Here is a 72,089-nt window from a genome sequence, read left to right on the forward strand (position 1 = left end):
GACACTTTTAATTTAAGCTTAAGCTTACAATAAATAAATGAAAAGGTTGTAACAGTCGTAATTGTGATGTCTCTTTACGACAGTCTGGCCTTTTTGTGTTGATGATGTCACCAGTGTGCGCCCATCGCTCCTCAGTAGAGAGCGCGGGAGATGTGTTTTGCAGACGGACATTTTTGGCTTGAGGCGGACCTTTTCCTTTTCCTTATTTTTTTGTACCGTCATAGGTTGTATGAACACTGCTCGTTTTCATGTGTGTTTATGTAGCAGCCGTTCAACCGGGCTTCATAAGGTTGTGAAGATTACATTTATTAAAAGGGCAATACTGAAATTCTCAGTGCCAGTATGCTTGTGCGTTTTTTTTGGCTGCCCGCCGCCTCCTCTTCACTACCGAACACAACCCAGACGTTACAAGGTTAAACAATTGTGAATCATGGAAATGGAACTCAATGAGACAGTTACGTGTGGAAGTCCTGATTGGTTTTATAGTAATCCTCAGTCTGAGATGGCAAGCCCAGCCCACAGTGACTGTGAATGGTGAGACAGCGTGGCCAGCCAGAAGTGTCCATTCACAGGAGAACCCCTGAACTGAACATTGTTCATTGGATTACAGATAAGATGCACCCAAAAACACAACCTGGGTAGCAACGGTTGCAACCAGAACTTTGAACAATAAACAAAAACCCATTCTTGGTGGAAACAGAGCTCTGTTTATTTTGGGTTTTTTATGTATTTTACTTCACAATCACTGTACATTTGTCTTTGCTTTGATGAATGATGAGGTAATAAACCTCTTGTTCATCTGTTCAGTAATTTGTGGTGACTAATTATGTTCAATTACTCATAGTACTGGACCTAGTAGATGTCTAGTGCTTGAGCTTTCGCTAGCCCACTTTAAGGGAGCTACATCTATATAAGGTATGTTCGTGTTTATGACTGCCAGCAAAAATAAAAAAAACCTGTCAGCTTCAAACTAGCCATCCTAGCAAGCCCTGCAATGCTTCCAGCATGGCTTGGATTTTTTTTTTTTTTTAATTTGCCTGCCCCCTAACCATGTGCAGTTGTGGTTTCTGGATCTCCTCCAGTGTGCCCAAATGAGGACCCTTCAATTTGAATTTCATTTTTGATGAAGTCACCCTCCTGGCCATATAAAGCCAGCAGTGTGGTTTGTGAGGGAAGATGGTGTTGGCATGGACAAAGAAAATGAAGCTTAGGCGTAAGTTCATTAAGGAAGATGTGTTTTCACTCCTCTGTCTGCTTTCCTAGGTATTTGGTTACTAGTTTTTTCTTCACATCACTTCTGCTTTTCCATGCTGTCAAACCCAAAGCTGCTCTAGTCCACATGTGTCAGACTCAAGGCCCGCGGGCCACATCTGGCCCACGATATAATTTTATACAGTCCGCAGCATGATTTCATATAGCTATTATTAATGGCCCGTGGGTAAATGGCACTCCCACCCCTTGGAATATTATAAATCCCACAATGCACTGCAGCAGCTGCCATGCAGGCCAAGACCTGTGCACTAACCCAGTGGTCCCCAACCTTTTTTGAGCCGCGGACCGGTTTAGTGTTAGAAAATATTTCCACGGACCGGCTTTTAAGGTGTGGCGAATAAATACGTCAAAATAAATGATACGACCATAACCAAGTGTGATATTTTCTATAATAATAAAAAACGTGAATCCACTTTGTATTCGTATGCAACTCTATCAGCAGCGTTCTCGTAACATCCCGCCTCAACATGAATAACAGGCTCTCTGCCCACAGCGCTCCCTGGTCAGCTGTTAGAGCCATGGTAAAACATGCCTTCAAAATAAGATACACCGCAAAAACAAATACAGTAGAAATCACCTCAGTCGGATTCAAATGGCCCAGTTTGGGGTCTATTATCGAATTTCGCTGCAATGGCTTCTGCTTCATCTATGAATTTGCTTCTGCAAATTTTATAATCTGAAATTTTACTCGTAAGTGCAAGTTTGTAGCTTACACTTGCCACGATTGTCCCCGGTGAAATGAACTGATATAAACACTAAAACAATTTCCAGGCGTTGTTAGTGTGTGTGTAGTTGTGCACGAACGAGCCGATGCATGGAAGTGGGCGGACAGGAGCTGAGGAGCTAAACTCATCCAGTTTATGCGATCACATTTAACTGGAAATTTATTACAATGGGACCAGATTTTTCATCCGAGGTAGGTGAATATCCGACGGATTTATGTGATGATTTTATCGGAATTAATGTTAGGAAAAATCAGGACTGCAGATGCCATCCAACTAGAGCGAAAACCCGATTTGTGCGACTTCGACTTAGGTGATTTTTACTGTATAAAGCGCATGAAAAATACAACTCACCATAACACTGAATCAGTGTAAGCCCCCTGAGCTTGTTTCTCTGATACTCATTTTTGCTGGCTTCTGGTTTGACTGGGTTCGGCCAATTTCACATGGAGCGTGGCTGCAGAGCCGCGGTGTCAAGCGCTGGAGAGTCAGTTTGATGGCTGGGTCTACCTCACTGCTATCCCCGGTGTTGATAAATAAAAATGGTAAATGGACTAGTTCTTACATAGCGCTTTTCTACTCTTGTTGAGCACTCAAAAATTTAAAGAAGCGTTATGTAGGTCAACCAACCGATTTCGTTAGACAGGCCTGAAGCTTCTGGGTTTAATTTTAGCGGTGACATATCATGTGAGCAGAAACGTCTTGACACGTCAAGAGGAAGTCATAGAGGGAAGTAACGGAGCGAATCCGCCCATTTTTCAAAATAAAATATAGTTTAAGCGCAGATAATAAGTAAAACGGAAATAATTTAAGTTATTTATTCTTAATGTGCGGCCCGGTATCAAGTGTCCCACGGCCCGGTACCGGTCCACGGCCCGGGGGTTGGGGACCTCTGCACTAACCCATTTTTGCCAGTAACACATTGATCAGTGATCAACAAATAAAAACATCAGTCAGCACTTTTTACATCAACATTTAAGCTAGTCTGACCCCCCCAAAATGACCAAATGTGGAAAACAGGGATTTTCCAAACAGGCAAGGGCAAAGGAGCTGATCACTGACATCGGTGGTAGACCGTGTGTCTCTTTTCCTCACCTGAAATGTGCGGCGAAAAGAGCGGATTGGTGGGACAGATACAGGAGAAGATCCAGAGAGAGACCTGCACAGATGAGCTGACAGTCCACCACTGTGTCACACACCAGGAAACGCTGCACAGCAAAGTCCTGAAGACAGACCACGTCATAAACACTGGAACACAGACAGTGAACTTTATAAGAGGTAAAGGTTTAAATCACCGGCAGTTTCGGAGGAAATAGCTTCTGAATTTGGTGGTGTGCTTTATCACACGTGCCATGAGCTACCTGAGGAAATCTTTCAAGTTCATGAAAAGTAAAGGAGAAGACTCAGCAGGGCACCAGGATGAGAGGTGGCTGTGTGAGTCGGCCTTTCTGTGTGGTTGCAGTTGTGCTTTTTCCTGATAAGCTGGACACACTGCACAGTTTACACAGCATTTTTCCAACTGAAGTGCAGAAATTCACATCACAGTTTTTACCTGAAAAATTTGCATATTTTCTTCAACTTGAAATATATTCATTTTTCTGATGTTATCTTTGAAGAAAAATATAATTTTATATCTTATTTAATGTGTTAAAGAAAAAGTTGCTGTATTCTGGCCATTCAAATTCATATTGCTGATTAAAAAGATTTTTTTTAAATCCTGTTCGACCCGCGACTCAGACTGTGTCTGCAATTTTGGCGTGTCCTGTGATTGAGTTTGACACCCCTGCTCTATTCCAATTGTCTTTCTGCCAGCATACTCCAAGCCAATCAGTCTCCACTTTGCATAGTTTAAATCTCATTGCTTACCTACCATTATTCCTTGCAGACTTATTTGTGCAACCCACCTCTTCCCCATCTCCACCTCATCCAAATCACTAGGTGCGCCATCCAGCGTCTAGACTCCAGGGTCTCCTGCCCTAATTCTTATTATCGCTAGAATTATATTCTGATTCGATGGACCATTGGGGTCTAACCGCCAAATAGATTAATTGAATCCTGTATTTCAATAAATAATGTTAAACTTTTCCTAATGATCTCTCCTTATTGAAATGTGCCCTTTGTTTGCTGCTGTTGGCTATGTGCCAGGGCACAATGGCACACATCACATTTCAAGTTTTTCATACCACTCCCTCAAATACCTAATTATGTCACAGTAGAACTTTATTTCACAAGTTACTAGGGATGTTACAATATTATAATATTAAGCTTGATGTCAATACCAAGCTAAATATTCAATATTCAATACCACAGGGGAAAAAAGTGACAAAAGTTAAAAATAAATAAAATATATATTCAAAGAGGTGGTGCAACAAAAAGGTACCAATGTTTCTAGGTTCTAGGTAGTGCCTTGCTTCTGGTGACTGGGCTCCATATTTTTATTAAAAGTGCCGACTCGTTAGGGTAGGCTCCCACTGTTTCTGTTGCTTGTAGATGTTTCAGTGTCAATCTGGGACTTAAAGAGAAAAATAACACTTTTTAGACACAATTGTGTTATACTGTTTAATTAATGTTTTTTATTAATGTTGCAGATATCAGGACTGATCATGTTTTCTGCCTGGCTACCACATTAACAAATATTTTTTTTATTAGTTCCACAATAGCTGCTACCTTAATGATCACAGACAGCAAATGTGGGTATCAGGTAATTGTTGATAGTTAAACAGCCAACCCTAGTGTGTGCGCTGGTGAGGTTAATATTTATAATAACTTTTTAATACTTCAATGCTGTTGAAAATGGGAGTTTTACTGACCTCTAAATTCCTGTGAAAGTGTTGTGAATGTCATCTACTTCATCTGTTAGTAACTGTTAGTATTTTTCTACTCTACTTTGAGCACTCAAAGCATTTTATATACCATGCCTCATTCAGAGGCTACGTACCTTTCTGTCTTTAGTTTAACTCCCCAAAATTCTTTACAAAAAAATCCAGTTTTTTAAAATCTTCCTTTTGAACTAAGTCAAGCAGATGCGTACCATGTTTGGCTGTTTCTTTGGGTTTTTTTTTTGTTTGTTTGTTTGTTGTTTTGTTGTTTTTTTTTTTTTGGGGGGGGGGGGGGGGGGGTAATGTTCAGAAACATGCAAAGTTTGTTATCAAATAAATAGCCAGCTTTCATTTTCACTTTCTTTTCCTCTTTTGCTTAATCTAACAAAGGCCACTTTTTTGGTGTTCTGGCAGCCTCCCTGCACATCCTATGGCCTTCTACACAGACCTACAGGGAGGGCTCGCAAGGCTTTAGTGAAAGCCTTTCACTGTATCATTACTTTATCACAATGTGATTAAAGCATTTAGAGACTTTGCCCATTATGAAAGTATTGATGAGCAATCATCCACCATGAGTGGTGAAATTGTGGTTTAACAACTTTGTGATGATGCCAACATTTAGGAAGTGGCATACCCTTAATATAAAAACTGAGATTTAATTAGACGGAGTATATAAATGTAACTTTTGTGTCTGACATGTGAAGCCACTACAGAAGTACCCTATTTTTCTTGGCCAACATGGTCAGCTCCTCTGGTTTCAATATGAAATCTGAATGTATAGAAACGTTTCTTCCTCCCTACTAGCATGACTTCAATAAACACTTACCTGATGAGTTTATGGTCTCAGCTTTAAGGTTCAAGTCTTATCCTTTTGTTAGGTATGGTCCTTATTACAGACAAAGCAATAATACTACAGAGTATAATACAGAGTATGATAAGTTGCTAGCCAATGAGTGAGCAGTATACCTTGTTCACTGTAAAATCCATACTTTGCTCCTTTCCAAACACCAAACATTGGTGAAAACCCTTCTCTTAAGGTTTAATGAAACTTTACTAACAAATGGGTGATGGCGTGGTGGCATAGAGTATATGAGTTTTATTCAATTAATCTTGATCTTTCCATAACTTTGGAAGATGTTTCCATTGCTATGCCATTTTTGTCCAAAGTTGTTTTTTTTTGTTTGTTTTTTTAGAATCATCTGTTTTAAAATGGATTAACTTGTAGACATTAATCAGCAACAGCATTAGGATTATTCACAAATTATGCAAATGATGCTGAATTTTATTGTAACAAGACTGCAGGCTAATGTCTGGGATCTATGAACAACATGTTGGATGAAGGAGAGATGGGCAGTTGGCTTTGACAAGGACCAGATTTGTTAAGCCCAGTTGATTGGACAAAAACTCCTTGCTACTGTTTTTGTTTCTTTCAGTCCTGGTTTGAAGAGGGACAAATGCAAACTAGCAACAAGGTGACAGTTGGGACCGAAAGAATCTGATGTTGACCTACCTCAGAGGTCTTGTTTGATTCCAGGTCTTTGCAAGTCAGAAGTATTTTGGCAGGATGCCAAGGGGAGCGGTCAGTTTAAATATAAATTAGGAAAATGAGGACAACCTGGACAACCTCACCTTCATTTCTTCAACTTTGGCATATCTTTTAGTAGAAATATATTTTGAGGCCATGGCTAGGAATCCAAAGAGACATCTATGAACATACCAACAAACTCGGTCACAATTTTCCATACTTGAAAGAGTTCCTAAGCCTTCACTTTGGTCATTTAGTTGGGTTACCAAATTAAAGGATTGCCTCATTTTCTGAAACGCTTTTCTCCAGCTCACTACAGTATGCAGTGGCCTTAAAAGAACGCCGACCTCTCCTTGCTGATGGTCAGACATTTCTTTGTGTTTCTCTTTGGGTTAATGCCAGACTCCCAAGCAGTTGGCTATCTGGAATTTTTGTCAGCATGCTTGCAGGCCAAATGTCACATTGTATTTTCTGATGAATGCCTGTGCTGCTGATTGTTGATTGATTTCTTCTATTTTCTACTTTGAGATGGATTCAAGATGCTACAAATATGAGATGCTGCTGTAAATCACCAGCAAATCATTTTGGAAATGGGCACTGTCTTTAATAGAGGGCCCCAGAGCAACAGACAAATCTCATCTTGAAGCATAATGTTGAACAAAAGCAAATATTTTTTTGTTACAGTATGTATTCATTTCATTACATTGCAGTAAAGCAGCACCCAGACAGTGCTTGCACCCACCACACCAATGAAGGGAGGGGAGTGGCTGAAAAATCAACAGGCACAGTAACAAATACCAGGCAGCCACGTTTTCAGCTTACAGCAGTCACCCTAAATGGGGGGACCTGGTAAATGCAAGTGACAGAGTCAATGAGGAAGACAGAGAGAAGGGCATAAAGAGGACAATTCATTCAGTTGTAATCCTGAATCCTGCAACAAAGGGAAGATTCACACAGCAACTGAGTCACACTGGAAGAAATATTGATTTCTGTTGCCTTTCTGTAGCACTAATCAGTTTGTCCTTCAAAGATTAGAGCCTAGTATACAACATTTGTAGTTTCAGAGTATTCAAGTGGTTTCAGTCTTGTATGCAAAAGGCTCTAACCTCCAAAAGTAAATGTTTTTATTAACTGGAAATTTGTGTCATGGTCCTGGGTCCTTTTGACCCAGTGTTTTTTGTTTATGATTTTTTTTCGTATTGTATTTATCTTTTCTGGCATTCTTTTGGTTGTGGGTTTTGGTTATGGTTTGATTTCTAGTTCCTTCTGTTTTCTGGCATTCAGCATCTAGTCCACATCTTTGTTCCCTTGTCTGACTTCCTGTTTTATTTTGATAGTCTACTTGTCCCAGTGTGTGATATGATGTTCTGTTTTGCTTCCTCTTGTCATTAGTGTTATTTGGTCCAACTGTGTTCCCAGCTGTTTTCTCTCCCCTCATAAATCCTGTTTCCTCTGTTTGTTGTCACATCATGTCAGAGTTCTGTCAGTGTTTGACTCCTGGTTTTGCTGTGTGCTTTCTGCCCTGGATTATGTTTTGCCTTTTATTCAGAACTCAGTAAATAAAGCTTTAACTTTAATTAAGCTTTTCGACCTTGTGTATCCTGTGTTGGGTCCTCTATCCTGCCTGCCACAGTGTTACATGACAAATTGTGTTTGAGTTCAGTGTTTATTGCTGGAAATCTCTAATTCTAAATGATGCCTAGAATTTATTGCTTTATTGTTTTTTATGTTGTTAAAGGGAAGGTTTACAAGATGGAAGTGAGACCTGCTAATGATGTATGGTTTAGAGGCGGTGGCAATGACAAAAAGACAGGTAGCTGAGCTGGAGGTAGCAGAGCGGAAGATGTTAAGGTTTTCGTTGGGAGTGACCAAAATGGATGAGATTAGAAATGAGTATATCCAAGGGACAGCTCAGGTTAAATGGTATGGAGACAAAGTTAGAGAGGCAAGGCTGAGTAGTTCGGACATGTGCAGAGGAGGGATAATGGATGTACCAAGACAAAGCATACTGAATATGAAGCTGCCAGGCAGGAGTAAAAAAAAGGAAGACCACAGAGAAGATTAATGGATGTAATGAAGTAGGACATGGAGAATGGGTGAATTGTAAACGTGTTGTATAAGCGCTTTGAGTGCTCAGATAGAGTAGAAAAGTGCTATATAAGAACTAGTCCATTTACCATTTAGCAATGGGGGTTGAGGCACCTGGGGAGGAAGCTCAGGACAGCACTGTAAATGGGGGAAAGTTGGTGATGTAATCCACCTCCTCTGTTCAATGATGGTTGTTCACAGTAGACATAGATGGCTTCTTTTTACTCCTCTTTCAAACCATCTGTCTTCCCGGTCGAACATGTGAATATTGGCATCTTCTTTCTCCTTCAGATTCAGATGTACAGCTGATTCTTGTCCTGTCGGGGTGGCTCTTCTGTGTTGTGCCATTCATTTGTGACGAGGCTGTTTGGTTTCTCCAATGTAGAGGTCCGAGCACTCTTCACTGCACTGGACATCATATACCATGTTGCTTATCTTGTGTTTGGGGGGGTTTGTCCTTGGGATGGACCAGTTTTTGCCTTTGGGTGTGACTTGGTTTGAAGTATACTAGGATGTCATGCTTGGAGAAAATTCTTCTGATTTTCTCTGATAAGCCTGCCACATAAGGAATGACAATGTTATTCCGGTCATTCTTATTCTCCCTAGTTTGAAGGAGAATCTTGGATGATTTGTGATTCTTGGCTGATTTGATGAAGGCCCAGTTGGGATAACCATATGTTTTGAGGGCTTTCTTTACATGTGTGTTCCTTTTGGTTCCCTTCTGCCTTAGAGGGAAGGCTTTGTGCCTCGTGTTGCAGGGTCCTGATCACCCCGAGTTTGTGTTCCAGTGGATGGTGGGAGTAAAAGAGTAGGTTTGAACTTCCAGTAAACTTCAATGCTGAGGCTTCCATCTTCCTCAATAAGCACCACACTGTCCAGGAAGAGTAACCTATTATCCCTGGTAAAATCCAATGAGTTGATGCAGCAAGTGAAGGCCTCTACTTCTTGGGTTTTGGTTTTGGCCCAAGTGTCATCCATATATCTGTACCAGTGGCTAATAAAGCTCTTGAAAGAACCAAGAGCTTTACTTTCCACTTCCTCCATGTAAAGGTTGGCTACAATGGGTGACACTGGAGAGCCCATGGCATATCCATGCTTTTGTCTGTAGAAACCATCATTTATTTGAAATATACAATGAGGTATACAATGAGGTCTAAAAGTGCACAAATCTGATCTGAGGTAAAGCTGGTTCTGTTTTGTAAGGAGTTGTCTTCCCGTAGTCATTTTCTGACAGTTTGTTATTTCTTATAGATAAGATAAGATAAGATAGTGTTTATTTGTCACATGCACAGTTATACACAGTACAATGCACAGTGAAATGTATTTTGTACCTGCAACCATATATACACACACATATAAATAAGAAGAATAAAAATAAAAAAAGTAATTCACACTATACACTATACTCTATATACTATACACTATACACACTTTTTAAATTATATGATTTACATTGTGCAATAATGGTCCAGTTAGGGCTCAGAGTTGAGCAGACGGATGGCTTGTGGGTAAAAACTCTTCTTCAACCTTTCAGTCTTAGTCCTCAGGCAGCGGTAACGCCGGCCTGATGGGAGCAGGGAGAAGAGAGAGTGTCCGGGGTGGCTGGGCTGTTTTAGGATCTTCATGGCCCTCAGCCTGCACTGCTTGGTGTAAATGTCCTGCAGGTTGGGGAGGGTGGTTCTGATGGTCCGTTCAGCTGAACGAACCACCCTTTTTAGGGCCATGAAGTCCTGCTTGGTGCAGTTTCCCATCCAGGTGGTGATGCTCCCACGCATGATGCTCTCGATGGTGCAGGTGTAAAAGTTCCTGAGCACCTTGAGTGGGAGCTTGAAGTCTCTCAGCCGCCTGAGGAGGTAGAGACGCTGTCTGGCCTTCTTCACAGTGATGTTTATGTGATGAGTCCAGGACAGGTCCTGTGAGATGGTCACTCCCAGGTATTTGAAAGTGTCCACTCTTTCCACCTCAGCACCACTGATGACAAGTGGATGGTAGTCCCTCTGCTGCTTCCTGCTGAAGTCCACGATCAGTTCCTTTGTTTTGCTGACGTTGAGCAGGAGGTGGTTCTCCTGGCACCAGTTCTCCAGGCGGGAGACCTCTCTCCTGTAGGCTGTCTCCTCATTGTGAGAGATTAGTCCCACAACAGCAGTGTCGTCAGCAAACTTGATGATGACGTTGGACTCTGACGTGGCCTCGCAGTCATGGGTGTACAGTGAGTACAGCAGAGGGCTGAGCACACAGCCTTGGGGGGATCCAGTGTTGAGGGTGAGGGAGGATGAGGTGAGGTGACCCACTCGTACCACCTGTGGTCTGCTGGTCAGGAAGCTGTGAACCCACCTGCACAGGGATGGGCCCAGGCCCAGGTCCAGCAGCTTAGAGACCAGCCTGGAGGGAACTATGGTGTTGAATGCTGAGCTGTAATCTACAAACAGCACTCTCACATAGTTCCCCTTACCAGTGTCTATGTGTGAAAGGGTCTTGTGGAGGAGGAAGGATATGGCGTCATCTGTGGATCTGTCTGGCCGGTATGCAAACTGTAGTGGGTCGAGGGTGGTGGGCAGTGAGGAGGTGATGAATGTCTTGATGAGTCTCTCAAAACACTTCATCACCACAGAGGTGAGTGCTATGGGCCTGAAGTCATTGGGGCTGCTGGGGTGTGGTTTCTTTGGGACAGGGACTATGATGGACTTTTTAAAGCAGGTGGGAATCACACACAGTTTCAGTGAGAGGTTGAATATCAGTGTAAACACAGGTGCCAGCTGGTCAGCACAGGTCTTAAGGACACGTCCACTAATACCGTCTGGTCCAGCCGCTTTCCTGGTGTTTACACGTCTAAACGCCCTCCTCACGTCGCGCTCCGTCACAGTGAGTGTCTCCGCCCCTCCGGCCGGGAGCGCAGTGGGCTGTCGGCTTCCCGACTCAAAGCGCGCAAAGAAGATGTTGAGTTCATCAGCCAGAGAAGCGTCGGCACTCACCGGGTGTGTGGTTGGTGCTTTGTAGTCCGTGATGGTGCGTAGTCCCTGCCACAGTCCCCTGGGGTCAGACTGTTGTAGTTGCTGTTCCAGTCTGCGGCCGTAGCGATGTTTGGCCTCTTTCACCGCTCTGCGGACGTTGTATGATGCAACCTTGTAGTCCTCCATGTTCCCAGAGGCGAGGCCGGAGTTGTAGGCAACGGTGCGGGACCTCAGGGCGTCGCGGACAGATTTATCCACCCACGGCTTCTGGTTGGGAAAAGTCCTGATGGTCCTCCTAAGTGAAGTGTCTTCAACAACTTTCCCAATAAATCCCACAACAGTTTCCGTAAACTCCTCGATGTCTCCGCCCGCGCTGCTGCGAAACATGTCCCAGTCGGTTGAATCCAACGCACCCTGCAGAGCGGCCTCTGTTTGATCAGACCACCGTGTCACTTCTCTCACAGCAGGGGGTTCCTGCCTGAGCCGTTGTTTGTATTTCGGCATGAGAAAGACAGAGGTGTGGTCAGACTTCCCAAAAGGCGGAAGAGGCTTTGCTTTGTAGCCATCTTTGAATGGAGAATAGCAGTGGTCTAGGGTCCTCTCTCCTCTGGTGGGGCAGTCAATGTGTTGAATCAATTCCGGTATCACCTTTTTCAAGTTTGCACTGTTAAAGTCCCCGGCTACGATGAGAGCCGCATCACGCTGGTTAGCCTGATAGGTGGAAATAGCCTCATGTAGCTCGGATAGTGCAGTGTTTGTGTCCGCCTGAGGTGGAATATAGACGGCGCTGAAGATGACCGAAGTGAACTCGCGGGGCACTCACTTTCTTATTGCTGTTTCTGTGGCCGTAATGAGGTCCACAATGGGCAGCTGTTGTGGAGATATGGCAAAATTGAGCCCTTTGGCTGGCACATTTTCTTCCGGTATAGTGAGGACCCTGTCTGATAGGTTCTTCACCCACTTCTCTTGGTTGTCATTGATTATGGTGTCTCAATCCGAGCCCACGTTGGAGGGTTCGTTCAGTCCAACCCCGCACCTGAGGATTCCGCTCAGTCAGAGCCGCCCAGGACCAAGCCAGTGATTTGTGCCAAGTCACCCGAGGGTCTCCGTCTTCGCAGACGTCGCCTGAGGGTCCCTGCCAAACTGCCCAAGGGTCTTTGTCTTTGCAGATGTCACCCGAGGGGTCTGGTTGCCGTCATTGATGCCGGTTTCCTGCCATGCCGTCTGAGGGTCTTGGTCATCAGCACCAACTACCAGGCCACTTCCGTCCATGCTGCTGGCCCCATGGCCAGCCCCTTGTCTCATCTCATTGCTGCCACTGGCCCTACGGTTGGCCTCCAGAGTTCCTCCATCCACGTTGCTTGACCACTGGTTGGCCTTCAGGTTGTTTTCATCAGTGCCACTGGCTGACTGGGCAACCCTCTGAACTGTATTGCCAATGTGGGGTTTCCCTGGTATGCCTCCTGAACTGATTTGTCTTCTTCGCTGGCACTGCGGCCAGGTAGACCGCCTGAGCTTTGTTTGGACTCCTGTGCCCTTCGGGGTTTCGTTTTTGCTTTGGATGGGCCCTAAGGGTGAACTTGCTGCTTTGTATCAGTTCATATCACAGATAAAAGGATGCAAAGTGCTTACTTGTCATCTCATAATTGCTGTCTGTGTATACCTTGTGCCACACACAGATTCTACCATAGTGAAATATGTTCGCAGCACAAGAAAGAGAGTTTGCAAAAGGAGAACGTGTTCTGCCACATTTGTGCCCTTCGACTTCTATTTTCAGATGAGGACCCACCCACACTCACATGTAAAGGATCAGCTCACAAAGCATGGAGGAAATGCAGGCTCATTCTTAAGCGTTTCATTGAAACCAGCACCAGCACTGGCACGAGCACCGGCACCTTGGTGGTGGAAATGTAGTATCTGTGTTCCCACTGTGTGCCTGCCTCCTCGTGTGTCAAGTCTGCATTTCTGCATTTCCTGTTTGTTCACTTCTTGTTTTATTTTCCTAGCGTCCTGTTCCCCGTGCGTTGTGTTGAATTTTGCTTCTTGTGTTGTGCCTGTCAGTTGAAGTTTTGTTAAAGTGCTGTTCCTCTACATTTCGGAGTTCTGCATTTGGGTCCACTCTGCCTGCCACACCGCTCACACATGAGAGTATCCTCAAAGAAATAAAGTTATCCTGCATACTAAATACTCAAATTAAACCAGACAAGGCATTACAATACTGCACTGTTTTGCAGGACTTTTTTTGTACCAGCAACTATTTGAAACACTTTTAAACATATTTTATACCCAATTAGTGAATGGAGGGAAATAAAAGCAAAGTATTTATAGTATTGTTTTAGGAATTTTAAACAATTAAGGTAAAATATTCAAACAACAGCTTATACTTTTGGTCCCACAGTGTTTGGAGTTGTCATCTTGCTGCAGTGATACAACCTGACATTAATGAGTGTCAGTGCAGCAGTTAATCTGGGTGTCATTGACTACACATCATTATGGGCATTATTCATAGTTGTTTCACTGGCTGACTCATAAGTACTAGTAAGTCATAGTAATATGAGTTCACATATCACTGTTTTTGATAGTGATGGTTGGAAAAAAAATAGAACAAATGCACTAAAGCTTTGAGAAACCTGTGTGACTGGGTGAACTTTCAAAGACTTTCCATTGTGTTGGCACCCCCAATGAGGTGCTCAATAGGAGTAGAGTTAAAGGAGTTGTCATGCCAGACTGTGACCTGCAGGGATCTAGCTCTGCACTGTTCACTTCAAATATGCTGCTATGTTACATTCAGGATCAGCTCCCAGACTTTGTCTCATTGGACAGCGGTGAAAATTATGCAGGGAATTTTATTGGTCATACGCAGCTGTGTCTGAGTGGCTCAGTTCTCAGGCAGATTTGTCCACATATCTGGACTTTAAAGCACACACACACACACACACCTGCTCTATTAAGCCAGTACGTTGTCATTCACCAAAAATGTATTATTTTAATATGCATGTTTTGAAGATTTCTTTTCTTTGTTTGTTTAGTTTAGTTTTTTCCTCTTTATTAAATATCAGACATTTATAATATCATCTTCTTCTGGTAGGCAGCACTAAGGACTATTAATATATTTATTAATAACACCATTAATACAACCTGTCTGGTTATATTAATATTTTTTTTTTGGGGGGGGGGGGGGTATGTTAAAATGATTTGTTTTAATAATAAAGGACTTTTCTTATTTTGAACCTTTCCACAGGTCTTGAGTCTGTTTAGACTTGTTTATAAGTTAAGTGTAAAGGGACCATTTTTAGCTTGTTAGAATTTTGTGGTCTTCCCATTTCTGCAAGTTTCTGTTTTACAGAATGTTACGCTTTAAAATCAGTGTCCCTCAGCTCATCATAGATCCTATGATGTTAGGAACTAGGAGTGTTTCTTTTCATTTGCCTCCTTTACTCTGTTTATATCCCACTCTGCATTTAATCACTAGTTATTATTCACCTCTGGCTCTCTTCCACAACATGTCTTTTCTCCTGTCACTCCCCTCAGCCCCAACCAGTCACAGCAGATGACTGCCCCTCCCTGAGCCTGGTTCTGCTGGAGGTTTCTTCCTGTTAAAAGGGAGTTTTTCCTTCCCACTGTCGCCAAATGCTGCTCATAGGGGGGTCGTTTTGACTGTTGGGTTTTCTCTGTATTATTGTAGGGTCTTTACCTTACAATATAAAGCACCTTGAGGTGACTGTTGTGATTTGGGACTATATAAATAAAATTGAATTGAACTGAATTCAACATGAGGCTGAGTTATCATATAACACTGATCCAGTTACTGGGCTAGAATTAACAATGTAAAAAAAATCTATTTATGTTTTAACCAGAGCTTTTGTCCCCTTCTACTATTAGTTGATTTGGACACCCAGATTTCTGGAGAAATCACCCATATTTGAAATAGCTTAAAACACTGTCTAGTTTCCACTTTTTCTAAACCACAAGCTAATTTTCACTCATGAGCCAATCAGAATCCAGAATTCTTAGTGGCTATAATATTAGATATTTTGTGATATGCAGTGAAAGAAATGTCATCAGGAGAATTATCTGAATGTTCAGTGTTGCTGGTTTTTTTTTTTTTTTTATTATTTTACTTTATGTTTTCATTTGGATGCAGATGTGAAGGAGGTCAAGTTTAGAATGGAAGAATCCAGTTCATGCTATGAAAACCTTGACCTTTTTGCCTTCAATCCTTTTGAAGCCACACAGCTAACTATGCACATACACCATTCTGTGACATTTGATACTAACAATTAATATTTATTTATTTTTATCACGCACTTGTGAATACTGCTTCAGAATGCGTTATCTGTACTTCTCTCTGGATTTATCTTCATAGCAGACTTTTATTTAACTCTTTTGCTTTCACTGAGCTTATAAGTGGCACCAAGCGAGCCATTACTGCAGTGCTGTCCAATCAGCTGCAGGCACACACCCTCCACTTCCTGGTCTTTACTGACCAATGACATCTGATTGGCATAAAAGAAGTGCAAATGCCCTTTCCTCTCATCTCATCTTTGTATTGTCCTTTTCTGAAATGGCTGACACATTTGTGTTTATTTGAATCTTACTGTTTTCTTTTTTAATTTGCCCACATTTCCTGAAGGAATAGCACAACCAATTAGATAACTCACCCTCAGAAGAGTGAGATCATTATGGCAGGAGTATAACACAGAACATATACAGGTAAAAGATAAATAAATGAATTGAGACTATGAAAATGAGTGAAGTAGGGCTACAAGTATTATGAAGATGTCTGTCAGACAATAGACAGTGGCGGTAACGGCACTCAGCTTTCAGCGGCATCACCAGCTGTGCCCGCGCCGAATGGGCAGGGATTCAGGCCAAGAAGGGTCAGATGAGGACACAAACAGAGGGGAGGGGGGTGGAGTGTGTTTGCAGGGCAGGCAGAAAGATGAAGACAGGGAAAAATGACTGTGAGGAAGGGGGTGGGTGGAGAAGAAGGAGAGAACGAGGGAGCGTTTGGTACAATGAAGGAAACAAAAGGACAGCAAGAAAGGAAAACAAAAGCCTGTGCAGGAGGGTTAGACCGATGAATTTGTTTGCGAATATACAAGGTCAATACAGACTTTGTGGTAGACACGGATGTCTTTAAGTCATCATCCATGTCTAATATGCCAGATGCGACGCTGCTGGTTTGCATTTCATCATATACCTTAGTAGAAAATGCAGTACAAACTCTTGCTTTTGTGAATACCTTACTGAAGAAACATTTTTTTGTTTTGTTTTGTTTTTTCTCTGAAAATCCTAAAAAAAAAACATGGTCAGAACAACCCCGTAAAACAACTGGACCTCAGTTGGGCTCACTGTTGCCAACTTAGCGGGGTTTTTTTGTTTTTGTTTTTTGCCCCATAAAGCGACAGGGAAATCCTCACCATGTTTTGTGTACATAATGCCTTCTTACTGTGTCCCTTCGTACGTTTTGGCATCGCCCAGACCTCACTTTGTCTCCACCCTCCAACCCCCGAACCTCACTTAAACACAGAGCCTGCCCACCCGCTCCCTCCGCTCCCATCAGCCTTTATCAACCTTTGAGACAGGCCACAGCAATTTTTCTCACACAAGTTGGCAGCAGAGGCCCAGATAATGGAGGGGTGTTGAGTGTAGCTAGCAATCTCACCCCACAGTGTTTCAGTTAAATTTGATATTCTAACATTAAACAATACGGGACAAAATTGATATATGTAATGTGGGTCTAGGCAAAGCATTAAAGTTATTAAGTTATTTCATAAAGTTTATTTGTAGTTCTAAACATATTTAGGGTTGTCTCTCTAAAGATGTTTTTCCTCTATCCTGCAGTCTTGATTGCAACTACAGTATACCCAAATGAACAATTATGCAAATTAGGGGATGACATCATATAGTGACCTCTATTTTCAGCAGTGGAAAATTTCCCGTATTTTTAAATACAAAACTTGACAGGTATGGTCTATATATCACTTAACACTGATGCAATTACCTTGTATGTACGAATCATCTGACTGGGAATTTCTGGGCCAAAAGACATACCAATTTGGCAGATAACCAATACAAGTTTGGGGTTTTTCCAGGAAAAGAAAGAAGCCCTTATTATAAAAGATGACTGTCTTAAATATTCCAGCCCTCTTTCATGTTTTCTTTGAGCACAATTTCAGTTATACAACTAGATCCCAGAAATGTTACATTTGTGATGCCCTCACATTGAAAAATTACTTTTTATGCTATTCACTATATAGAGGTTTTTAGCCTAATAGCATAATGGCCTAGGTCATATTTTGGCATATTTTGAGATTCCTACCTAATTCTACTCTGCTAACAGTGTAGATTCATTTAGATAGATATCTCAATTTTGGCCAAAATATGACTTAGGCAATTATGCTATTAGGCTAACGATATTTTATGGTCAAAGTAGGTGAAAGGGAAGTCAAAATCCCCCCTCATAATCTCATCATAACATAATAAAATTCATTCATTATTAGTTGGACCTTGGATGAATCTTTATCTATCAGGATGACTGACTCGTTCCACTTTCTATCTACATTTCCCATCAAGTCTGCCTTCAGCTTTTATTTCAATCCTCTTAGCTTTGTCTTTTCCCAGTGCAAAAGAAAAATTCCCAACATCAGACCCAAACAAGATCACACCTAAACATTAAAACCTTATGAAGAAAACACCATCACACTACCAGGCCAAGCTGATTAATGCAGAGGGGTCTTTCTTTACTTGGAATTGCCCATAAATAAATTAGTGACCATGCAATAAATTACATGCAGTACAAGAGTGTTAAGGAGCTTGGCATCCCAATGAGGATTAGGAAAATAATTGATAAGTTCATTCTTGGTGGTCCACAGTGGAAATCCCTCTGCTTTTGACTTACTTCTGACCCCTTTAAGAAATATTATTGAGCTGTTTCTGTATCCTTATGATATACATTGTTGGAGCTGTGGTATTGGGTTTATAAAATAAATCCCTGTACTGTAAACATTTGATTTTTGAGCTGTGCTCTCTTCACCTCTGAGGAGTCCTTTGCAGGACTCTGTCACAAAATAAATATAAAATGGGACATTCAGCACATTGGTGAATAACATTGTAGTGTATTTTCATTTTATGAGAGTTCCAGTCATTGGTCCCTGGAGTGCAACACAAAGGGCAGGTTGTATAAAGCAAAAGACAAGTTTCAAGGTTACAAAACTCAGGCAGAGGACTCACACCAAACCCAAATTCAAAGTAAAAGCAAATGTTCAAAAAACAAGAACTACAGGAACAGAATGCTGAAAAGCAAAAGCATAAAGACAATCTGGTATTTGACTATCCTGGTATTAACCATGGGGCTGAGTAGCAGAGTGGAAAGTAGACCTGGGTAGAGAAGATCAAGTGATCCAGCAAATGGGATTGGCTGGTTTGAAGAGTAGATAATCGGAGTTCAAAAAGAAAACTGAATGAATAACTTGATAAAAGACAGAAAACCATGACAAATGCATTATTTGACATAACTTCTATTACCTCAGTTTATTTCAAAAATGACTCCTTATTGTTCAATTTACAGAATGTCTTCAAATATCTTTTGACTGCATTATGTTCTGGTCTATTTTTTTTTTTTTTTTTGGAGAATGTTGCTGCCAAAAGGCAAAGAAAGATATCTTTTTTTTTCTTATAGGAAATCACAGAAGCTGTCAATAACAATAAATGTTTGAGGTAGTGCAGAGAATTCTGACAAACTCTTGTAACGGTGTCAGAATCATCTTAAAATAATGCCCTAATATCTACATTGCATCAATTATATATGTAATATAAATGTGGAAAATGTTCACCCAAACAAGATCCAGATGCAGAAATGATTGAAACCAAGTTTTTTATTATCTGAGTTGGACCACACCCCCACCCCTCTAAAATTCAGATAAATGCGACTTGGCATTGTGCCGCTGGTCTACTTGAGGTCTGCAACATTAAAATGTTTTAAAAATGTGAAATCTAAAACCTGAAAAAGCATGTGAGGTGGGCTATAGTTTTACAGCCAGTGTTGGACCCTTGCAGTGCCGCCATTTCATGTCAAATGGACTCTGGGGAAGATTAGGAGGTACTTTTGTCAGACAGACTCTGGATGAATAGACAGAAAGAAAGGGGAAATTTAGAGAGTTTGAGAAAGAAAGAGGCAGAGCAAATGAAACTGGATGATGAAGAGCCATGGGGAAACTTAGTGAAAGAAAAGGGGTTGAAGAGGGAGTGAGAGGTAAGCGATAGAGAGAAGGCCAAATGTGTCTGGGAAAGTTTTGGAGCTGAGGTGCATTGTGGGAGAGCAGACAGTGTGTCTGGGGGGTCTGAGGTGTGGATTAATGCCAGCGATTGGAGGAGGGCTGCCGCAGTTGTGCGTGAGCAGAATATCAGACGGAGGGAGAAGAGAGAGAGGAGAGAAGATGGAAAGGGTACAGACACTAAATTTTGGAAAGGGTGATATTCTCCGCCTGCAGACACTAAGGACCAGCCACTCATGTTGCATGAAAGAAAGTGCCAGTAAACTTGAACAAAAATGTAAAACAGCGTACTTAAAGAGCCCTCATTTGCATGGAATTTAAGTTATAAGCAGCTGTTTAAATGAAAAGGATTAATCTTGAAGACTGCAGAAAGCTGCTAGAGTCAGCCATGCTTAAAGTCCAAGGCAGTAAAACTCAGGCCTGGGTTCATCAGGTGCATTTGAAGCAGAACCCATAATCCATGATCTATGAAATGGCACCATACTACTTTAATTTCTGCATGAAAAGCTAGTTAAAAGGATTACGAGGACTGCAGTGAACACATCTTATGAACTCCGACTAAGGCTAAAGGCTTGACACAGTAATATTTTATTATAGCAAGATTATTGCAGATCTATGTTGAGTTTATAGTGTATATTTGTTTTTATTCCCTGAAGCAAACTTCATGCTAGTTATCTATATGCTAGAGGATGGAGTGAAGCTGGTAAGTCAAAGCCACTGAAGAATGGATTACAGATCATAAGAACTGAAAATGGATGAATCAGATGAGGCTTCCTCAGAGGCCAGAAGTACAGAACAATTGCTTGCTGCTTGTATGCTTGGCTGGTTTGTTGTCCTGTTTTGGGAAGGCTTTAAAGGTGGTACAAAATGGCAAAAACAAGTAAGTCTGGAAACTCTTTTGGGAAAGTTAGCGGATCCATACTCAGGTATAAAGTTTTAACTACTTGTTAAAACTCTGTAGGAGTTCATTTCCTTATCCAGTGCAACACTGTGTAGCATTCTCTATAATGGCTCTTAAGTTAAAAAAAAAAAAAAAAAAGTAGCAACTGAATCGCAGCTTGATAAACATTTCCCAAGAAAATTATTGCAGTGTACAATATATCCAAAAGTTTTCAAAACTCAGATCCAATAATAGCTGTCTGGAAGAGGACTTGTGGGTCCTTATTTGATGTCCTTAATTCTTCTATTTTTTAAATAATGAAACTGCCTAATTTGAATAATATAACTGCTCTAAAGAAGGGCAGCTTTTCTGTGGATTATTTTAAATAGTAGCTGTACTATTGTGCACTCCTGATTCTAAATCATGGAGATTTTATTTGACCATGGGAACATATGTCATTAAATAGCCATGGGTTCATGCTTAAACTCTGCTTATTTTTCAAGCTTCTTTCTGCCTTGTTGTAAGGTATTGAACTTACTGAGGTTTCACAAAACCTAAGCTCAGAACATTTATCTTCCAATGTTCAATGTCTGGGCATGTCTAAGAACTAAAAGTTTATATTACAGTTATGCTATTAGCTATTAGTAAAGTTATGCTTGCAAATTAGTCATACTAATATAGACATACTAACTTCACTGAAGGTAATCCCTTTCTCTAGAAATTACATTTCTATTCAGTTTTTCAGCATAACTTTAAATAGTATAATAAATTATGGAATGCCAGCAAGTATTCAGTATAAATGTTATTACTTTCTTATTGTAAATTATCAATGGCCGCAAGCTACTTAACAACTACTCATGCAGGACCAACCACCAGTTTAATAATTTCTGTTAGGCTTCATTCCTTTACCAAGAAATTCAACTCCTAATATGAGTATGAATATGACTATAAATTAATGTGCTGCTCAAAAAATCAAAGGATCATTTTTTAATCAGAGTATAGTATCAAGTCAATTAAACTTCTGGGATATTGATCTCATCAGTTAAGTAGCAGAGGGTGTTGTTAATCAGTCTCAGCTGCTTTGCTGTTAATGAAATTAACAACAGGTGCACTAGAGGGGCAACAATAAGACAACCCCAAAACAGGAATGTTTTTACAGGTGGACCCCACTGACATTTTCCCCTCCTCATCTTTTCTGACTGTTTTTCACTACTTTGCATTTGGCTAGAGTCACTGTCACTACTGGTAGTATGAGGCTAGATACCTGGACCTTACAAAGGTTGCACAGGTAGTCCAACTCATCCAGGAAAGCACATCAATACATGCCATTGCCAGAAGGTTTGCTGTGTCTCCCAGCACAGTCTCAAAAGCATGGAGGAGATTCCAGCACACAGGCAGTCACTCTAGTAGAGCTGGAAAGGGCCGCAGAAGAACCACTGGTGTGAATTTCTCTGACCAAACAATCAGGCCCCTGCAGACTAGGCAACAGCACCCTGACTGCCACTAGGTATCGGGATAAAATCCTTGGAACCATTGTCAGAGCATATTCTTGTGCAGGGGGACCTGGGTTCCTCCCTGCGCACGGCAATGCCCAGCCTCATGTGGTGAGAATATGCAGGCAGTCCCTGGAGGATGAAGTAATTGATACCATTACCTGGCCCCCACGCCTGCCTGACCTAAATCCAATTGAAGACCTCTGGGACATTATGTTTCGGTCTATCTAACGCCACCAGGTTTCACATCACACTGCAGGAGCTCAGTGATGCCTTGGTCCATATCTGGGAGGAGATCCATCCTCTCATTAGGAGCATGCTCCGACATTGTTAGGCATGCATACAAGTATGTGGGGGCCATACAAACTACTGAGTACCATTTTTTGAGTTGCTGCAATGAAATTTCAGCAAAATGGACTAGGTTCCCACACTATTTTTTCACTTTGATTTTTGGGATGTCTTTGAATTCAGCCCTCTATAGGTTGGTAATTTTCATTTCCAGGAAAGGATGTGGCACCCTTTCGTCCCTAACACATTACCCAGCCCATGTTATAGATATCTCACATATGAAGTAAACCAATGAAACAGATAACGCTGGCTATCCTGTAATGAGTTACTGAATGGGATGTAGAAGAATTTTTAAAAACCTTAGAGACTCTGACTTGGACTAGGTTATTGGGCAGTGGGCTGTTTAACTGCTCCACAGTTTAAAGTTCCACTACTTGCTGGATTTGCTGCTAACACCTCAGTGCCAGGTACCACAAGGCACCTTCACATGGGGAGGAAGTTGGATGGTACACATATTTAACAAAAGAGAAGTACAATAATTTGACCTTCAGTCTTCATGGTCCTCATATGGGCTATATATTGATCTTCTTGGTCACATTCTGAGTAGTACTTGGTTTGATACTTGCATTTTACAGTGTGACCACCTTTTTCTTATTTTTCAGTGCCCCTTGTTTTCTTTAAAAACAGGCTATAATTCAACCATTTCAGAAAAAAAATCATTCTAATGAATGATGACTGGATGATGGCCCCTTGAGGCACAAACTAGGGTTGATTTCAGAATAACAAAATGGCAAAAACCATCCAATTAAGGCACAACTGCCTTAAGCTTATCCTCCAACTATGTTTTTTGTACAAGGAATATGGTTAAAAAAAAAAAAAAGCCCACCTTGATTTAAAACTTAAAAGTTTTTAAGCGGAATCATGAATATGATACAATCAAATATGGCCGGGGATTGGTAAAGGTTTGGCATAGTTGAGTGTTTGGGTTTCTGCCCACAAAGTGTGTAATGGGAACCGCAGATGTGTTATTTATGGACAATCTATTGAATACCCAGAATTCCTGTAATGCGACGTCAACAGGCAGCATACCTTTATCTACCAAAACAACTAGTCTGTAATACCAAAGAATACCAGACAGATGAAGTAGGCAAAAAACTAAAATCAGTCAGCCAAGCTTTCTGTGGTTCTCCGGAAAATGGCTTGTATTTTACTTTTACATTTGAATTATTGAAGGTATCTGCACCTTCTACCTGAATTTAATTTGGAAAAAAACAACAGTAAACTTACAGCTGGGAGTGTGTATCACAGCTTTTGCAGCTTAAATTTAAAGTATCTCTCCATTTCTGAGTGCTGCATTGATTCATTTGGCATCCACTTATGTCCTATAATGGAACAGAGCTCATGTGCTGTCACCAGCATTTGGAAAGCTGTACCTCTGTACCTGTTAATTCTGAGACTAATAACATGATAGACAAGTCCACTATTCCTGGTCTTTTCACAGTATCGGCTACTTTCACGGACTTATTACTGGAGCTGGATGTTATCAAAAGATATCAGTGACAGAGGACATTTTTTTGCAGTATTATTATACAGTCAAATCTGGAGCTGCTCCTGAGCTGTGAAAGGCAGGCATATGGAGAAATGGTCTGTATCTGTGCCTTGGTAAACCAGAGCCAAGTCCCGAAATGACTCCTTTTCTATTCGCAGCTGAGGCTAACTAAAGATTGGTATTTGTTTTTGGTGTGGGGAAGCTTTCCAAGAAATGTGTGTGTGCATGTGTGTATTTCTGTATATACACTCTTGTTAGTGCATCCACAAGTGTGTGTGTGTGCATGCAAGTCAGTCTGCTTCTGGCTGTGTGGGACGCTCTGGGAGACGAGGATACGTGTGTGTGTGTGTGTGTGTTTGTGTGTGTGTGTGCAAGTGTTTGTGTCAGAGTAGTAGGGCATTTTGGGAAGAGAAGGACTGAGTGAGTAGTAGCTATACCTGGCACTACTGTCCTCCTTGCTTTTAAGTGCAGAGGAAGGAGAAGAGGAGGAAGGAGTGTGCAAGGAAGAGGAGGGAAAAAAGAGAGAGGAGGAGAAGGGAAGGGGAGAGGTTCAGGGGTGACAGGAGGACGGCTTCATGGCTGCGTTTTCCTTTTGCTGCTTTTCCACACTCCCCTTTCTCTTTTCTGTTTTGCCTTATTCAGCTGAGCGAGGGAGGGAGTCAAAGAGAGGAGGAGAGTTTTGCAGATAAAGACTGAAAAAGAAAGAAAAATCAAGCCAATTTTTTTCAGTTTAATTTATTTTTTGTAGGGCTGGGATCTTGGCTGTGTTACAAACAAATTCTTCTTGTCATTTGCTCGTAGTGCAGTTAGGCAGTTTGTAGAATTAGCAGGCTTCTTGCTTTTATATAGTTATTATTGCTGTCGCGCGGTAAACCAAAATTGTAAAAACACCAAAAAAAGGGGGTTTCTCTGTTATCGCTTTTTCCTTCTCCCTCCTTCTCTCCCCCTCACTAGTTTCTCTTCCCTTTGCCTTTTCTCTTTTGTCTCACTCATTCTTTACTCTCTTCTCGAACTGCCTTTCAGGGTACTTTTGCTACTGTAGTTGCATGTTTGAGGCTTTTTTCTTTTTTTCTTTTTTTTTGATGGGCCACAGTGGAAATGATTGCCTATTCCTTCTGCCAAAGCACCGTAGGCCCTGCAGAGTAGAGAAAAGAAACATTTGGAAACTAAACATAAAGGCAAATCGGTAAGTCATCATGTTACCAATGTCATCAAACCTTTTTTTTTCCCTTTTCGTTGCTTTTTGGCTGGTAATGTTGAGCATTGTGATTGCAGAATTTCTGATGTTTGGTGTTTACTGTTTGCTGTGGTGAAATGGGCCTAAACCGAATACTACCTGTTGGCTAGCGAGGGATATGTGTGGACGCTGCATGATATTATGAAGTGCTAACGACATGCCACTTCCTCACCTCTCACTTCTTCACCTCTGTTGACCCCCCACCCCCTTTCCCTTTCTTCCCCACACACACACACACACACACACACCACCACTGTTGCTGGGTAGACTGGGCGAATAGCGCCGCTGGGTTTGGCTGCTACTGCCGCTGTTCAGTGCCGAACAATGCAGGTGGTGGCCTTTTGCTGGTTTTAGTTTTGTTTCACACATACATACACGCGCGCGTGCATGCTAGTGCAGCAGTGGCAGCATTGGTTGGCAGGGTGCTGCGGCCCCCGCCGACCGCTTTGTTCGGTCAATCTCAAGGTGTCTTTCAGCTCGCTGGCAAAGACCCGCTGACATACTTTAAGCAACAGCTTCAAACAGCTTCAAAGTCGCATTTAAATTCAAGCAGAAGGAAAAGGAAGAAAAAGAACTAAATGGAATCTAGAAGTTGAAATTGGACCACTTACTTTTTTTTTTACTTCTTACTTCTTTTTTTTTTTTTTTTTTTGCTTCTGCGGGAGAACAATATTTGACAAGAATGTGCTAAAATATTGACAAGATTTTACATTATGTGCTTAAAATTTAGGTTAAAAGGATGAGTGGACTGGTGAATTTTACCTTCAGTGAAAATTGTATACTGTGAATTGTTTTGGTAGAAATCATTCACAAAATTAATGCCATGACCATGATCACAATTCTAAATATATTTGTAATTATTATTATTATGATTCCAGCAGTGCAATTCTGTTAAAAATAATCTTAATAATAAAGATCCATGCCACAATTCTGTATCCAATTATTAAAAATAGACCTTTAATCCCATTTCAATTTTTTTCTTTAATCAAATGAATTTGAACTGACCTCAACATCACCCACTGTAAATCTTTTCAGAAACTCAAGTTAGCCAAACATCCACGTCTATGAAGAAAAATTCCTACACATTGATTGGAGAGAGCAATTTTCCTGCTACTTATATAGTATCCGGAAACATAACATTTTCTTTTACTTATGTTTCATTTGAGCTCAGCCACATATTTAAAATGCCACTTGAATTTTTCCACCCATCACTCACTGAAACAGCTTTCTCAGAGGGAGAAAACAAGAGTATGATGCAGGAGCTGGCATAGCTACTGTAAACAAGTAATAAAGGACAATATGAGGTTCAAGTATCTGGCTATGAATAAGTGCATTGTGGGACTAAAGTGACCTAAGTTACTGAAGTGTGTACTGGGGCAACTTGGGAAAGCTGTATGATGCATAAATTAAGGAGTTGTGTTTTTTTGTGTAAAAATAAATGATATCAGTTCTTTTTTTTGTTTTTTGTATGTTGATTTTAGTTATTTTAGTTAGATTTTAGTTATTCAATACAACAATTGTTCTGAAGTGTACTCTATTAAAGGCAAAATTTTGTTCACTTGTGATTCATTTTTCTAGGCTGAAGTACAGGGAAAGTCATCATTTTTATTGAATATTTGTCTAAGACAGTATCAAACTTAAAGCTATAAGTTGTGTTAGAGTAGAATCAAACTTTTCTCTTCTTTGCTCCTTTTGGAAAATTATTCCTGCTGCTTGGTAAAACCGTCAGACTTGTTGCACACATGCACACAAAGACATTTACTCAAAGTCTAAAAGACTTTGCTGATTAAAGCTGCTCATTTCTTGCGTCTCATCACTCTGAAGTCATCTGCTCACAGCCCCAAACCCGTAGATCCGAACTTGTGTTAAGTGACACCACAAGCTTGTATCTACAGGTCTGTGTCTGTGAAGCTCCAACAACCCCCAAGCAGGATCAGCGGAAAACGACGAGGCCGCGCACAGGCTCCCAACAGCTTTAACCATTTGTCTCATAGACTTTTAACTGTGTGAGAAATCTCCTAACACATGCTTCCAAGTTAAGATGGCTTCTCCTCAAAGCCTTACTTTTCCATAAAAAATTGGACTTAGAGAGGTTAAGAGTAAGCCAACAAGGAGTCAGTTAAAAGGAAAAATGTAATTGCGGCTATAATTTTTTACTTTACTTACTGTGCATTTTAAATGCTAGTTTGCAGAAAACTCACAAGGAGACTGACCTTTTTTCAGTCAGCAGTCAATTAGCTGCGGCATGGCCTTCCTGGTGTTAATGAAGAAGACATTGGCCCAATTAGAAAATGCAGATGACAGTTGGTATTGCTTGTTTTTTCACAAATGGCCATTACTTCCCATATGTTGACAGTTAAAAATGAGCAACTCCAAGCATTTTTTAAATTTAAAATTACCCTCCAGAAAAAAATTTGAAATACTTCTTCAAGAAAATATTTGAATCACCATTTTTTTTAACCACATAAAGTCCCAATTACCTCACAAAACAAGACTTTTAAATAACACTAACACGCTATTTCTCTGCATCTAATTTTAAAAAGAAATATGTAAATGTTTGAGTCTTTAGTTCAAAAGCAAGCTTCTTCATGCAGTTATCCTCCAGCTGCATGCAAAAATCACGTCTTTTTCATCCATGAAAAGCAATAACTCGGGAATTCAGATACCTAAATGTCATTTCAAAGTCTTTTCCTCATCTGCAAAATGTGATCCATTGGATTATAGGTTTGTTGGTCAATGCTTTTCTTTTCCTCATTTGTTTGCACGTGTGTGTGTGTGTGTGTGTGTGTGTGTGTGTGTGTGCGTGCATGCGTGTGTGTGTTCTTTTTTTTCCTCCAAATAAACTATTTACTGATGGACATTAAATGTAGTGCACTGGTGAATATTTTGGCCATTTACACTGCGTCTGGACTGATGGATTCAAGTTTCATATTGCACTGTAACTGTCTGCTAAACAGCTGTGATGTCACAAAACTGTCTTGTATATACTGTAACATCAAGTGTGCACTTGCATTTCTCTGCACAGTCAAGCTCAAATGGCCAAATGCAACAAGAAGTGGAACATTTCTAATTTGAAGGGCACTTTATTGGAGAAAAACTGCTCAGCATTTGGACAGAAATGGAGAGTGGGAGTTTTGTGTGTTTGTGTTTGTGTGTGTATGCTGTATGCGTGTGTTTGAGGGTCAGTGAGAAGACAAGGGTTTGGAGAAGCTTAGGACTAAGGCATGTTTATCTGCTTTGTATATAGTGACTGTATCTAAGATACAAAGTTGCACTGCCAAGACAGATGGGATAGAATGATGTCACAAACAAATAACATTGAAATATTACTTTTTTAGCCCAGGAGTAGCTTCCTTTTTCTGCCTCATATGTTTGTTGCCCCTCAGCCATTAAGTCCTGTTGGCTAGGTCTGCTTGCTCCCAGGTTGAGGTAGTAGGTTGTATAGTTGAGAATTACACCCCAGGAGATAACTGTACAACCTCCTAGCTTTCCCTGAGGTATGCACGTCACTCTGCACAGCTGGATCAATATAGTCCACTGTAATTATTTAGCAGCCCGCTAAAGCAAGATACTGCACATTTACCGTTGTCCATAACATTTCCAACAGTTTTGGGTCTGTGTGTGTGTGTGCGTGTGTTTGCACATCATGAGTGCTGAAATTATATATATATTCTCTTTTTTCAGGTTGGTGATTTAATGTTGCAAAATCAGGACTGTTGTGGAAAATATTTAGTTCCATTCAGATTTTCCCCCCAAAATTTAAAATGTGCCTTTTAGTTTTAGTGAGTTTTCTTTGGGTTCAGTACATGCCAAAAGATGATTTTAAGTTTTTATTCTGTCAAAATAACTAACAACTAGCAAGGTTTTTTACCATTTTTTTAACAAACAACAGGTTAGTAGTCAAAATTGAGAAAACTGAACTAGAAATATTTGGAGTATTTTTCTTAATTGATTCTCAAAATTGTTGCCAATAATTTTTTTGACATTCAGTTGATTATTTCAGGTTTAATAATTTGCTTGTGCTGCATTTGTTATGACGTAGTGTATCAGATGTCCACGGTTTTGCCTGGATGATACGTGAATATGCCTTATTTTATTTTTTGTGTTTTTTTGACTGAGATGTATTTGTTTCCCAGTTGGCATGAGGGATCTATACTCTGTTTTGTTGGATTTGAAGTCAGTTGTGTTGGCCTGTGAGATCAGAAGCACTGCATATCTGCATTTAGTGGCTGATAGTCCTGATGTTCACTGAACTGTCAGTAGTTAACATTTTATTACCGCTCAGTGATAACCTCATTAACGCTGATGATTGTTTGGAAGAAGGCTGGCTGCTTCGGTCTTGCTGTTTGCATGATGATGGATAGTAAAGGATATCAAGGGGAGAAAAGCATGACACTCAAACAGGAGCCTGTGACAGCACTGTCCCAGTCCATTTACCAGCAGTAAAATCAGCTGTCAGCCTCAACAATTATTGTCACAATATTTCCAATCGGCAGATGTAGACTGCTGCTGTCATACTATCTGACATGTGAAATATTGTGACAGTCAGGGAGAAACAGGAAATAAACTCATTGAAATGATTACTGCACAGCAAAAAGATATTTCTTCTAATAATTCATCATGGTTCTGGGTCGGCTTCTTCAGCCTTAAAGTGTTTTCAAAAGTTAGAATGGAATCCAATCACATATTTGAAGTAAAATTGTGAATGCAAACAGAACAACTGTTGATACTCAGTCTCCTCCCTCTGTGGCTCTCTTCTAATACTAGCTGACATTTTGTCTCTTCTTTCCTTCTACTTTCTCCTGGCAGTAATGACCCTGGGTTTCCGCTCATTAATAGCTTCTAATACTCCCTGTGCAGCAGCAGTGTCATGAGCATACTTGCCTTGATATGTTATATACTAACAAAACACTAAGGCCTGGCACTTGTCTACAAGTACATATGTATACAGCTGAGTTAATAGGTAGAGGAGCATAAGACTGCCCCCTGTTGGTTAACCCCGTGAAGTATCCAGCTCATGTTTGTTAAATGCAAATGAGACTTATGCATCTGTGATTTTATATTGGCTGTGTGTGTATGCATCTGTGGGAGTTACCAAGACAACTTTTCTCTTGATTTTTGTACATTTTCCATCTTTTTCTGAAGTTTGAAGTTAACACTGTGACAACCAATTTCTAAAAAACTTTGGATGCTCTGTAAAATGTAAACAAAAAAGAACGTGGATACTTAAATAATTTAAAGTCTATAATTACATTAGCAGTTATTACCCACATTAAATGTGTTGACACTTATTTCAAAATATTTATTATTGTAGGGGTGTTGCCTTATAGTAAAAAGCACCTTAAGGCAACTGTTGTTATGACTTGGCGCTATATAAATAAAACTAAATTGAACTGAATTGAATCGAATTGAAAGAGAAGAAAAATGTGTTGTGCTTCCACTCTTTTCAGTTGAGCATAGGGTTTAAATTATTTATCATTTATTGCATTCTGTTTTGGAAATTTTGCACTGCATCATTTTTGGAAACAATGTTGATGATGAAATTGGGGTGGTGGAGGTGGTGATGCTGTATAGGTCAAATATTCTCTTCCTGAACCTTTCTTTTAACCATCCCTGTCCCCATAGCAATGACCTCCCTGACCTCAGATGCGACAGTCCAATGTGACAGGTGTCTGTCAGTCAGTCTCTCTGGCTGGGAGTGTGCTGTGCTTGTTACCCCGCCCCACATCCATGTTTGTTTCTACCTCTCAGGCTCTGCAGACCTGCTGCTGCAGGTTTATTTGCAGTCCTGCTTTTTTTTTTTGTCATATGCGTGGGCTACAGCGTGACATATCTGGGTCTCTCTTGACGTACCGCTTGGCTAGCCAGGTGCTGATTCCTGGCCATTACGGGCAGATAACAAATACTTACAGAGGTAAATTAATTGCACCTGATCTGGAGCTCTCATTAGCCACGTGGATGGAGTTTGCATATATATATATATATATATATATATATATATATATATATATATATATATATATATATATATATATATATATATATATATATTTATTTATACATGTGTGTGTGTGTGTGTGTGTGTGTGTGAGCCTTTGTCTGCCTGCTGCAGGCTTTTACCATCAAAGCAAGCCAATAGAGGACTGACTCTATCTGGACACAAACCAGGTGATAAATCAGGACTGGTGCATGTATGCATATGTACATGAATGTGTCATCAATGAAACTATAAAACAGTAGCATCAGTAGTTTCAGAAAGTGAACCTTGCAGAGGTAGATCATGCTGTAGATCCAGATGCATGGAATTCTACAGCAGCTGTATTGAGATAGAAAAGTGGCACAATGTGCCATCTGCCAGACAGCAGTCAACGAGGACAGGAGATTAGCTGGGGTGCAGGCACAGTTGGTCGATCAGTCACAGAGGGAGGGAGCAGAAGAAAAGCAAGAGGGCAGTGTGGTCTTGGGGATTTTTCTTTTCTTCTTTTTTTTCCCTCTCCTTTCCAGTCTTGCCGGGCCCCGTCGCTGATTTGTGCCTACAGTCAGTTGTAGGTCGCTGCTCTCCTTCACTTCACTCCATCTGTCCCTCCCCCATCATCTCTCCTCTTTTCCTCCCTCCCTCCTTCTCTCTCCCTCTCACTCTCTCTCCCTCTCCATACCAAAGCCTGGGGGAGCCAGTGAAGATTAAATGTAGCCTGTATAAGCCAAAGCACATCATGTAGCAATGTTTCTATGGCCCCTTCTCTCTCTCTCTCTCTCTCTCTCCTCTCTCCTCTCTCTCTCTCCTCTCTCTCTCTCTCTCTCTCTCTCTCTCTCTCTCTCTCTCTCTCTCTCTCTCTCTCTCTCTCTCTCTCTCTCTCCCTTGCTCTGTTGGCCTCTCGTCTCTCTGAAAGGATAGTGTGAAAGAGGTCGGCCGGTGTGAGGCACAGAATAAGACAACAGACAGAAAAACTGGGAAAGTGGATTTTTGTTGGTTATTTTTTCTTTTGCATGCCAGCAAAAGAGAGGATTTGTTTTCTGTTTGGAAAATGGACAATAGCGAGGTGAAAAAAGAGAAAAAGGACTTTCTCTTCCCCCATCTCACCCACCCCCCACCCCCACCCCGTCTGATACAGAGGAAAAGTGGGCCTCTGGCTGTAAGCGATTACAGCTGTGAGGCAAATTAATGGATGATCTCTCCCTCTCTCCTCTTTCTCTTTTGTTTTTTTTAATGTTTTCCCTCCTGCCGATCAGCATGGGTAGGAAAAAGAAAAAAGAGGGAGACTATTTGGGAAGAAGAGAAGGGAGAGGGAGGTATGTTTTTTTCCTCCTGTCTTCCCTCCTTTCCACCTCTGCATGTGAATTGAAAGAAAGGGGAAAGAGAAAGCCGAGCGAGAGATCAGCAGGCACATTGGTTTTTGTCCTTTAACTTGGGTGTGTGTGTGCTTTTCCTCACCCTTTGTCACCAACCTGCGCCTGGGACCTGCAGGTTTGGATACAAAGTAAGTAGAGGCTCGGGTGCAAGGAAAATCAAATGAGTGTGTCACTTGTTTGTGTGTGTGTGTGTGTGTGCGCGCGTGCACACGCATCCTCCCTCCCCCCATCCCTCTTCTCGTTGGTGAGATAGAAGCTGGCATGCTTCACTGGCTGCATGCACTGATTCTGTGGCTCAGCTCTTGCTCTTTTCTTTTATCTCCTTCTCTCCCTCTCCCCATTTCTCTTGTCATTTACCTGTTCTGTTTAATTTGTAAGTATTGCATCCTTTCAGCTTTTCATTTTCCTGGGAATTGTCTCGCCAACTCTCTCGCACAACTGTCCCCACTAGACTGCTTACTCTTATGTGTGTGTGTGTGTGTGTGTGTGTGTGTGTGTGTGTGTGTGTGTGTGTGTGTGTGTGTGTGTGTGTATGAGTGAAGGAGAGCGAGGAGAGAGAGCAAAGTGATAGAGGGAGAGGGAGCGTGCACATGGTTCATTCTAGCTCAGTCCTACCACCCTTCCTCATCTTTCTTGTCTCCGTGCCTCTCGCTGTTTATTACGCCTGACTTTAAGCAGCTCGCAGGGTTGATGAGCCTCATCCTTATGCTGCTTTTTAGAATTTTTTTCTTTAAATAAAAAAAAAAATCCCTTTTTCTGAGTCTCATTGGAACCTCATTGGCGTACTATAAGTGTAAATCTGAGCTTTCTTTCTCTCTGTCTCTTTTTTTCTTCCCCTCCCTGAGCAGGCAGTGAGCTAGAAGAACAACAAGCAATTGGGGCATTCTGGATCCAAAGGGGAGGGTGAGTCGATACCAACAAATTCTCTTCCTCTCTGCTTCCCCTCTCAGCTCCCCATCTGTTTCCTACGCTTTAGACCACCATGATAGCACGAAGGATCTGTAGAGCTTTGTCATCAGGCTTGTCTTTTTCCCTGCGCAGCCTCTCTAGAGAATTGGGAAGCTTGTGCTGAATGGGGTTGTGCACTTGTAACCATTGAGCATTCAGTGAATGATTTTTATTGCACTGGGCAAGATATGTTAGTTGGACGAGCATGCAAGTCATCGTGTCAGATGGACTGTGGGATGCTGTGCTGATTTGGCTACATATTTCAATGCTGAAGCTGATGCAGCCATGCAGGGCTTTTGTCTTGTGCATCTCCTACAAATAACAGTTAATAAAGGACAGATGTAGACTTTCAAAGATCTTTGGACGTACTGTACAGCAGCAGGCTCTGTACCTTATGGCAGGAGGCATTTTCATCCAAAGTACTGTATTGTTCAGCTGAGGTGGAGGAGGGGGACAGCGATAGCTGAGGGAGGGGGGCTGGCCAGTGTTGTGTCTGGCTGAGGCTTGCACTTGTTGTATGTTCACAAATGCATATGGAGCTGTGGAGCTTGCAGTTAATGCATAGCATTCTCAGTCGAATCTGTAAGAGGCAAAGTTCGCTCTGTATGCAGAAGATGCACTGAGTCCCCATTTGACTTACAAGCAAGTCCAGCATATGGAGATTATTCGCGTGCAGGAATATGAAAGATTTCCAAGTATATCCAGAGAGGACTTAAAGCAGCTGTGCAATGAGGGAGAGGAGTCCACTTAGAATACGCATCTTTCTCCATCCCTGAGACCCTAACTTGTGACGTTGTGCTTTCATGTCCACGGGTTAGGCTCTCGGGAGCTGAGAGAGATGCACAGGCAGCGCTATCTCCCGCACCTTCCTGCCTCCAACAATGGCGACCAGCGAGCGGGGGGAGTCCATGGCGCAGTGAGCTAAGGCGTTAACCATGTCACTCTTCTCAGCTTGGCTCACACCCTGGTGTAATGTTGTTACCTGGAGTTTTCTCTCATCTGTTTGCTTCACTGCCATGCTTCATCACATCACATGAAATCAAGTAGAACATGAGCCAGTAAAATATGTGGGGTTTAGATGATGGGAATGTAGCAGCATGCCTGCTTTTTTAAAGTCATGTGACCGAGTTGAGGCAACCTGAGCTAAAGGTGCACAGATGGATGACAGGAAGCTATCATCCTGTCACAGCTGAGACTCGATTCTCTTAGTAGTGACCATCAACACCATTTGCTGTTACCTATTTGACTGCATAGAAAATCTTTATGCTAAAGTATCATTTTGATGAATTTCACATGGTCTGTAAAGAGTGCCCACTTGGGGCTATGATGACTAATAATGGCTAATACTGAACATCTGCAGCTTTTAGACAAATCAGCACAGTTATCATTAAAAAAAAAAAAAAACAGCTTTGGGTGGAGCACTAAAGCTAATGATGGCTAAAACCAATAGGTGTTGCTGCTAAAGTCAATAGATGTTGCTCAATAGCTTACAATGGACAATTCTAATGCTGTGGCGATTGTATTAAGCTCATCACATACCAGTTGATAGTGATAAATAAGAAGCATGTCAGTATTGGAGCCTTTGTTTTTGCAGCAGGCCTGGATAGCTGCTTGGCTTTTATGACTTGAGAGCAGCACAGAGGGATGTCGAGAGCGTGACTATGACAGCTCTGTACATTATGTGCTTGACCTCAGCGAACCCTCAGCAACATTAATGCTCATTCACTCATGCTAACCTAAAGCAAAGGTGACAAAATTAGAATGCTGGCGGGGCAGCTAGCAGCACTCACTGGGAACAACCTGGGGCATTTCTCACTGCTAGATGATGATACCACCAGCGACCGCAATCTATGTATGGATATGCAACTGTTGTCTGATTCTGATTTGAGTCGTGTGTCTAGCTGCAACACTTTGTCATAGATAGTAATAAGCATCCTACCCGCTCATTTTGTTGGTCATAGAGACTCAGTAGTGGCTCTTTTTGCATGAGCTCCATTTTTCACCCAGCTGCTGGTTAATGGGGTGAGATCTCCACATCTTACTCCCTGCCACCTTATAGCTGGCTCTCAGAAGGTCCATTTGCAGCACATATTTTCAACAGCAGCAGCTCTTTGACAACATGATACTTCAATATACGGTTTAACATGTACTTCACCACGCTGTGGCTTTAATGGAGCGTAGCAGGATATTGATAACTCATCCTCATAGATGCTTCCCTTAATTTAAGTGGATTCTAAACTCTTTGGACTTGTGCGTTTATTATTTTAGCAAGGAAATTCTCTCTACTCATGTTTGTAGCTGCAAGGCCATTTAGCTGTTACTCCACAGGATTCATTATTTCCAGGAGCTAGAAAATGTATGGCAATGACCATGAAGCTCCATTTATTTTTGTCAATAAATGCTTCAGTATGACAGTTTGGTTTTAATTCTGCCCTTCAGTTGTGTTTATTATATTGACAGTTATATGGCTATAATGTGCTGATGTGTTCAAGCTTCACTCTATCTCACTGTATCACCTCTGATCAGGAATTGCTTTCATTGTGTTGTTAATGAACCAATATGGATTTAAACTTGAACCCCCTCTGTGCTGCTAATCTGCTGCTTTAGCACTTCTCTTATGTAATGCTTCTGTGAGCCCTGTCCCTCTCTTCTTCTGCATTCTCTCTGCCTCAAAACCATTTTTGATTCACTCAGCTCACTAAACACACTAACCTGGAGCAAGTTAGCGACTAGCCGCTAAGCCAAAGAAGCTGCAGGCTTGCGCTTTCCATTGTTCGGCTCCTCTGCACACTGTCTGTACACTGTGTCCCCATAGCTGAGCCAGACATGGAGGACAGACACTTACAGTGTGACTGGTAGGCATGTACCAGCTGTGATAAGCTGCACCATCACCCAGATATTGATAGATTTTTTTTTTTACAAATACAACATGGGCTGATCAACATTGACTAGTTCAGTTTGTATCTGTGAGTTTCTGATCTGGGCAAATGTGGATGAAAATGTGTTTCTGTGCTTAGTTTTCCACAGTAGATGCAGGAGTGTTGGTCTAGCATGACACAAAGCTCCTGTACTAAAGTATTTCAGAGATTTACTCTGTTGCAGTTAGACTTTCAGTTTTCAGACTCACACAAAATCCAGCCTCTGTAGCTGCTCCCATAACAGTGGAAGGTCAATTCAAACAATGAAAGCAGGCAGCAGTTGATTTTAAGGTGGAAGAACTTTCTGTTAAGGTGGACTGTCGAAGGTCAACACCAGCTATCCAAAGTTGATCAAAAGAAGGAGTTGGATGTGTGTTTCTGTGGAAGGTACATGGGGTGGGTTACTGCAGGGCTGGGTCTAAACCACATTTTGAAAATCAAGTGCATTTATATCAGAATAAAAAATGGAGGTACTGATCGTAAAGCTCAGTTGGTATGCTTTAAAAATGCGATAGAGGCGACAGACGGCTGGCGATGAACCTCTTTGTGGCAGCAGGGACCGTTTCCCTCCGCATCGACTTCAGTCACCAATCTGCAGTTTTTTTTTTCTGCCACTCCCTTCAACACACAGACTGCTCTCTGCTGCAGGCGGGAGAAGCTCATTCATCAATAACCAGTGTGCTTCCTACACTAGCTGTCAACATGTCTGTAATGTGGTGTGTGTATGTGTCTGTGTGTGTGTGTGTTTAGCAGTTCCTCTCACTGCAGAGGGGATGACTACCCTTCCTTCCAAGTCTGTTGGTGAAACAAGATGGCGTCACAGCTCCACGTGGGTCCTCCTCTGCCGGCTAATGCCCACTACCGACGGCATTTTAAAGCAGCGGAGGGCATGTTTTCTGTAACTGTTGCACACCTGGGGCCTATTTTCTCACAGCATAGCTGGAATTGCTGAGGCTCTCAGCTCTCTAGCTTAGCCAACTTTAAGTGATTTAGGATTTGGGGCAGGTCCAGAGCTTTCATTGTTTTTCTCATTTTTTTTTCACCCCGTCACAACTGCCAAACTGTATGCTGTTTTTTGTCTACCATCTGGGCGGCTTTGAAATGTGCTGGTGGGATGGACCAGTTGTCATTTGTTTGAATGTGTATCAACGTGTGCATGTGTGTATGAGGCCAGTGCAGCCACATTATATCAGCAGATTAACCAGAGTATAGACTAACTAACCTCATTATTCTGAAAGTCTATCATTGCCAACAGTGTGTCAGCAGACACACACACAGACATACACACACACATGCACGCGCATGCATGCATGCATGTACATTAAAAAAAAACTTGCAATAGAAACTCAGGTAGTGATGACTGGAAGCAAAGGCCATTTGTGTCATTCTGCTGCAGGTCACACTGGATTTAAAGAAAGGCTGGAAATCCCCTGATGAGTCAACATGTAACACTTCACTGCCACATGATCCACCTTTGTTTTTTTGTTTTGTATTTTTGTTTTTTGTTTTTTGGATGTCTGAAGGAAAACATGCTTACGCAGATGGTTGCAGTGAACCAGAAAGCTGTGCTGATGTCTCTCCAGTCTTTATCACAGAATTTAAGGCTGTGGTTACATCCTTCAGTCTGTGTTTCCAAAGCTTCTCTTATAACATAAGATTAATTATGAAAAATTTGGAAATGGCCTTTTTGTAACTGTAAACTTTAGTTTTTCCTTCATTTTTATTAGAATATTTGCTATTAAGATGGAGTCAATAAAAGGTTAATTTGCAGTTTTTGAGAAAAAATGAATTTGTTTGACGCATCAAGCAATAAAGTAAAAATTATTTTGGATCGTTATTTGAATAAACCAAGACATTTTGTAGAACATATTTTGTACTCTTTAGAACATGCTGAAAAAAACATACTGTGGACAAACTAATATTTCAGTAATGGATTTATCAATAACATAACCGTTTTCGTTCTTTTAAAAAAAAAAAAAAAAAAAAAAACAAAGGCCAAAAAACAAATTCTTTATCAGTATTCAGATCAATATGCATGATCTGAGAAAACAAATACTGGACTGTGGTTCCATGGACTTTTTATTAAAACATATATTAATGAGGAAAATTCAGAACTGCAGTCCAATTTTGGTTTGCATCTAATCTGATAATACACTTTTTAGTGCATAAAATGTAAAATAGCATGGAATGGGTATACAGTGTATTATTTAAAACAAAGCAAAGTTTAAGACTTTATGTATAGTATCTGGAATACAATATGTGCCAGTACACACTACCAAATACTGTGCACAGTAAACTTTGCCTTCCATATAATTCCTGTCTGAGTGCACTTTCTTGGTGTTCTACATGTTTTGTTGTTAATTATGGTAGCTTGCTATGCTTGTTGTAGCTGCATGCCTTCACAATGTGTATCCAGTGGAACTGCTGGAAATTGTAGTGAAAGCTTTCTGCTAATAGTAGAATGTGTATAGTAAGTAGGGTTGCTGTTGGATCATTTTACAAAGTTAGTATCTTCAAGACCTGATGTTCATAATAACTGACATGAGACTGGAATATGCTGTGTCTCAAATGTAAGCCAAGTTTCTGAATGGTACTGTAGCTTGACAAAGACATTGTAATGTCCACGGCCTGTTAGAACCTGCCCAACAGTCTCATATGAATAAATTCACCATCAGCTTTGTAGTATTTTCTCAAAGCCCACTTTTCCCACCAGTTAATGTGCTCCATTAAAATGCATGTCATGTATGTTTTTGAATATTTTCAGTCCGTCTAGTCGTGAAATTATATTCAGACCACTGACACTGAATTTTCAAATAGCAATAACCCAATTTTCCATTTGCATGTTTGATCTTTTTACTCCAATGTAAATTTAGATCCATCTTACTTATGTTACATCAAGTTATGGAACACTGATAATGACTTTATCCTATTTTATGTTTTTTATGTTTGTTTTTCTTTTTGCAGGCCAGTTTATTTCATCACATCACCAGAAACCACACAGATAAATTAGATTACAAACCCAAATTAGAAAGGGATGAATTTAGATGCCACATTTATTCGGATCATATAGATGTTTTCTTCTGAATAAATATAGAAATTATTTTTTGTTCTCTTCTGAGGTACTGAGAAAGAGATGTCTTAGAGTCATGTCTAAATAAAGCCTCAATGCTGTCATTTAACATGATTGTCAATTCTTTCAACTGTTACATCTATTAATAGAAGCTCTGTATGAGATGTGAGATTTGGCCATCCAACATGTTTTTATTTTATCTTTGGAAATAGTTTTAACACCTTTCTTAAGAAAGTAAGAGAGCATGAATCTATTTAAGCAAGATGAACTCCTAGTACGCTTTTTGCATCTTCTGAGCTGCCATGACATATTACAGGATCTCTTCCACAGACAGAAATTACAACCTCAATAAAAATAATGGGAAAGACAGCTGACAATATACTAAGTATTTGCAGTTATTATCCACATGTCATGAAATGTGATATATACATCTTTTTATTACTGGGAAACAAGAATTATGGGTGTCTCTTGCTCACTGGACCTATATTAATGGTGGTAAAATAAGTAATGCCAATATGATTTAATAAAAGTGTATAGATATCAATAAATGTTTTCATTTTCTTTTTGATTTCGTGAGAGGAAAATAAATGCATTCTTGGTTTTACTGTGAAGAATTCCTAATGTACTATACATGGGGTTCATTGTGTAACAGCTTCTAAATGACTTTGTCTTTCTCTCTTGCAGCCTATTAGACCAGGTCAGGACATGTCGGGAAATGGTCCATGAACATGAGATGCATATGACAGCCACACTGAATCAACCTCAGCTGCCCATATATGACTCTTTGTATTATATATTATATCTTGATCAGGACATACTATGTAACAGCATGACTTGTTGCTTTTTGTTTTTAATAATTTACATGTCTTTATAATATGAAAGTGTGATGCTAATAAAATATTTATTAAATGTTCTTGTTTTTTTTTTTATTCTTTGAAGAAATGTACCAAGATTTAACATTTATTTATTCTTAGCATATGGAGCATGTTAATACATGATGTGCTAGTGTTGCCTAAGTGTTAGTATTTTCCTTTTTTCCATTAACATTTATTCACTATGTTTAGTGATTTCTAGGTTTCTGCTAACACTTCAGAATAATTACTGGCATGGTAACAATTTAGCATACATTATTTTGTGTAAAAGTACACTGTAGTATACTGTGTTAAAAATATCACTGATCCATGGCTCAAGGCTCCATACTAACTAGTCCAGCATCATCAGTGATATGTAAAACTAACACTGTTAACAATGTTACGTGACAGTCTGTTACATTCTAACACTTTAATTTACACTTTCTGGAAAAATTCATTTGTGTGTTTAATAATGCACAAATTAATAACACCTTAACATGGAGTTTAACCATTACACTGAAATTGTGTGTCCCCAGTATGTTAAGTAATTTTAGGTATCATACTAACACAATATGTGATTGAACATTATATGTTTTTATATACTCTAGTCATACTTTCCAATACAGTATGTTTAATAGTAGTACTGCTAAAACATTTCAATATATGCAGTGTACTAGTACACTCCATGCTATTAATAAGACTTTTCCCACAAATAAACTTTAGTATTAAATTTGAAAACATGCTAATCTTTTACGTAGTTAGAGAATTTGTTTCTACATACTCTAGTCTTGTGTTCTATAATGTTACAAATCATTTGTCCGTGGAAATTGTTTTTGGCATAGTTTGGCCATGACTTTCTTTCTTTCTTTTTTTTGTGATCTACCTCATCCTGCCTTCTCAAACTTAGTGATTCACCACATTTCCAACAAGTACTTTTAAGACGCCAAGAGTTCCTGTATGGGCTTGTTACTGCCACATAGCTTTTGGTTTTGTATTGGATGTAGTGATAATGAGACGGCTTATGGACATATAAAGCTTCTATTGCAATAGGATTAGTGAGTGCAAGTTGGTATGAAGTTGGTTGTGTACCTTCTCCAGAGCTATGGTTGGTGAAATCAGTAGCTATAGCTTTATATATATATATAAACATGCTTTTTAAAAAACACATTATGGTGTGTTTATTGTAGGAGGACATTTTAATGGCCAAAAAAAGAATGCTTTTACTCACTAAAAGGAATTATTTTATACACTTGGTTCGGTAAGATTTCTTACAAGTAAATAATACTGTATGTTTTGCAAAAGGAAAATAAAAACATTTCATTAGTGCCATTGTGGAATTAACCTCAGCTTCTATATTGGACTGCTTAATATGTTTGGACTGCAGATAAAAAGAAAATATTATTTTTTTTGTGTTCATTGGGATTATTTTTTTAATAAAGTAACACACTGATGGGATATTAACAGTGCTGTCTTTCCTTTATTATTATTCAAAGAAATTTGTAAGCATACATTTTTGATAGTCCACTAGAATACCAGAGTTAACAAGCAATAATGAATAATTTAGGTTTCTACTCACAATTATCAGGTAAGTTCCTCAGAATGAAAATAAGACAAATGTCATTTAAAGAATGTGTGTGATCTAATGCTGTAGATCACACACATTATGTTAAACCTAAAACCAGTCTAGACTAAACTAAAGCCATGTGTGCACATATATATGTCAGGATTTCACTTTGACTTCCCAGCTCTCTCACCTCAACATGATTCCTTTTAACAGTTGTTTTAGATTTCACTTATTGTTAAATAGCCTAAGAAAATAGCATGCATTTTAATAGAATACATGCTTTTAAAATCATACATTTCTTCCATTGCTGTTAATTATGAGTCATCTGCAACTCAGTTTCAATGATTTTTATGTAAAAGAGGAATAACCAATATGGATTATGATCTAATCAAATGTATTTCTTATGGCATTGATTCTAATGTATGATTACCAGATAACTGATTACCAGAATTGTTGTAATATGTACAAAAGAAGCTGATCAAATCTATTTGTCAGCCATGACTGACAGAAGAAAAATGAAGAGGCACAAAGAGCATACAGACAGCCCAAAGCTGAATACCTTATTTGACATGATATTTTTTGGTCACCCAGTTTGCTGTCTCTCACATTCCCTATCCCTCCATCTCTCTCGCACTCTGCCTGTAAATCCATGCTGAGATTTGGCTCACACACACTGGAGCTCTCTGCAGCCAAAAGTAGGCCAAAAGGCATTTAAGGACAAGGCTCAGGGAGAGGGAGAGATGGAGGGAGGGAGGTAGAGACGGGTGAGTGAGGGAAAAATTATATGACGGAGGATGATTCGTATCATTTTGCACCTTTCAATCCTATTCATTTTTAGCTGTTTGTGGCTCCATTGGGATTACATAATATATTAATAGCTTTTGTTGTTGTTGTTGTTGTTGTTGTTGTTGTAAATAGGTGGACTCTACAGGCAGTTATTTTTACTTACAAAAGATACTTTTGTCTTTAATTCTAGCAATTTAACACAAGGATTCAAATAAAAACTGCATTCCCAGAGGCAAGAAAATTCCCCATGATGTATCTGACTGGAAATAAATATCTGCTGTAAAAATCTGGACAAAACTAAATATATAAAACATTCTTGTATATTTGTGTGAAAAAAGATCAAAGAAATTAAGATATGATGGTCTACAAAAGATGGGGCAAGGGACATTAGGCTACATGATTGTTATTTCATTATTTAAAAAAAAATGAATAGTGAGTATGTCAAGCATGTAGTCGTTAGCTGTGTCTTGTTCAAATGAGTGAAAACAAGCCCTAATAACTTGTGTGCCCTTTCTGTGCCAGCTCCTGTTATTATAAGTCTAACTATTGAAGAACCCTCAGACATTCTGCTGTGAACTGAAGCTCAAAAGTTCATCCTTGCATTTATTTAAAAGTATACTGCTTCTTAAAGTTTTCACAGAAAAAACGGCCTCTTTCTTATTATTCAAGCTCAACAACATTTATTATACTGTCAAGTCCCAAACTTTTCTTTACATATTTTAATTTTGAGGAGCATTATCATTTAAAGCATGGCTTTGTTCAGACACTGGAAACATTCTCAGGCTTTCTTTAACATTTGTTTTCTCCACAATAGTTGTGCAGTTCTAATACAATTCTCCAATTATCAACATATTATAATTATATGAACTTCTCTTTTTTTAATTATGAAATTTATAGGTTAATATGCATAGTTATGTGTATAGCAAATGCACATACTACAACTAACATGTTTATTTTCTCTTTTTCTCATTGTCTGTACCTGAATTCAAATGAATAAACTTCACTTGTGCCTTTTAAAGGATAATTGTCTCTTCAGTGTATTGTACACAGTTTGTACGTATTTCTTCTTTTCTTAATGATTTCTTTTCTGAGTTGGCTTAAACAAAGGTCCCCAAATTTTCCAGTCTCATCAGCAGCTCTCCACTCCTCTACAGCTGGCTACGGTCTTTTTTGCTTCACAAATACAACATCTCACATTTGAATATTTAATGGGCTGAAAACCCCATCAAGTAAGTAAAATGAATGCAATTACTTTAATATTTAACTTTGCTCACTTTGTAACTATTACTTTTCATGTTCACATGTTATTGTCCATGTTATTTTTCTATATTAACTTTGATGTATTACTATACATTTTACAGGACAAAAAACAGTTAATAATGTACAGTTTATTTCTGTATAATTATCAGGTCAAAAAGGTTGTCTCAAATTAAATTAAACCTGTGTTTTAGTTCAGTTTTAATATTTTATTTTTAAATATTCAATCATCAAAAGAAAAAAGAAAGAAACTGCTTGATTGTGTAGCATCAAAGTTTGTTGTTTAAAATTATGTTTCAATATATTAAGGAAAGAAAAAATTGTGCCAAATGTTATATTATATAATTATTCACAATTACAATAATTTTATTTTATTTATTGATCTAGTGATAGTGATTACATATCTTTATTCTAAGAGCTAATCTCAATTTGACATACTGCAATATTTCTTAGTACAACAGCTTTCTGCATTGAAATGTTAATATATGCAATTTATTTTTTCATATGAGAAATTATAAAAATTTATATTTTTGAAATTGTTTCCACAGAAATTAAATTCGTCATTAAATCAGATGTTTCCTACAAGTTCCAGATTGTAGTTTTATAGTCAAATCAGTAAACAATCAAATGTTCATTTACCAACGTTAAGGATTCAAACACGATGTACCACATCTGTTATTTGTCTGTTCTTAAGAAAATGTCACAAATAAAACATAATTAATGTATACATATGATGAGGCCTTGCAAGTCACTCAGCTGAGGTGAAGGAGCTGCAGAGGTCAAAGTTAAGCAGTTAAACCACTTGGGTAAAGTTAAGCAAAGGTTTTGTTATGTTTCAATTTAATTCAGTTTGACTCAATTTTTTTTTATATAGTACCACATCACAACAATCACCTCATGGCACTTTATACTGTACGGTAAAGACCCCACAATTCTATTTCTGTTCTAATGACCTCAGATTTAACCATCTGAAATGCTAAACCTTTGTGCAATTGCTTTTCCGTCGCGTTGGTTTGTTTGTCTGTCTGTCTGTTTGTTTGTTTGTATGTCAGCAGGATTACTCCAAAAGTTATGAACGGATTTCGATTAAATTTTGTGGAGTGGTTGGAAATGACAAGAGGAAGAAGTGATTAAATTTTGGCGGTGATCTGGATCATGATCTGGATCCAGGAATTTTTTGAAGGATTCTTCACTATTGCGAGATAGGGGGTTATTGTTGTCTGGGAAAAATGAAAGATTATTTTACAGTATTTAGATACACGTATTACAGCGTCAGTGACCCTATGGCCTTGGTGGAGGTTTGCGCTCTCTGAGTGCTTCTAGTTGTTAATTATTTTCCTTGTTCCTCATTTGACCATGGTCAGAAAAAACAAATCAAAATGATGGATGTTGTAATGTAGGTCATTGATGTCCCTAATAATTATTAAAAGGTATCTTAAATAAAACCTTCAATATACTAAAAAATAACTATAGCTATGCATTGTGAACCGCTTTAAAATAAGTGCCAGAGGGGAAAAAAATCATCTCAAGAACACGTCCATAGAGCCCCATTCTAAACTACCCCACAAGCACTCCATGTGATCCAGTCAGTGGGAGTCCTGAAATTCTCTGGTCATATGTTGTCACCTAGCGTGCACTGCAAGTGCTCACATTACCAAGTCTAGAAATATTTCAAAATGATGTGCAATTTAATTTTTCTTGAGCTTTAATAATTGCATAGGTTTCATCTTTTTTTTAACAAATATTTTAAATAGAGCCACTCCACAATTACACAAATGGCCTAACACAATCATTGGACCATTTAATAAGTAATAATTTATTTAGAAGTTATAAAAGTAAATATTTGCTGAATCTTTATTTATTTGTGAAATACATCTATGAGGAGTGGTGGCCCTTATGCTTCCTGTCTGGCAGTCAGACTCAGGTTGAGTCCACAGCAACATTTTGTACTGTACGTTGGCCACTTATTGTAATACATAGGCTACAAGTTGTGGGTCACTGCCTATATCTTCATTCAAGTGAACTCCTTCACAGCTGATGAACTGAGTGCCCTTTGCCTAACTGATCTCTCCAGATGTAATACCCAAAAACTTGTCCTTCTCATTTGCCATCAAGATTCTCCTTTTTTCCCCTCTAGTTTGCAAATAGTTGCAGGGGCTCTTCTGGATGTTAAATACAGTTTTCATTCCAGCCAGTTCCCGATATAATGAAACTGTAATGATGCACATTCACTGCAGCAGGCCCTGCCAGAACAAACCCATTGACCTTGAGGTAGCAACTGGCATGAAAGCCCTGTCCTGGCCATTCTGAGCGGGGCTCCGGAGAGGGCCACCTGGAGCACTCTCAGGAGCTGGTCTGAGGGGAGGAGTGAAGGGAGGGAGAGAGAGAGAGAGAGGCAGGACAGGAGAGGAAAACAAGAGAGATATTTCCATCTCAACCGAAATACCGCCCACCTCTTCATATCTTATTTTTTGTTCACTGCCCCTCCTATCCTTTGTCTCTGCTCAGCTCTTCTTTTTCAGTGTTCTCAGCTGAAATAGCAAAGTCAGTATGTAAAGGCATGTTTAGATGTAGATGTGCACATTTACAAATAACCTTCATGTAAAACAAACATTCCTTTTGCTCATGCAAATGTAGTAACAGTTAAGTGAGGGAGGGATATTTTCTATGTACAAGGGCAGAACTATCCATTTCACACTGGACTAGCTGCTATGCTAGCTCGGACCATTTCCACCTTGGTCCCAGCAACAGTCCCTTCTACAGTAGCAGACTGTACTGTACACTAATTACATTATATTGTGAAATTCCATCCCCTCATGAAGCTCATTAAAGCTGATATATGTGTGTGTGTGTGTGTGTGTGTGTGTGTGTGTGTGTGTGTGTGTGTGTGTGTGTGTGTGTGTGTGTGTGTGTGTGTGTGTGTGTGTGGGAGATGTTCCTGGGACTAGACAAACGATTAAATTGCGAATTAAAAGTGTGGTGCGTTGTGCCACGCATTATTAACGATGCTCGCTGTTTTACAATTCATGACACGCATCTCAATAAAAGTTAAAATCTAAAATGATAATAAAACAATAAAAAAGAAACATCCATCCATCCATCCGTTTTCTTCCACTTTTCCGAGGCCTGGTCTTAAGGCACAGCCTGAGCAGTGTAGCCCTTCTCCTCATCCTCCTCCTCTGCGCGCTCTCGAGGGCGGGGATACAATCTATGTCTGGGGTAACTACTTTTTTTTTTTTTTTAAAGTGCAAACTCATTTGTCCCTCTAGTTTTTTTTTTTCTTTGCTTCTTTGTACAAACTTAGGTGAAGCAGCCGGAAATGTAAGGAAGGGAGTGATGGTGTTACCTGGGAGGTGCGGCTAAGGTTACATTATAAAACTTCAAAAATTACTAACAATATTAGACCCAATAAAAATATCAGGCCAAGATTAAGAGAGTTATGGCATTTTTCTATAACGATGTCAGGGCTGCAGCTCTATCTGGTGGCAGATGGCTGTGTATATAGGTTTGAATACATCTAGGCCTTTCTGTGTGGAGTTTGTATGTTCTCCCCATGTTTCCTCACAGTCCAAAGACATGCAGTAAGCAGGGTTAGGTTAATTGGTTATTCTAAACTGTTCATGACTGGTACAGGCTGGCGAACTCTACAGGGTGTACCCTGCATTTCGCCTTATGACAGCATGACAGCTGGGATAGGCTCCAGCCCCACCCCTGAGTTTTGATTTTATATATATATATATATATATATATATATATATATATATATATATATATATATATATATATATATATATATATATATATATATATATATACACATGCATACGAGAATATTGGCACAGTCCAACAGCACTGCTTACAAGTGAGCTGGCAAGTTAAAGCTGTTTAATGTGTGATCTGACTGCAGCATTTACGTTTTCATGGCATCTTGTCAGACAATGTCTTACAAAGTTAGGAGCTGACATGCATGTGTGAAAAGTACTCTAATAATTTTTTGTGTCCCTTTCACAGAGTGTTACCTCTTTTACTCACAAATATAGCACTTAAAAGAGTTATTTTAACATTTTCATCCTGCTACTTTTGGAAGCAGGAGTTTTTTTTTTCAACCACTGAAAAACAAATAGCTTTAAAATGAATTGGAGTAAAGTAAAGCACAAGTAACTTATAGTTATTATTTATGGAAGTCAAACTGACATTTACATTGCAAAGGTATGTTCTTTCTTCAAGATGTAGAATGCCATCAGTCTCATGTGTTGGATTTGAATGCTGTTATGGGACATAATGTAGTGCTGCACTTCACCTCAGCCCATTTGACCTCACAGATCGCTCTCAGCTCCCATATGGTAAACAGGAGGCCTGACCTCTGCCTCTCTATCTTGCTCTCTTTCTGTCTTTTCCGCCCTTGTTGAAGTCAGATCCCTTCATAATAAATGACGTTTGAGGATAATAGCCTGCTGTTGCCATAGAAACCAGAAAGCAGCTCTTTGTTACACAGCTCGCTCTCTCTCCTTTCTCACCCTTTTTGCAGCTCTCACTACTCCCTCCATGATTCTGTTTTCTCTCCTTCTTGTTCTCCTTCCCCATTATTTTTTTTAACTCTCTCTTCATCTCTCCCCTTTTCTCTCCTCCACTTGCTGTACTTAGCCCCTACGCCTCCACCCGAACACTAGTTCTCCTCAAAGCTTAATCTCCGCTCACTGAGCTGCCAAGTGCTACACATGCAGAAAGAAGGGTCATGTTGAGTTTACGGTTGTGTTTGTATATTGTATGCCACCATCATATCCAAGGAGTGGGGATGAGTTAAAATATAAGTGATTATGTGACAATGGAAAATGGAAATATCTCTCCCCACATCAACCACCACAGTGTGCACGCACACACACACACGCACGCACACACACACACACACACACACACACACACACACACACACACACGCTCCTCCTGTGCACCTTCCAACCCTCCCTCCAGCTGTGGAAGCTTTTGTCATGTGGATGCTCTTTCTGCTGCTTCCTCAATCCAGAATAGCCTGATGGGGTCCATGTCACTTTTAAGTTTCAGGGGGAACTCTGAGTGTTCTTTCCAGCAGCACATAATGTATCATCAAAGCCAGGATTAAAAGTTTTTTTTCTTTCTCTCTCTCTCTTCTCGCCCTTTTTTTTCATGGAGGAGCAGCTTTGGCTGCTGGAAGATTTAAGCTTATTAGCTTAAAGAGCAGGGGAAGGGAGTTTTCAACTGATGTATGGCAGACTTCAAAGATGGTTTAATCTGTCAGTACACATGCCCTGTACAGGCTATTTATACTGGAGAGCCATGATTCTTCCAAATGACTTCCTCCATCTACCCCTCCGTAGCTTGGGGTTTTCTGTTTGTCAGTGTGTCTAGACAGCTGAGATGGCTCTTCCTGTGCTTTAACACCATTTCCCCTGGCTAACACAGAGGATTTTTGATCTACTGTGAGTGATGAAAGCATAGTGTGTTTGATGTGTGCTGTTGTTTTGTAAGATGTCCTGTGTGTCTTTTCAGCTTATTGCATAATTGGCACTGATTTCTGGTGGTGCAAGTGGGAAGTTCAAAGGAAGAAAGGAAACTGAATCACACACTTTTGCACCCCTAAACTCACCTACCCCTCCCCCCCCTTATTTCCTTTCCTATATTTTAAAATTCAAGCATAACTTCAGTTCTGGTTATGTAACAGCAATGTGACAACACAATGCAAAGGACAGCAAATCTATCGACACACTTCAAATATACAACAAACTTTATCCTTTCAAACTGATTTTCAAACATTTCAAAAACACAGCTCATCTTCATAGCTTTTTTGATAGCAAATACACTCATACAACATGCATATAATTATAATAAAACTAGTTCTCACTGTGTGTGAATAAATATCAGTATTAAGTGTAAACTTAAAACTTCATTTATTCTGGTTCTCATTAGTGTTGCTGTGCCCATGCAATGGTTTCCACTACAGGATCATGTAAGCTTTGAATGTGGTGCTGCCTGAGAACCTTAAGATTACATCTATTTACTATATAATGTTCTTTTGTGTACAGAGATTTCTCCACATTCTGTGACACTTAATGATGGAATCTGCGCATTTTGGAAATTTTATTTATTCCTATCTTCTTTATAGCATTTCTGTGATACTCTTTTCATAGCTAATCGTGGTACTAATTAACTTAATTATTTGTGAGACATTCCAGTTGTTTTTGAAATATTATTACTGTCTGTTGTTACCCCTCTCCTAGCATTTTTTGAAAAGTGTTGCTGGCATCAGATTCAGTGCTCAAATTTCTCAGTTTGAAATTTTTTATATCCTATTGCTGTACTATTCTTAGATAAATATAAACTTAATGATTTGCAAAGCACTGATTTTTTGTTTTATTTTTAGTATATTATATAGTGTACCAACCTTAGTGGTATCATTATTTTTTCCAAGCTTGGCACATGAGGCCACTTAAATTTCTTTTGCACCAAATTTAGGTTGCTGCTGACCTGACTTGCAGATAAGAATTTTTAGAACAAGTTTAAAAACATTAGTATTGGCCGATCATTGTTAAAAGAAAAAAGAAAAAAAAAGAAAAAATTCAAATTTTGCTCAAGTTTTTCAAATCTCAGTCAGGGCAGCCTGTTGTTCCAAAGAGAGTGTTGTTCATTTTGGCCTTACAGGTGTGAAACTGTTATTGACTGAATCTGGGGATGATTTTCAGGAGGAAAGTTCAAAAAATAGACTTGACAATCAGCACACTCAAAAGCAAACAATAATAGAATGCAACTTTGCAGACAGACATAAATGATGATGTTTAATATCTTCCAATGTTGACACTGACATTTTTAAATCTAAAATACAGTTTGGCACAAAACGTCAGAGAGGAATACAAATACGAATATGAATGTGTTAGTGTGGACTGAAACATTTATCTTAAAAAGCCTGCGGTACCGTCCTCAGACAAACATGTCACCTTGACAATGAAAAATATGTCATCATTTGATGTGCAGTGTACTTTGACATTTTCTAATAACCTTATTGATTTGAATGATCCAGTGTCCTCACAGTGTTTTACAGCTGCAGAAAGGAGTGAATAATGTTCACCTGCCACTGAGACAGCTGATGTGAAGAAATTGTGTAATTGATTAGGATTTTAAGATTTCAGAGACTAATTTTTCATTTCAAATGGGGGAATAGATAGAGGAAGTTGAAAATTTAGAGAAAACATATGTCATTCTATTGCATTACATCATACAGTTTGATGGGCCATACAGTAGAGCACCTAAGTCCATAAATGACTAGGAAAGACTAATATTATATATATACAGTTTGTGCTTCATGACTAAAGAAGAGGCATTTATTTCTACTATAAAATCTTTGCACAAATAGCAACCTTTTCTTCACACAGTGCCAGACCCGACCCAAGCCTTGAAGGCCCCCTTCATACGAACTTCATTGTCCCCTGAACCTAACCATTGTTTATGCTGGAGGGTTAAAGTTGATTATTAATTTTTTAGGATGCATTGCTGTTTCAGCCTCATGTACACAAGTCCACTGAAAAAACATGTATTTTCAATTCAATTCAGTTTTATTTATATAGCGCCAAATCACAATAAACAGTCACCTCAAGGCACTTTATATTGTAAGGTAAAGACCCTACAATAATTACAGAGAAACCCCAGCAGTCAGCCTAATATTAAAAATAGAGAGGGTGTCTGTCTCCCGAATCCAAGCTGGGAGCTGGTTCCACAGAAGAGGGGCCTGAAAGCTGAAGGCTCTGCCTCCCATTCTACTCTTAAGTATCCGAGGAACCACAAGTAAGCCAGCAGTCTGAGAGTGAAGTGCTCTATTGGGGTGATATGGTACTATGAGGTCTTTGAGATAAGATGCAGCCTGATTATTCAAGACCTTGTATGTGAGGAGAAGGATTTTAAATTCTATTCTAGATTTAACAGGGAGCCAATGAAGAGAAGCCAATATGGGAGAAATATGCTCTCTCTTTCTAGTCCCTGTCAGTACTCTAGCTGCAGCATTTTGGATCAGCTGAAGGCTTTTCAGGGAGCTTTTAGGACAGCCTGATAATAATGAATTACAATAATCCAGCCTAGAAGTAATAAATGCATGAATGAGCTTTTCAGCATCACTCTGAGAAAGGATGTTTATAATTTTAGAAATATTGCACAAATGCAAAAAAAAGTGGTCCTACCTATTTGTTCAAAATGTGCATTGAAGGACATATCCTGGTCAAAAATGACTCCATGATTCCTCACAGTGTTACTGGAGGCCAAGGTAATGCCATCCAGAGTAAGTATCTGGTTAGACACCATGTTTCTAAGATTTGTGGGGCCTAGTGCAAGAACCTGAATTTTATCTGAATTTAGAAGCAGGAAATTAGACGTCATCCAGTCCTTTATGTCTTTAAGACATTCCTGCGGTTTAACTAATTGTTTAACATCTGGTTGTATGGATAGATAAACCTGTATTTCAATATGATGCACATTGTAAAACTATGTCATGTCCATGAGCAGGGTGGGACAAGTATCAATGCATGCCATATCCAATCTTTTTAGGAAATATGTGAAATAAGAAACACACTGAGGACGGGGACACAAGCTGGTAGGTTTTGTTTTTTCATAGAGATATAGCGACATGATAAATACCATACCTAGCCAGCTAGCGATAGCTAACTATGTTTGGAGTTGGTTACCAACTAAACGTATTGTCATTGCTCATGGAAACATACCTTTCTCTTTTTTCTTCCTCTAATCTTCTCCTTTTCCTCCTCTCTGCCTCAGAGGGACAGGTCCTTTCTGACATTTCTGTTCTGTAGACTCATCCACAAATGACTGTAACTGATGGACCATCAACTCAAAACTGCTGATGCAGATGCCTGCCCAAATTACCTGAATGCACGCTGACACAGGAATTCAGAGCAGCCTGCTCATAAAATTAGTATTGTTATAATTGCACAAATCTGGACAGTTGGAATAGTCTCTTCTTTCTTTTAGGACACTGGCATGTGTATAAAAAAAAAAAAAAATTCATGGCAAATGTGGATGAGCTCGGGGGCCCCTTGGTGGTCAGGGGGCCCTATGCGGCCTCATATGTCGCCTATGCCTCATGCCGGCTATGCACAGTGCTCTGAAGTCCTGGATTCTATTCTGGATCCATGGTGCTGCTACCATGAATTTTTCTTACTTAAAGGTCCAGTGTGTTAGTAGATTGCAGTCAACTGAATTCTGTATTCTTAGCCCTCCAAATTCAAATGCATAATCGTAGTTACGGTGGCTGTTGTAGGACAAAAAACCGTGGTCGCTGCTTATCTGTAGAGAGTGTAGCTTTTCAGTCCTCTGTTTAGCTCAGCTGGTGTCTATGTCTATTTATTCTGGTGTAGATGTAAAACTTTGTGAAAGGAGTTAAGGTGAGTTGATGAACTTTTCTGTCAGTAAACATTGCTGTTGGGTGGCTGTGACTCAGAAGGTAGAGCAGGGCACTTACTAATGGGAAGGTTAGTGGTTTGATCCCAGGCTGCTGCAATACATGTGCCAAAGTATCCTTGGGCAAGATACTGAACCCTAAGTTGCTCCCGACGTGGTCATCAGAGTATGAATGCATGTGTTAGATAGAAAGCACTTAGATATGGAAAACAGTGGTGATTGGGTGAATGAAGATGTGTTGTATAAAGTGATTGAATGCTCAAGTAGAGTAGAAAAGTGCTATATAAGGACCAGTCCATTTGCTGTTTTTCCACTGTTAGCTGGTGTTGTTGGTGTTAGTGAAACATTCTTTGAAGTGGATCTGACATTGTTGGACTCTTGACAAATTAAAATCTCATATAATTGCAGAATGTAATCAAACTGTTTATCAGGGGAAAAGTGTGACTTTTAGGATGCTCAAGCCTAACATTAGCTGGCATAATGTTAGCTTATAACCAGCCATTGTTGTTTAGCTGGAGACATGTCTAATCTGCTGACAATAAATAAATGTGACAATAAAAGGGATAAACACACTTATGCACATTTTTGTGTGTTTAGAATAGAATAGAATAGAATAGAATAGAATAGAATAGAATAGAATAGAATAGAATAGAATGCCTTTATTGTCATTATACAGGATGTACAATGAGATTACAATGAGTTTGAGCCCTGATATCAGTTCAGGAGATGAGGCTCAGGGTGAGGAGGAAAAGGATGAGGTGGAAATGACGATGGAGTGTGAGCAGTGGTGGAGTAAGAGAAAGACCTAATGAGAAAGAGATGATGAAAATTTTGTATACAAATGTACAAATGTTAAATGGCCATATATAGTTTGAAAGGAGCTATTTATGGGCAGCACAGTGGTGTGGTGGTTAGCACTGCTGCCTCACAGCTAGAATGACATCTAGAAGGTCTGGGTTCGATTTTGCCTTGGCCTGGACCTCTCGCTGTGTGGAGTTTGCGTGTTCTCCCCGTGTCTGCGTGGGTTTCCTCCAGGTACTCCAGTTCCCTCCCACAGTCTAAAGACATGCAGTTACTGGGGTTAGGTTAACTGGTCACTCTAAATTGCTCATAGGTGTGAATGGTTGTCTGTCTCTGTGTGTTGGCCCTGCTGGCGACCTGTACCCTGCCTCTCGCCCTGTGTCAGCTGGGATAGGCTCCAGCCCCTCCACGACCCTGAACAGGATAAGCGGAAGAGAATGGATGGATGGAGCTATTTGTGGTCTTCAAATTCAAAGGAATGTATAAGGTGTAACACTCAAAAGTTTGGACACTCTAGGCGGAATAGAGATGCCCAGCTTGGCCACTGTATAAGTGGCCACTAGATGGCGGGGAAACATGGCGGCTTCCACAAACCGGCACCTATGTATTTTTTAATAGATTAATTCTATAAGTTTATGACAATGCATCAGTTTGTTGGAAGATGCAATTACACATTAATCAATGTATATTTATGAATACAACATTCTTTTTTTCTATTAAATAACTTCAGAAAATGACTTACTGTACCTTTAATATGAAGTGTGACTTTGCAGTTTAAAATGTCTGGCACTCTATGCCCTATGTTTCACATATCTACCAAAAGCTGTTAACTGCTCATGGAATAGAATACTGTCATTCTCTGCCTATTTCACAGATACAAACCACCAAAGCAGGAGATTTGTTTCTCAGCATTCTATTGTGATGTCATTATCTATCATATTAACCTGGTGATAGTGTGTTGACAGTGCGAGTGACAGTGGCTCAGGTAGTAGTGTGTTGTCATTAAGACATAATGTTGGTCAGCTTTTATTGTGAAGGGTGGACTCTTATTTTGGGGAGTGTTTGTCAGTTTCCGCTTCCTTTTTTGCTTTGTTTTGGTTTTCCGTCTTTGGTCACCGCATGGAGAAAGGCGAATCGGTCCGCAATTTTTTACATCCAAGCCATCCACCTTGTAAATGTCAAAGAGGCGATGTCGTAAGTGTACAATTTAATGATTAAGCATGTCAAGGTTGTATTAAGATGCATATTGTAAGGATATTCATTTGCATGTAAGATTATTTACTTATGTCTGTGTTTGTTTGGTACAGTTTTCACTCTGTCTGTGAAGTAATACAAGGAGCCACAGTAAAGAGAAAAGAATTAAGCTTACTACGACTCTTCATTTCTACGGGCAAGAGTTTAGCTGGTTGGATAGCTGCAGTTTACACTGCAGTGAAGACAACACAGGGAAAAGACGCTGAAGGTTGGCATTGTACTTTGTGGTGAAATGGATTCAAAACATAGTGATAAGAGTTCCGTCGTGAGCAGGAAAAGTTCACGGTCGTCTGCATCATCAGCTAGCTTGCTAACACAAGCACGCGCTAAGGCAGAGGCAGCAAAAGCGCGCCTTGCATTTGCAGATGAGGAAGCTAAAGCTAAAATAGAGAGAGCTGCTAAAGAAGCTGAAGCAAAGCTGGAAAAGGCAAAAATGGATGCTGAGTTAGAAACTCTCACTATGCGGAAAGAGGCAGCAGCTGCTGAAGCCGAAGCAGCTGTGTGGGAAGCAGCTGATGTGAAGAAAAAGTATATTTTAGTGGATGAGGTGGGGCCGTCAGAGGAAGATATAATGCAGCGAACAAGCGACTACGTCCAATCCCAAACTTCTGCACAACCCCCAGTTCAAGCGGCCACCCATACTAGCCCGTTAGCATTTCAGGCCCCCATCCTCCCAAGTGCGTCCGACCTTAGCCACCCTGCATTAGTCAAAGTAGGCTATGGTGATGGGTATGCGCCACCAGAAGCGAAGGTGGAAGCTGAGACTCCATACGGAGAATGTGACCAGTGGGGAAATTCAAGACCTTGTCACAATAAATTTAATGAGTACGAACAGCCTTCCCAGCTACAGTTTTCACAGACAGCTAAACATGATGCTCCTGCAACAGAACATCTAGCACGGTACTTAGCTCGGCGTGACTTGCTGAGTTCCTGTTTATACCAATTTGACGATAAGCCGGAAAACTTTCGTGCTTGGAAATCATCGTATAACAATGCCACCCTAGGGCTAGGCCTCACACCTACTGAGGAACTGGACCTCATGACTAGATGGCTCGGTAGAGAGTCGGGTGAACATGTGAAACGATTAAGGTCAGCACACATTACGAATCCAACCACAGCCTTCAGGAAGGCATGGGAAAGGCTGCAAGAGTATTATGCAGCACCTGAAGTGATTGAAAAGTCCCTTTTTAACCGACTTGACAATTTCCCAAAGGTTTCTGCAAAAGAGCACACAAGGCTACGGGAATTAGCAGATTTGCTAATAGAGCTACAATGTGCCAGGGAGGATGGCTACCTCCCAGCTTTGACCTATCTGGACACTGCACGCGGTATTGAACCCATAGTAGCAAAGCTGCCTTATGGGCTCCAAGAAAAATGGATTTCTGATGGTTCTAGGTTTAAGGACGAAAACCATGGACTATTTCCGCCATTTGAATTTTTTGCTAGATTTGTGTGTTACGAGGCACGTAAGAGGAATGATCCCAGCTTTTCTCTATTGAGTGCTACTAACTCACCTGTAAAGCCTGGAAAACCCTCCTTCAAAAGTACAAGAAATTCCATTATGGTTCACAAGACAGATGTTGTGTCAACAGCTTCAAACGCAAGTGGTCATGTGAAAAATACCAGCGACCCAAACAAGAACTGCCCAATACATGGCAAGCCACACCCACTCAAGCGGTGCAGAGCCTTCAGAGCTAAGAATTTGGAGGATAGGAAGATCTTTCTTAAGGAAAGAGGAATCTGCTTCAAATGTTGCAGCTCAACCACTCACGTGGCCAAGGACTGCCTAACTGTAGTCAAATGCATGGAATGTGATAGCATCAATCATGATTCTGCGATGCATCCAGGCCCTGCACCCCAAGTCAAGGTCCCCTTAACTCCACCACATGATGGCGGGGAGGGAGAAAGAATCGACAGTGCGAAAACCATTGTCGACTCCAGCTGCACTGAAGTGTGTGGTGCAGGACAAATCAGCCGCTCGTGTTCAAAGATTTGTCTTGCAAAGGTATATCCCAAGGATCAACGAGACAAAGCTATCAACGCTTATGTCATCCTGGATGAACAAAGTAATAGGTCGCTGGCAAGATCTAGTTTTTTCAAGCTGTTCAATGTCAAAGGTAAGCCTTGTTCTTACTACCTGAGAACATGTTCTGGCACAATTGAAACATCTGGCTGCAGGGCTGAAGGCTTTGTGATTGAGTCACTCAATGGTAAGGTCACAATCCCGCTCCCACCGCTTATTGAGTGCAATGACATACTCGATAATCGATCAGAAATTCCAACACCAAATGTAGCTCTCCACCACCCACATTTGGCCAGAGTGGCAGAGCACATCCCAGAGGTTGACCCTACTGCAGAGATCCTCCTGTTACTTGGCAGAGATATAATTAGAGTGCACAAGGTACGAGAACAAGTTAATGGCCCTCACCACGCCCCTTTTGCCCAGCGCCTAGATTTAGGTTGGGTGATAGTTGGGGAAGTCTGCTTGGGGAATGTGCAAAAGCCTACTGTCAACGCTTTCAAAACAACTGTGCTCGATAATGGCCGACCATCAATCTTCCAACCCTGCACAAATTTTTTGCAGATTAAAGAGCTGATACATAAAGCACCAGAGATGATATTGGGAAAGACTGTATTCAACCACACTGAACATGATGACAAGAGGGCATCTTCAATTGAAGACGAAATCTTCTTGAAGCTGATGGGCAAGAAAGTCTATAGAAATGATTCAAATAGTTGGGTAGCCCCTCTCCCATTTAGAAAGCCAAGACCTCGCTTGCCCAACAACCGAGAACAAGAGATGAAACGGTTTGCCGAGAACAAGAGATGAAACGGTTTGCATCACTCCAAAGAAACTTGACTAGGAAGCCAGAAATGCAAAAGCAGTATGTGGCTTTTATGGGAAAAATATTTGAGAATGACCATGCCGAAGTAGCACCACCATTGAGCCAAGGGGAGGAATATTGGTATTTGCCGACATTTGGCGTGTTCCACCCCCAAAAACCAGGCCAGATTAGGGTGGTGTTTGACTTGAGTGCCCAGCATTCCGGCATTTCTCTCAATGATGTGCTTCTCACAGGCCCCGACCTGAATAACTCACTCCTTGGAGTCTTGATGAGGTTCAGGAAGGAAAAGGTTGCGGTCCTAGCTGATATCCAGCAAATGTTTCATTGTTTCTTGGTCCAAGAAGAGCACAGGAATTACCTGAGATTCTTGTGGTACAAGGACAATGATGTGACAAAAGAAGTCATAGACTACAGGATGAACGTCCATGTTTTTGGAAACAGCCCATCCCCGGCTGTAGCTATCTATGGGCTTAGAAGAGCTATCAGGGAGGGTGCACAAGAACACGGCGCTGACACAGTACACTTTGTGGAGCGCCACTTCTATGTGGACGATGGCCTTTGCTCTGTACCAACTGAGGTTGAAGCTATTGACTTGCTCCGCAGAACGCAAGCTGCACTTGCTGAGTCGAATCTCCGGCTTCACAAGTTTGTTTCGAACAGTCAAGTGGTCTTGGAAGCTTTTCCACCTGAGGACTGTGCAGTAGATGTCGAAGACATAGATCTCAGTGGAGAAGCCGTGCCAGCCCAACGAAGCCTGGGCCTGCTGTGGGAAATAACGAGAGACAAGTTCACCTTCTACGTGTCCATTGAGACCAAACCTTTTACCCGCCGGGGGGTCCTATCTACAGTGAACAGTGTTTTTGACCCCTTGGGGTTTCTGGCCCCTGTAACAATCCAGGGAAGAGCTCTCCTCAGAGAACTCACAGCAGAACTATCTGATTGGGACACACCACTACCTAGAGATAAACTAAGCAAATGGCAAGACTGGCGGGACTCGCTCCAGGATTTAAGACACCTTCATATACCAAGAGTGTATACAGCAGCTTCTCTGGCCAAAGCATTTCATACAGAGCTCTGCATGTTCTCCGATGCCTCCACTAAGGCCATTGGTGCTGTGGCATACTTGAAGGTTGTACAAGAAGACGGTCGAGTTCACATTGGTTTCATCATGGGCAAATCGAAACTTGCACCTCAGTCTGAACCGACCATTCCAAGACTGGAGCTATGCGCAGCAGTCTTGGCCATGGAAATGGCAGAGCTAATCCACGATGAGTTGGACTTGAGGCTGGATTCCACCAAGTTCTACACTGACAGCAAAGTGGTCCTTGGCTATATATACAATGAATCCAAACGCTTTTATGTCTATGTACACAATAGAGTTCAGCGTATTCACCAGAGCACAAGACCGGAACAGTGGCACTACGTGCCTACGAAAGACAATCCTGCGGACCATGCATCTAGGTCGGTTCCTGCTTCACGCTTGATGCAGACAACATGTTTCACTGGACCTGACTTTCTGCTCAAACTTACCAGTGATCCCAAACCGGCGCAGTCATTTGACTTGGTCGAACCAGAACTCGACGTTGAAATCCGTCCACAAGTGAGGACTTACGCCACACAGCTACATGGGAGAAGCCTCGGCACGGAACGGTTTAAGAGGTTCTCAAAGTTCAGTAGTCTTGTCCGTGCAGTAGCCCTCCTAATTCACATTGCAAGGTCCTACAAGTCTTCTGACAGCATGGACAACTGTAAAGGATGGCATAAATGCCATCTGTGGCACACGCCAGATGGACTGTCACGAGCAAAAGAAGTTATCATTGGAGCTGTTCAGAGGGGAGCGTTTGCAAAAGAGTTGGAGGCTTTGGAGACAAACAAGCCGGTCCCTCGAAACAGCAGCCTTGGTCACCTTAGCCCAGGGATACTCAACTTGATCTAGCCGAGGGCCACATTTGGAAAATGAGAAGTGGCCGAGGGCCAGCCATTAAACTACATTCATATAAAATGAGCAAACTTTAAAAAAGACTGATAGCTTGTGCTCATATTTTGATGCATTTTATTAGCTCCACTGCAATTCAGCAAGATATATTTTGAACCATCTTGAACAGCATAGCTGGAACGTTTCCTATTATGCAGGCAAATATTGGACAAATTCAAAAATGAAAATGATTATTAACAGTTCTTAGGCATAGAATGAACATATTTCAGCTCTTTTGGTGTGAAAGCTGTTTATAAAATATATTAAACACATAACTGCACAGTGCAAGCCACCAAATGTTGGAATAGTTCAGAAATACAATTAAAAAAAAAAAAACTGCTTTACTATATTTCAGTTATTTTAAAGTTTGGAACAGACAGCACAGGTATGTAATCAGATGTTTATGTTTTAACCTCTTCATGCATCACATACTATTAGTTACTGACTACATGCTTAATGTGAGGTAACACATCTCATTTCCTTTGAGAGCTTACTGAAGTTTGGTTTCTGAGAGGTCAAGGCAATATGCAAGCACTGGTTGAGATGTGAGTCGGTGAGTCTATTGCGCTTTTTGTCCTTAATTAGATTCATCACTGAAAACCCCGACTCGCATATGTAAGTGGATCCGAACATTGTCAAAATGTATATAGCGAGTCTTTTAGAGTTCGGATACTGATGAACAGAGTGTGCCCAAAATTCACACAGTCTCTCCTCTCTGAACCTGGCTTTTAGGACATCATTAGCCTGCATCTGGACCAGTTCCAGCTGGAAAGCGCCCTCACTGATAGCAGGCACAGCGTTTTTTGCCTCTGCTGGGCAGCTCCCGGTGACAGCAACGGCGAACGGGTTGCGCACAAACAGTAGCAGTTGCTGTGGGATTTTGAAGTTGTGAAACCGCGATCTGAAGTTCTCTGACAGATTTTTTAACAGTGCTACCATTCGTGACAGCACAATCCCATTTGTAGGAACATCACGCAGGGTATGGAAGTGAAGTTTTTCCCCTCTATGTCCATCACGAATACGCCCAAGGTTGTCTGAAAAGCGCTCACTTTTTCAAAGAGCTCTCCCACATTCGAATCCCCACCTTGGAGCTGCAGGTTAAGATGGTTCAAGTGATTAGTGATATCACACAGAAATGCAACCAGAGCCACAGATTCCTGATCTTGCATAAACTGAGAGAACTCATCTGCTTTCTTTGTTTTTTGACCGGAAAGAAATTCTGTGATTTCTTTGCGCAGTGCAAAGAAGCGCTGTAGGACTCGCCCCCTGCTCAGCCATCTGACATCATTGTGCTGTAGTAGGTCTGAATATTGAGCTTCTTGCTCCTGTAGTAGCATTTTGAAAAGCCGGTGCTGTAAACTTGAAGTTGAGCGAATGTGATTTACAATTTTGATCACTGTGTCCATCACTCCTTTCATTTCACCAGACAGTTTGGCACACAACACCGTCTGGTGAATGATGCAGTGTAGTGAACTAACTGTGGGGTGGTCCGCTATGAGACGTGATGCTAAGCCCCTCTCTCGTCCTATCATAGATGGCCCACCGTCAGTTACAAGGAGGTTGATTTTATCCAGCTCCAGAGAATTCTTATCAAAGAAACTTTTCATAGAATTGTACATGGCCTCACCTGTTGCATTGCTCTTGATGGGCAAAAGGCACAGCAGCTCCTCTTTGAAAAGCTTCCCGTTAAAATATCTCACAAACACGGACAGCTGTGCAGTGTCTGTTGCATCTGTAGACTCGTCCATAGCTATTGACATGTAATCCACACACTTCAGTTCAGCAAGTAAAGTAGAAAAACTGTCCTCATACAAAGTTTCTAGTCTCCGTGCCGCCGTTGAATCCGAAAGCTGAACCTGCTTCACGCGGTTAACGATGTCATCTTTGTGTTTGTCACCGGCAAACAACTCCTCCACGATTCCCAAAGTGCACACTTTCACAAGCTCAGCGTCCACAAATGGCTTGCCCTTTTTAGCCAGCTCCCAGGTTACACGCAGTGAAGCAGCGGTGGCTTTTTCAGCAGCAGTAGTGGAAGTCGTCAAGATTGTTGATGTGGTAGCATAAGATAACTTTAAGGCCTCAGTCTTGTCTTTTCGTGCAATGCTACCAACCGGGAAAGCTGCACTGAAGCTAGCATGTTTTGACTCGTAATGCCGCTTAATGTTAGCAACTTTGCATACAGCAACTGTCTTTTGGCAAATTAAACACAACGGTTTTGCGTTGGCATGAGGTGGCAAAATGAATGCAAAATCATCTGTCCATTTGTTATTAAACTGTCTGTTTTCGACGTCAACTTTTCTCCGCTTACTAACCTCACTCATTTTTTGCCAAGATATTCATTTAAGGACACGTCTTTTCCTCGCAGATCAGCAGTGATTCTTGACCTGCGCAAACTGTTCACTACCTTAAAGGCCCAAATCATTAGGACCTAAAGGGCCGTGTACAAACTAATGATTCTGTCTTACAGACAGTTCACTTTGTGAACACAAGGGGGAATTATTCAGCATTTGTTACACAATAAAAGGGAAAATTATTTTAATTTTGAGCAATTACAAGAAATGGCCGCGGGCCGGTCACCAGCCAATCACGGGCCGGATTTGGCCCGCGGGCCGTGAGATGAGTATGACTGCCTTAGCCCAATCTTGAAGAACAACATTATCCGTCTCGGAGGTAGACTGAGAAATGCTGACCTGAACATCGGAGAAAAGAACCCAATAATTCTCCCGAAAGATAGCCATGTTTCCTTGTTGCTCGTCAGACATTATCACACTCAGGTTAAACACCAGGGCCGCCACTTTACAGAAGGTGCCGTCAGAGCAGCAGGGCTATGGCTCCTGGGAGGGAAGAGGCTTGTCAGTTCAGTCCTACACAAGTGTATAACCTGCCGTAGGCTCAGAGGCAAGCTGCAGGAACAACGCATGGCAGACCTGCCACCAGAGCGCCTTGCCACTTGCTCTCCTTTCTCATATGTGGGGTTGGACGTCTTTGGACCCTGGTCCATCACTGCCAGACGTACAAGGGGAGGACATGTTGAGAGCAAGCGGTGGGCTATATTGTTTTGCTGTATGAGCTCCAGAGCCGTGCACATCGAGGTTATTGACTCAATGGACACTTCCAGCTGTATCAATGCTATAAGGCGATTTTTTGCAATAAGAGGACCCGCCAGGCAACTAAGATCTGATTGCGGGTCAAACTTCGTGGGGGCTTGCAAGGAACTTGGAATGAGGGAGGATGGATCAGATACCCCTGTGCAAAGATTTCTAAGCCAGCAGGGGTGTACGTGGGTCTTTAACCCGCCACATGCTTCTCACATGGGTGGTTCTTGGGAACATCTGATTGGTGTGGCTCGAAGAATTCTCGACTCCATGCTTCTAGAACAGCACTCTCGCTTAACCCATGATGTTCTGTGCACTCTAATGGCAGAGGTGACTGCGATCATAAATGCACGGCCACTAATCCCAGTTTCAACCGATCCAGAGAATCCATTCATTCTATCACCTTCAATGCTCCTGACTCAGAAAATAGGAGTCCCTCCTCCACCAGGAGACTTTACAGGCAAAGACCTCCTCACCAAACAGTGGAAACAAGTACAAAGTCTTGCCAACAAGTTCTGGAATCGTTGGAGAAGAGATTACTTGTTTACCTTGCAACTCCGAAAGAAATGGACAAAGTTCTACCAAAACCTACAAGTAGGAGACATTGTTCTTCTCAAAGATAGTCAAGCTGCTCGCAACAGCTGGCAAATGGCTATGATCACAAAGACCTTCCCTGGAGATGATGGAAGGGTGAGGAAGATGGAAGTAAAGACCACAGTCCAAGGTCATTCAAAGATATTCTTTAGACCAGTTTCAGATGTTGTGTTGCTCCTAGCTAATGCTAATAACCAGAAAACTGCTGCTACTATGAGTTCATAGTTCAGCTAAGTAATGACCTCACAGAGGCCAGGCGGGGAGTGTGTTGTCATTAAGACATAATGTTGGTCAGCTTTTATTGTGAAGGGTGGACTCTTATTTTGGGGAGTGTTTGTCAGTTTCTGCTTCCTTTGTTGCTTTGTTTTGGTTTTCCGTCTTTGGTCACCGCATGGAGAAAGGCGAATCGGTCCGCAATTTTTTACATCCAAGCCATCCACCTTGTAAATGTCAAAGAGGCGATGTCGTAAGTGTACAATTTAATGATTAAGCATGTCAAGGTTGTATTAAGATGCATATTGTAAGGATATTCATTTGCATGTAAGATTATTTACTTATGTCTGTGTTTGTTTGGTACAGTTTTCACTCTGTCTGTGAAGTGATACAAGGAGCCACAGTAAAGAGAAAAGAATTAAGCTTACTACGACTCCTCTTCATTTCAACGGGCAAGAGTTTAGCTGGTTGGATAGCTGCAGTTTACACTGCAGTGAAGACAGGTAGAGCAGGTAGAGCAGGTAGAGCAGGTAGAGCAGTTCATCTACAAATCAGAAGGTCAGTAGACTGAACTTCCAGTTCATGCATCAAAATTTCCTTTGCGCAAGATACTGAACCCTGGGTTGCCACTGATGCATCAATCAGAGTGTGAGTGTGCGTGAATGGTAGATATAGCGCTATATGAATGTGTGTGAGACTGGGTGAGTGAGACTTGTAGTAGAAAGCATTTAGATTTTTTTAAGTAAAAAAGTGCTTTATAAGTACCAGTCCATTTACCATGTTATCATCTATTTTCCACAGGCACCACATATCTCATCTCTGGTGCTGATTCATAGTTCTGTATCTATGTATTCTATATCATAGCGTATACCCTCCTGTAGACCCACCACCTGCAGGAGGCCTCGGAGGGGTCAGGTACAATGTGTGTCAGGTGGAGGCCCTAATGGACCCATCCCTGGCTATCGGGACATGGAATGTCACCTCTCTGGTGGTTAGAGAGCCTGAGCTAGTGCGTGTGGTTGAGAGATACCGGCTTGATGTATTTGGGCTCACCTCAACGCATGGCTTGGGCTGTAGAACCAGTGTCCTGGAGAGGGTCTGGACTCTGTTGTGGAATGCCGGACCAGCTCATTATCTTCTCAAGGATATTCAAGTGTACGTGGGAGTTTGCCCATTCAGTCTACATGTGTTTTGTGGACTTGGAGAAGGCATTTCTTCAAGTCGCTCAGGGTGCTGCATTAGTATGGGGTGTGTGGACCTTTTTTGCTGACCATTCAGTCCCTGTACAACTGCTGCTAGAGCTTGGTCCATATTGCCGGCTATAAGTGGTGCTCGTTTCCTGTGGGTGTTGGACTTCGCCAGGGCTGCCCTTTGTTTTGTCGATTTTGTTCATAATTTTTATGGACAGAATTTCTAGGAGTAGCCAAATGGCAGAAGGCTTATGCCTTGGCTTCAGAATCTGATCTCTGCTTTTTGTGGATGATGCTGTCCTGGTGGTTTCATCAGGAGGTGGCCTACAGATTGCATTGGAACAGTTCGCAGCTGAGTGTGAGGCCATGGTCCTCAGCTGGAAAAGGGTGGCATGCCCACTCTGGCTCAGGGACAAGTTGCGGCCCCAGGTGGAGGAGATTAAGTATCTCCGGGTCTTGTTCACGAGTGACAGGAGATGGTTGCAGGAGATTGACGGACTGATTGGGGCTGCATATGCCATGGTAAAGAGGGAGCTGAGCGTGAAAACGCAGCTGTCGATTTACCAGTCAATCTACATCTCTACCCTCATATGGTCGCGAGCTTTAGGTAGTGACTGAAAGAATAAGAGTGTGAGAAATGACTTTCCTTCAAAGGGTGGCTGGCATCTCCCTTAGAAATAGGGTGAGGAGTGCAGACATTTGGGAGAGGCCCAAAGTAGAGCTGTTGCTCCTCCACATTGAAAGTAGCCAGTTGAGGTGGTTCCGGCATCTAACTAGGATGCCTCCTGGGCACTTCTTGGGTAAGGTGTTCCAGGAGCAGGGCAGGGCAGAACCAAGACATGCTGGAGAGATTATATCTCTTCGCCAGAGCAATCACCACCCTGAACTCACACACTCACCCACTGTAACTGTGCAATATTATATTATTCATACGGAACAATATCTGACATTCCTATATTGTGTAATATCCAGTATTCATTCACTAGTGCAATATTCATTCACCAAGTGCAATATTCATCATCTTCATTATTATATGTATACACATATTTACTTTTCTTACAATGTACAGATGCACCAATGTATGTATATATTTTTATACATTCTATTTTTTGCATATTTTACACATTGTTTATTTCTGTATATCTCTTGATTATATTGATCATACTAGATTATAATATTTTTATAATATTTTTATTTTAGAGAGTTTCTGTTACATGGCACTGAACAGGAGTGGCCCTCCAATCTCATTGTACATCCTGTATAATGACAATAAAGGCATTCTATTCTATTCTATTCTATTCTTTGCTGGCCTGGGAACATTTTGGGATCCCCCGGACGAGCTGGAGGAGGCGGCTTGGGAGAGGGAGGTCTGGGCTTCTCTGCTTAGGCTGCTGGCCCCATGTCCTGGCCCCAGATAAGAGGAAGAAAATGAATGGATGGATGGATGGATCATAGAGTATATAAGTATGTATGCATGTTGTCAATAAGACTAGAGGCCAACTTCAAGCCCATCGCACAAGTCTCCATCAAGTGCGGGATTTGCCAAGGAGATGCTCTGTCGCCCCTACAGTTCTACATAGGCCTGAATCCCCTCAGCCAGATCATTAACAAGACTGGCTATGGATACTGACTACAAAATGGAGCAAACATCAGCCACCTCCTGTACATGGATGACATCAAGCTGTACACCAGGAGTGAACAAAACATCGATTCACTGATCCACACCACGCAGATCTACAGCAATGACATTGGAATGTTATTTGGACTGGAGAGTTGTAGTTGGATGGTAACAAAGAGAGGGAAGGTAGTCAGAACTGAGGGGATTGCATCACCAGAAGGCAACATTGCAGACAATGAGGTCAGCTACAAGTACCTGTCCTCAATGGCTGTAGCTCAGGAGGTAGAGCAGGTCACCTACTTATCGTAAGGTCAGCGGTTCGGTTCCTGGCTACTCCAGGCTGCATGCCAATGTATCCTTGGGCAAGATACTTAACCCCAAGTTGCTCTCCGACGCAACCGTTGGAGTGTGAATGTGTGTGAATGTTAGATAATTAAAGCACTTAGCTTAGTTAATCATGGACGTGCTTGTATGAATGGGTGTGCATGGGTAAATGTAAACATGTTGTATAAACCATTTACCTTGGAATCCCACAAGCAAATGGAAACCATCAAGAGGTCACTAGGAAAGCTGCAACTGTGAAGTACCTGCAGAGAGTAACGCAAGTCCTGAAGAGTCAGCTGAATGGGAAGAACAAGATTCAGGCAATCAACACCTATGCCCTGCCAGCTGTCACGATACCCTGCTGGGATAATAAGCTGGCCAAAGGAAACAGAAGCCACTGACATCAAGACAAGAAAGCTCCTTACCATGCATGGAGGGTTTCACCCGAAATCCAGCACCCTGAGACTGTTCACTAAGGAAGGAAGCAAGGAAGGAAGGAAGGAGGCAGAGGACTAGTGAGTGTCCACTATCCTAGATAAAACAACAAAGATCTATGAAAACATCAGGAAGATGGCTGCAAAGGACATGTGCTTAGTGAGTTATTCAAAACCTCGAAACCTGAGAAAGAACAGGAACCATCATGGAAGGACAGGGCTCTGCATGGCATGTACCACCATCAGATAGAAGAAGTGGCTGATATAAAAAAATCCTACCAATGGCTAGACAAAGCAGGGCCAAAACACAGCACAGAGGCACTAATCATGGCAGCACAGGAACAAGCTCTAAACACAAGATCAACAGAGGCTAGGGTGACCACACAAGGCAAGATCCCAGGTGCAATTTGTGCAGAGATGGCCCTGAAACAATCCAGCACATAACAGCAGTATGCAAAGTGCTAGCAGGTAGGGCATACATGGAACACCATAAACAAGTGTCTAGTATACAGCAGGGGTATTCAAATAAAATTTAAAGAGGTACAGTCAGACAAAGGTGCCGTTTACACGAGACCGTTTTCATTTTGAAACGGCGTCGTTTTGATGCGTTTCGGCCTTGCGTTTACACGACAACGGTGTCGTTTTGATGCGTTCCGCCCTTCTCTTTACACGACAACAGAGTGAAAACGATGTGTATCGGAAACGGGGTCCAGAGTGGAGTGTTTCAGAAATGCACCGGCTTGCGTTCTCGTGTAAACACTTGAAACCGCGGTGATTTGAAAATGCTCGACTCGCACATGCGCACTATGGTTGCGACGGCCACAGTTTTTCTCGCACGCGCAAATTGATAAACAGTACTCGCAGATTCACGAGTGCTTCTTATGCTTTTCTTGTGTTTTTACCGTTTTGTAATTCAGCGTTGTGTGCAGCAGCGATGCAACCTCATCGTCAGTCCACACAAAACCTCTCACATTGGCCGTTTTGTAAGTAATGAATAATTTGCCGCACTACCTACTGTGTCACTCCACGCATGCGCGTCTTGCATAAACAAACTTTGCAAAGAGAAAACCAAAGCCAACTTGTGGCCTGGCATGGGAACTACATCGTTTCCATCATTTCACGTCATCGTGTAAACGCGGATCGTTTCTGAAACGCCATCGTGTAAACGAAAGGCTGAAACGCATCAAAACAACACCGTTTCCAGTGAAAACGGCTTCGTGTAAACAGCACCAAAGTTTCATGAGGCCAAGGTCTGGAAGTCCAACTATTTAATGTCACATATGTGTGTGTGTGTGTGTGTGTGTGTGTGTGTGTGTGTGTGTGTGTGTGTGTGTGTGTGTGTGATGCACCCCCCATTCCCCCCACCCCACCCCCCACCCAACCATATTGCCATCCTGGCTTTAAATGTGCGATATGCTTAGCTACTATGCAGAGGTTTTCCAACCTCATACTGTGCCCCCGATTATGGGGCAAAATATGAGAATATTTTTTTTTTCTCTCACCTATCCTATTGTTATTTTTTTTCACTTTACTTTCCCTCCCTACTACAGTAGTGCCTGTATAATGGCTGCATGACCGCAGACACCTGTCTCCCCCCTGTTTGTTCTGTTGTTTGTATTCTTCTTGGATGGGTGTTCTGGAATATACCTTTCGTTGTATACTTGTGTACAATGATAACAACGTTGAATCTAAACTAAATCTAATCTAATATAGTAATAATTTTGGATTTTACATTATAGTTTAGTCTTAGTTTTCAGAGTGGTTTTGCTTGTTTTTATTAGTTTTCATTTTTGGTTTCATGCTTAGTTTTAGTTTAGTTTTTGTTCATTTTAATTTTTCATACTTTGTTAGGTGTAAGAGTGACTATTGTGTAGTAATAATTCATCAAAAGATACCATTTGAAAAACTGCATTCAACAACCAACTGTTACCAAAATAGCAGCATTGTGTGCTTAATGTGTGTAATATTAAGGACACACATGAACATCAACAGGGAGAAACAAAGAAAAATATGAACTCCAAAATTGAATAAACTCTACAACAAACTTCATCGTCAGTACAGTACACATGGTGTATAACATCAGAACACAGCGAATGTTTGACAAAAACAAACTGAACTTTTGAAGGAATCAAAGCTCAAATCCAGCTGCATCCTGATGTTCTCACCACATGAAGCTGCTTCTGTTTTGGAGCTGCTCGGAGAGCTAGCTTTGCGGCTTCTGTACACAACCTACGGAAGTAGCCAATCATTTACGCTTGTGTAGGTGGATTATGTGTGTTAATTACCTTGCGGTCACTTGCTGGTGTTTTATATGCGGTGCCGGCTGGGACTTCTTTTGGTCCTCACTCTTTGTGCTCAGTTTTTTTTTTTTGGCTGCAAACATATTTGTCCTTGTTTTTTCACTTTCTTCATTCTCTCACATCCATTCCGATAGTTTCAGCAGTCTCCCTCCAGGAATTTGCTGACATTTGTGAGTCCTTATATTGATGCTTTGATTATTATTACTGACTGTTTTTTTATGACTGATAAATTCAAACACTGCAGTGAAAAGTAGCCTGAAACGCACAAGGACTGAACAGGTTAATCACAATGTTGTGGGCTGTGTGGACCCGACCTGTAGTTCGAGTTCTCCGGAGGTGCACATCAGGTTACATCGTATGATCCGAACAGTTTCTGTAGCCATTGTGTGCTTCTCAGGTGGACTTTGGTGTTGGTGGTTTTCCGAATGAGAAGTGTTCCACACATATTTTCATCGTCCACAACAAGACACTCGCTTCTATCTGTCTGGCTATCATACTCAAATAAACCCCTTTATGGGACTCTGTGGCTTTCTCGGCAGACCGCTGCAATTACTTTGTCGACCAGCGCGGTGAGCACGCACACAGTTGCCCGATAGCACTCCCAGCTTAAACTGCTAGAGCAGAAAAAATTATTTCATATATTACCACAAGGGTTTTAAATAAAATAACAAAAACAAAGGTTTATCTATAATTTCAGATAGTTTATTTAGCTTTGTAAACTCACAGTACAGTTTTAGTTAGTTATTGTTTTTTGCTTTTAATTATAGTTTGCTTGTTTTTTTTCCTTTTTTGGCCACAGCGGCTTTTTTGTGACAGTGGAGAGAGACAGGAAATGGGGGAAAGATACAGGGGAAGACACGCAGGCAAATCGGCGGCGGGCTGGGCCGGGACGCGAACCCGGGCCGCCCTCACCGCAGCGCGGCGTGTATATGCAGTCACCGGCTTCATCACTAAGCCACCAAGGCACCCCTAATTATAGTTTTTATTTATTTCAGTTAATGAAAATATTTTTTCACTTTCAGTTTTCATTATTTTGTTTGTTTTTGTTAACTATAATAACCCTGTTTGTTTACCGGCCGGTAGGAACCAGCTTGGTGGTATCACGTGGTATGGCCAAACTCGCATGCAATTGATCAGTGGGTTTCCTTGGACACTTCACCACTACCTTAAGGACTGTAAAAGCTGCACAGGTAAACCAGAAAGCAAGATTTTAAGTGGTCATTTCTGTTTTGGTATTAGGTTCGGGTCCGCATGAGACATCATTTTGGTCCGGATCCGGACCGAAGTCTGCCTATTAGTGACCTCTGGTATACAGGAACATCTGTGCTGAATATGACCTGGAAGTCCAAGGTCAAAATGGGATACATCTCCACAGGTGGTCGAAAATGACAGGGCTAAGATCCAGATACAGACGGACAAATGTGTGATGGCTTACCAACTGGACATAGTAGTGGTGGACAAGCAGAGAAAGAAAGCCATAATGATAGACGTTGCAATACCAAATGATTGCAACATCAAGAAGAAGGAAGGTGGAAGGTGAAGGTAACAGTGGTCCCCGTGGTAATCTGATCACTCGGAGCAGTGACCCCCAAACTTGGAGAATGGCTCCAGCAGATTCCAGGAATGACATCCAAGACTCTGTCCAGAAGAGTGCAGTCCTAGGAACAGCTAAGATACTGCGCAGGACCCTTAAACTCCCAGGCCTCTGGTAGAGGCCCAAGCTTGCATGGAGGCATTAATTAGTGTGACACACCCCACCTACATGTGACACAGCTGCTGTCATTCCCATTCAGACGGGACAAGCAGCTTATGATGGTAAGATATGTTCCTCTGTCACCTTCTGGTAAACTAAGCTAGCAGCTGAAAATATTATGTTAATCAGGAATTAAAGCTGAAAATACAAAATTAATGCGTTAGTTATGATGAAGGATATTGTTAATAGGCTTGTGACTAATTTCAGCCTGTGATAGATTAGATTATAAATCATCAATATTAACGGTGTTTCTTTCATCCACATGTTACAGAGATTTGTAGCCCTGCTGTGTCCACTAAGCCAATGCCCCTTGTTTCCCATTTTAAAGGTGCGTTTTATCTGTTTTATTCATTTTCCTGTGTGCTTGTGATGCCCAGAGGTCAAGTTGGTGGACAAGTGGATCCTGTTAGCCT

The 72,089-nt window shown here is 41.0% G+C and overlaps 1 long non-coding RNA gene across 1 annotated transcript; it reads left to right on the plus strand.

Annotated features, from left to right (window-relative positions):
- Window positions 1-32,403: 32,403 nt before the first annotated feature.
- Window positions 32,404-40,302, plus strand: LOC115790253 (uncharacterized). The gene is made up of 3 exons (XR_004020774.1): window positions 32,404-32,581; window positions 33,302-33,356; window positions 40,074-40,302. It is a non-coding gene; the product is annotated as an uncharacterized LOC115790253 (long non-coding RNA).
- Window positions 40,303-72,089: the final 31,787 nt, after the last annotated feature.

This window comes from Archocentrus centrarchus, chromosome 13 (genome assembly GCF_007364275.1).
Source record: "Archocentrus centrarchus isolate MPI-CPG fArcCen1 chromosome 13, fArcCen1, whole genome shotgun sequence".
NCBI lineage: Eukaryota > Metazoa > Chordata > Actinopteri > Cichliformes > Cichlidae > Archocentrus > Archocentrus centrarchus.